Consider the following 72,089-nt stretch of genomic DNA (forward strand, 5'->3'; position numbering starts at 1 on the left):
TTCACAGTTCTTTGCAAAACATTTTTTTTTTAATTAGTAACATTCTGTGTGTTAACTTTATTTATTAAACATCACGTTCTTGGCACTTATGCCACATAACAGTCGATTCAATAGCAAAATCACTAAATATTTAAAAATAGCATATTTTAAGTTTTCCGAGCTGAAGATAGATATGTTTTTTCCCTCCCTCCATATAGTGTTGCCAATGCTCGCTTTGAAATCATTGAGTTTGTGAATCAAAAATTTGTTTAAGTTTTAAAAATATGAAATAGATTATAAAACAAATCAAAATTCAGGCTTCCAGATACCTATGTTCAGGTGGAGGACTATGTTTATCTGCAATTTGATGGTTTTAGGTACCGTTGTTTTCTCGCACCTTGCGCTCATTCAGATTCTACATTATTTAATTTTTTAAATATAATACAGGGCAATAATATTTGGTAGCAACAATCTGAAAAGTGATATGCTGTCTATAGTGATTCAATGCAAAATGCCATTTCGGGAGTAAAATCTCATACGGGACTAACATCCCTTTTGGGCTAAAATGCATCGACAATTCGTCATTAAATGCACTGAGAATGGCAAACTTAAAATGCTTTTTACATTAATTCAAACTGCAACACACTTTTTAAAAATGTAAAAAATCGCTCGACTATGATTTTTTTAAATCATTCTTATTATGAAAGAAAGCAAAAACTTTCTTGTATAATCGTGAAAACTTTAGAACTTTATATCCGACGTATTTCTAGACTATGAAATTTTAAAATCATAAATAGTGAAATCAAGCGGTTTACAAAAATTCAGAAATTAATTATAATTTTCATACAAGTTCCACTGAAAATATTTTTTTTTCCACTCTGTTCGACAGTGCAAAGAGTAAAATTCTGATATACTTAGCTTATTCGCTAAAAGAAGATATGTATGAAAATTTTTCTTAAATATTAAATTAAAAAAATTTTAAATCTAATTTTGAAAAAATAAAAATCGTTTCACTACATTGCATTGTCATCAGCATACAGTTTGTGTACAAACTTTGAAATCGGTAGCTTACCATGAAGTAGGTTAAAAATCGATGACAAAATTTCACCCCAAGTGAAACACAGTGAGTGAACTAAGTAAAATCTTATAAAAAAATATTCTTAAGTACATCTACAGCTTTTAAATAACTGTTATCAATAACAGGCAAATTTGAAAAACTTTTGTTTTACCGAATAGCAACAGACTCCAATGAAAAGTAACAAAACATTTAGAGTGGACAACATATAAAGCAAATCGATGAAAAATCGCAATTTGAGACTAATAGCTCTTTTAGAGTTAAAAAAAAACTTATAAAATGTGATTAATAACAACTGCACAGCTCTGAAACATTGCAAAATAAATAAAACTACATTATTCTGAACGATCACAAAACAAATAAATAAACTATATAAGCTAATAATGGATTATATCAACAGAACTTCAACATCTTTACTGTCATGTCCCTAAATATTTCCGTCAGTTTATAAACATGAAAATAATAACATGTCAAGATGAAATAACTATGCCTGGTAACTTGAAGTGACAAAGAATCACTTTTAATGAGAACTTTTTTGCTGCAGTGTTAACAACACATACCAAGCGATTAGATTATAGCAAAGCTCACAAAGACTACTTGCATAAGCTCCATTTAACTTTGATTCACAATAACCAGGACAATATTATCCAAGATGCTTGTATCTTCTTCTTCACAGCTCAACAACTACTCAGGAAGATATTTGATTCAACAGATTTTAACCACCCCATTTTAACAAAGTTATAGTAATCACAAATGCTCATGATTTATCAAGTTTTTAATTAACATTAATTTAAGTACATTCTCAGTCAATCTACAGTGACCTTAATAAAAACTGAATCAGCAATGAATTCTACCCCTAAAATCTTTTGAAATTACCTTTGGTATATTCTGCTATGACAAACATTGATATGTTCATTAGAAAATTTAAAAACTAATGTAGAATAGTAACTCATTTTCCCTTCCCACCTTTATCCATATTTCAAGGGGTAAAACTATAAATGATGAAATTAAATCTTAACAATCCTTTTCTTTAACTTTCCAAAGTGACAGTAAGCATAGAACTTATAATCAGAAACAATCTACAACAGAAATGGAATTCTTGAATAAGGGGGGGGATAACCAACCAATAACCAATCAATAATAAAATCTACTGATTTCATAATTAGTTTTTCAGATAAGTAAATGACTGAAACTTATTTTAGTTTTAATCAGTATATCAATATAGCTAATCAGCAGCACTGGTCACTGGACAAATTATTTTGTAGGTATAATGCATAAAATATGAAAAAAAAATTAAACATTTTTGATAGAACTTTATTTCTGACTAGATATGATACATCACAGTGGTTTGGCTAAGTACATTGACTAAGCAAAATGAATTTTAAGCTACATATTAAAGAAGATAGAAAATTCAGGCCAACACTTCATGCAGTTAAACATTTGGTAACTAAAGGTTTGCCATACAGATGATAAGACATGAAACTGTAGCATAATTTATCAAAAAAGTAAACCACAGATAAATAAACAAATTAAAAAGCAAAATATAAAATATCTCTAAAAGTGAAAAATGTATTGTACAGGAAGAGGACAATTTGCAAAAATATGCAATAGATGCACATCTAGGCATAAAAATATGATATTTATCCCTTTCACAATTGTGACAATTTTCCTCAGTTACCACACAACAATCTGAATAAAACAGTAGTCAAGTGAAAATTTGTAGCACAGAAAAACAGGACAGAAAGAATTTGATTTATAATGTGAAGTTCATTTTTGTACAAATATACCGTAAAAAGACTGAAGTGATCAGACAAGACAGTCCTTTTATAACTGTACATACATAGACTACACAAAAAAAGTGGGGAGCACATTAGTGTATAAAATATAATTTAAAATTTCAATATTGACAGTCAAATAATACAATCACAACCTACAATCATATAATTTCACACATGAAATATGATGTACAGTAAAACAGTAAAAACTAATTAAATATATGTATAACAGCTTCATGTTCATCCTTCAATGTTAATGATTTTATAAATATACATATTGTGTATAACAGAGTTATTTTTTGCAGTGTTATATACCAAGCCTACATACTAATTGTTGATAAGTATTTGGGCAATGAAAGAGTGTTAAAAAACTTATAATAAACAGATTTTGCAATTTAATATACAATATTCAGTGATTATAAAGTTACTTCAGACTCTTTTTTTAAATTACATAGATCTTTCTGCATAAAGCAATTCACAAAATATGAAGAAACTAATATTTTAAAATTGACAATGATTAATTGCTTCAGCTGAAATTATATTATGTATACAATAAGTGATTCAAGCTTTCCCTCAGACAAATTTCTACCAGTTGTACACCTTCATAAGTAATTTTTCATCCATTTTTATGAAAAGGGTTGATTGTGAAACATATTTTATGAAACTTACCTTGATTGTGAGATTTCATTTAAAAATGCAAGCACAATAACTACATAGTAAAAAAAAAAAAAAAATCAGTTTAAACCATTCAAATGGAAATTAAGTTTAATAATAAATTCTACTTTTTAAAAATTATTCTAATAGTCTAGCAAAATGATATACCCTCAGAGAAAATAGGCTCATATAGATAAAAAAGGAATGCTGCAATATATGTTTTAAAAAAAAAAAAGATAAAGTCAATTGCCATTCTTGTTACTTGATTTACTGTACATCTCTACATAAAATTGTAATTTCAAAGCAAGCAAGAGGCAAGAACATCTACACTGTTTTCCATAAAATGTATTATTTTCATAAAAATATATACTGGGAGGATTTACTGGTCACTTATATTTTACAGTCTTCACCTTTTCACAAAGATGCAATACTACACAAGGAATAAAATTAAATACAAATAACAAGTAGTTTCAAAGAAATATTTCTAATAAAAATATGTATCAACTGAATCCCCTACATATACTGATACTGAATAAATACTTCAAATATACATTTTATTGCAAATTCGAATTTATCAGACAGTATGGAACGGTGACTTACATGCATAATTTTCATCTAATTAACATGAATACTTTGGTAGGTAAAAGCAAACAAGATTTTGCAATGACAAGTATTTCTGAAAATTTTAATACTCAAAATATATTTTAACATTCTAAATAATTGCTAAAGAAATACTGCACGCATTAAGACATGTAAGTAGGCTGCACATATGTAATTATATGAATAAGCACATGCATTAACACATGATCATATATTTTTTAATAATACATTTATAATGTTACTTGTGTTCATTGTTAAATTACATCTAATCTATAACTATCTGCAGCCTAAACATTATGGTACTACCAATTTTTGGGGGTAATCAAGTACAGAACATATGGTTACATATAAAAGGGAGAATCTGTTCAGTTTGGAGATAAGCCGGTGAAATTATTTGCCTTTGTTAACCACTACACATACTTCTTTCATGACAGCACACATACACACACTAAAAATTGATGTAATTAAATATACAATTTTAATCCTGAAATTTAAAAATTAAACCAAAATATCACTGTAATAGAAACATAACGAATTATGAAATAATACTTAGCTAGGATTATTCGGCTGAACTTTAGCACTCATTATCAGCTTTGTTGATAAAACACACACATTTTTGTTCTTTAGAGAGAAGGGTTTAGTGTATAACAGGTTTCCAGAGTGGTTAACAGAAGCATAATTTAAAGAGCTTTATAAACAGTGCCATAAAACATTACTTTTTTTAACAGCACACAAACTTATTTAGTTCATAATATACAAGAAGACACAGAATAATGAAGTTCCTGCACTGGGAAAATAACAATCCTATTGTACTTTTTTATATATATTTCTGCAAGACAGATATATTCAGGGTTGCCTATTATTGCCACTGCAGATTTCAATATCCTAGGTGCTAGATATCTGCAAAATCCTACTTAACTAGGTCTTGCTATGATATAAGAACAGTGTTTCCCATTTTGAACATTTCAGGTAAAAGGGTATAGTAACTAAAATATATGATGCAAATTAACTGAAAAATTGCCTGTTTTAATTTAAGATGCCTTTGTCTTCTATATTTTTAAAACAGAGAAAAGTATACAGTTGCAGAGAGCCTACTATTTACAAAACTATAAAATAAATAAATTCATAAAAAGAAATGATTACATTCATCATTTCATTAGGTATACTTACTTTAGATATTGAGGCAAATTAACTAAATTTTTAACAAACAATATATATAATTTTTACCCACTATTGCCTTGCTAATGTTCCACATAAATATAATATAGGAAGGATAATTCTAAAACCTATCAAAAAAGCATAACTTGAAAAGAATACTGAAATTTTCCTCAAGACTGCAAAAGAAATTTCTTATATCTATGAAATTTTAAATATGAGAGTTTAAATGCAAAATGCATATCAAGTCAAATTTTTAAGCAAATTTCACAATATGTATGTATGCATATATACATATATACAGCGAAACTAGCCTCAAAACCTTCAAGCAGCCCTAAATATACATATTTAAGCATAAAGAATTTATGACACATTTCCTCAAAATGATTAATCCAATTTGAACAGAAATTTATCTGTATGATGAACTTTTTTTCAATTATTCCATTTTGATTTTAATTTGCAAGTAGAAATTAACCATAGAAATATACAACTCATATTAACAATTTTAAAAAAAATTTGAAACAATCACTTAAATAACCTCAAATGATCTGACCTGCTGACTTAACACAGAATTTGCAAATAAAATAATACTACCACTGATTGCCATAAAAACACATTTTTGCTACATTTTGCTTTACAGTATATAATACTTTATGCAATATTTCACAAATTTGTCACAGATAAAAAATAAATGAATGAATATACAGTGAACAATAAAAAGTACAATAATGCATTTCAGATACAATTTATAATCAAAATCTGGCTTTCTTTAGTAAACCAATAAATCACAAAGCATTAATTCATATGGAATTATAAATACTATGGCACTACATTTGGAACTTAAAATTTCGCTCAATTTTAAAATTCATCTCAAAGATAAAAAGAAATCAGAATCAAGAATATATATATATATATATAAGTGAAGGCCCGATTTTAACTTAATCATTTTATGCTAAAGCTTAATAATGAAAGTGTACTCAGTTATCTCAAAAATGGATAATTAATTGACTATATTTCCATTCACAAGCTGTGCATGGTGAATGAAATATTAAGTTCCAAACAACTTATCCCCGATATTTTTACTCATAACAAAACTCAGGATAATGTGTGCTCTATTAACACAGAATTATGGAAAATTCATCACTGCTTTCAATACTTAATGTGACAATGTAAATGCTCATGAAACATTCATTTCAGCAGGGCTGGCAAAAGAGGCTAAAATAATCATTTATTTTTGTACTAAATTAGCCAAATATCTCCTATTTATATCTAATTTCAATGGCTTTTATATAATTAAAAAAATTAATGAAAAAGTATGCAACTAATTCAATTTTTGTCATTAGTAAATATCACAATAGGATGCCATTGTTATAAAGAAGAAAAGGTAGTGCAATTACAATTTAAAAGTTTTTTTAACAATTTTTTATCCATTTAAATAAAATGCAATATGATTTAACAACTTAAAAGTATTTAAAAAATGAATCTAGGCAGAAGACAGAAATGATACAGAAATGAGTGATGTTTTGAAGCTCTATATATCCTTTTAGAAAGGATTTCATCAGTGTAAGTAATGGTTGCCCTGTTAATCATTTGAATAAGTTGTGTAAGGAGTATGATCGCATAAACATACACCTATACAGACACACAGAAGCATAGCTACTTTTTAAACAGTTTTTTAATCAGTATAAAAAGTCACAAAAGCTTTTAATTTAAAAAATAATAATTAAAATCATCATTGTACTCATCAAATTTCTCTCAATATGCCAAAAAAGGAACAATTTTGTACATAAAAAAATAAGACACCAAATGTCAAAAGAAAATGATTACTTGATTTTTTTATTCTTAGGATTCAAAATCATATTGTTGCAGGGTTTAATTCCCTTTAAAATTATCATTCTTTTCCTCTCTTCTTCTAATATTCTTGAAATACCTTTTAGCAGGATATTTTTTACTATAAATATCTCAAAATAAGTAATACTGATTAACAAAGCAATGAGTTCAATGAATACATTTAACATAATCAAAAATATTAATAAACTTAAAAAAGGAAGGAGTTAGCCTGAAATAGATCAACTACAAATAATTTCATTGAAAGCAAATCAAAGTGCACTTAACTGATGAATATGAATCAATATTATTTACTGCTAAACCACTGACTGTTTGAGACTTAGTATAAAATGTTTCAATTTAACAGTTTAAGGTACTTGCATTATTAATTCTGAAATTCTCATCTGTTCAAAACAGAACTTTAAATGTAGCTATGCCACTGCCCTAAGCATACATATGTAAGCATGCTCATCAATAAAAATAAAAAAAAGTTTTGATCAAACCTTATAAAAAATCTCATTTGCCTGCTCTGCACACAAGTGTCAAAACAGATCAAGAATTGAACTATCTTTCCTTTCTAAATCATTGGGCAACCCAGCATGCTAACACCCACATTTTCAAAAAGGACTCAAAAAACTTTTTATCACCGCTCAAGGAGTACAGTAGTAGTAATGGAACAATGCACATCATTGTACATAAACATGTGGAGCTCTCTAATCCCTCTTTCACCTACAAACGACTCAACGAGTAGATTATATGTATTAGCGATGGAATGCACATTAATAAGCTGGCTGTTGGAAACCAGGCCCACCTGGGGCCATATCTTTTTGGTTTGAGGAGAAAGGAGGCTCTTGGTAACCCTCATTCATTTCCGGTCCATCAGGATAACTGGTGTAAGGGGCACCACCAGGCATACTTGCATCTCCTTCAAAACCACTGGTCATGAATGCAGTATCTGCACCCTGGCGATAACGAGTGAAAGCAAAAAATATGCAACCAGCCTGCAAATAAATTTATACATTGAAGGAGCTGTTACATATGTTTATAATGAGGTAAAAATATAAATAACTGTTATTTTACACATACATGCCTATATATAATTTTATTATATAAGAGCATTTCTACATAAAATAACAAAAACTAAGGTGGAAAATACAGTAGTATCATATTTGCATAATATAACAGTAACTACAATACTGATAAAGCAGTATACATGGCTCAATAGAAAATACAATTTTTTAAGTATCATTAACTCATTGATAAAAGTAAGATTTGCACAATTCTAACATTGATTATTTCATAGTAACAAGTTTAACTACAAGAAATGTACTAAGAGGAGACTTTTTACAGTATCTATCAAGTAAAGTAGACAGCATATGCAGAAAATGGTAAAGAAGCAAAAGGTACAAAATGTTATTGATTAAAACAAAATCTTTTTCCATAAATATATAAAGTAATTATTGTCTGTAAGTTTTTTTAAAAAAATATTTTTCTTAATATTGCTGTTTTCTGCTTGAGAACTGCTGGCTGTTAGTCCCATTAAAAATTTATCCAATGTGATTTATTTCAGTTTATGTTTTAAAATGTTCCTAAATCCTGATATGATGTAGGCATCATAAATATTTATACTGCGGCTTATTACTAGTTTACTATTGATAATGTGATCAATCGAAACTTTCCATTTTGCAGATCTATAACTAGAAACATCCTCCCCTTAAAGACACTCTAAAACCATTTTCCCCCTTTTTTTGCTGCCCTAGAAGTTGTTCCAGTTCTTCCCAGCCGAGCTTATTTTTGTGGTTTTCTTGCAACTCTTCTACATGTCTTCACTCTTAACTTCAAAGCCCAAGTTTCCAATTTTTTGCCTAAAGATAGAATATCATCGGTAGCAAAAACTTTATCAGTGTTATAGTATTCATAGTTTCTGCCTCGAACACAATCTGGCCATAATGTTCTCCATGCTGAATTCATGAAACTGTTAGTCACTTGCTGCCAGGCTTTCTCCGCCAGTGTCTTTTAACCCTTTAAGCGGTCAATTTTTTTACCAGAATTGCTCCCAAAAAAAGCATATTTTTTTATTGCATATAATTAAAGTACCATACTTAATAGAATAAGAATAATAAGAGTTTTTAATGTTTTTTTTCACTTTTAATGGTTTTACAACATTTTTTATTTTACAATTTTGGAAAACAAAACCCCCCTAAATGTTTGCTTTTTTCAAGTACATTTTGCATACAGTGAAGAATGGTTTACAATTTCTATAAAAATTTCTTTCATACTTACTGTGAATTTTGAAGTTTATATTTTTCCAAACAGTTCAGAAGTCTTTTTGTGTATGGTATAATTTGAAGCATGGTGTAATGCAGAGTCCTACGTCGCAATCAGGGCAGAAATACCTTGTTTCTTTTCGTATTCTTTTTCCATTCTCATTTCTTTTAGAACAGCACACTGCGCATTGTCTTGCAGGTCTCATTTTCTTATCTGTGGGAGCAATTATTTCCAAAAAATGTCTCTCTGTCAATCTCAGAGGATTAGGCTCCGAACCTGGTTGTCCACGTGGGAAATTTTGTCCCAAATGATATGTTTCAATTATACGGTCAACGAGATCAAGTCTAAATTCCAGTTGTGTACGTTTTCCTCCATTTTTACGGTAGACAACATATGAGTTCCATACAGCAATATCAAAAATGTGGGAAAAAAATCTTTCTGTAACATTTTTTGCCCCTTTTCTTGATAATTTCAAAACTCTTCAAATTTTGGTCCATGCGGTCTACTCCTTCCATAGTATTATTATAGTCCATAACAATTTTCGGTTTTTCTTTCATATCAGAGCGGACTTGAATTTGTTCCATTTCAGTATTGTGAATTGTGGAAAGTAATGAAACTTTTTTTTTTATCCATCCACTTCATCACAGTAACTTTTCCTCTCTGAAAACCTATAATCTCTCCTTTTTTCAATTTTCTTTTCTGCATTTCTTTTGGGACTTCTTTTCTCTTGAGGTTTAATGTGCCATATGTGTCCGTTCGACATGAAACTAGTTTGTCTGCTAATTCTGGCGAAGAATAATAATTGTCTATTGTAAGACAGTATCCTTTATGAAGCAAAGGCTCCATCATTGTCAGGACAATTTGTGATGAAAAGCAAAGTTTAGAATATTCAGGTTTCAGAATTGTGTCTTTACCTGTATATATTATTATTGACCAGACATAAACAGAATTGGATTCGCACAACATAAAACATTTTACTCCAAATCTAGCTCTTTTGAGTGGAATAAATTGTTTCCATCCTAGTCGTCCTTTGAATAGCATAAGGCTCTCATCCATTGTTACATCTCGCTCTGGTGTCACCGTTTCACTAAATTTCTTATTGAGATGTTTTACAACTGGCCAAACTTTAACTAATTTTGGGCATTCGTGATTTTCTTTGTCAAATGCTGCATTATCAGAAAAATGCAAGTAACATTGCAAAAGACAGAATCGACGATTAGACATTATTTTAGAGAAAAAAGATGTATTAGTCGAATATCTTTTGCTCCAATAATGATCAATTCCAGGTTTCTTTACAATTCCTTGAAGTATATTCAGAGCGAAAAATACATGCAACTCGTTCACAGTTGTCTCTTCCCAAAATTTACTCTTTGAGAATTGTTTTGCAACACTCGATTGGATGCACTGTTTAGCATATTTATTTGTCTCTTCCACAATTTTACTCATGAGTGAAGAATCAATGAATGTTTCATAAAATTCTAAAACATCAGAAGTGTCGTCAAATTGTGTGTGCACAGAAGGAATACCAGTAAATTTAAATCGAGGACACGGAACAGGTGGATTTTTCACATCAACCTCGGTAAAAATCCTTGCAGAACACAAATCTTCATCAGAGCTGAGCTCACTGCATGATTCATCTGAGGAATAATCCAAATAATTAGATGAAATATCTGTATCTGTATCAGAATGTAGTTCATCATCTAACAAGAAAGTATTTTCGTCGTTTATTCCATCCATAACTTCCATAAGAAAAGACAAGGTTTTAAATTCACAAGCGTTGAATACAGTAGAACAAAAATTTCAAAGAAAAATCCCCCCTTTCCCGCTACAAAGAAAAACCCGGATGAAAAGCATTTCAGTTACATGGACAAGTCACGCCATCTGTCGAAAAATATTAATACTAAATAGTATCTTTACAATATTGAAAAATACGGGCAAACCAGAAAAGGAAAGGAGAAAATATCTATGCCCGTATGCCGTACGGGCAAACTGGTTGAGGCCAATTTCGGGTAGCACGTACACCGTACGGGCAAACTGCTTAAGGGGTTAAACAGTGGAAAATATTAAAAGGACATTTTCAGAAGTCTCGAAATGTTAATTCCGTTAAAGAGATTACCTAAAAATGCTTTTGAAAAGTGCTTTGGTATATAACTTCTTCAAATTTGAAACAATCTGATGGTCCAAGGGCTGTATTAGAAAAAGTCATATTAAAGACAGGAATTTCACTGTGATAAAATATAACTTTTCAACCAACTCATTTACAGAAGGGCCAGGTGCAATGTCTATCCCCACATAGGTTTATGTGATTACCACAATTCCTAGATGGCTATCTGCCTAAGGGAAGAGATGCCTTTATGGAGGACCTTCTAAGTGAAACTGGCTCATATACATGTTACACATTGGGAAAACCACGAAAACGCCCATGCAGCCAGCCCGTTCACGGGATTTGAACCTCGGACCGAACTACCAGTGTTCAACGACTTTACCCCTCAGCCGCTGGTGGGCTGCCAAACCTGGGGGTTACATCACTAATGCACTGTGCATACAGTAAAATCATGTTCCACAAAGTTAACTTTCTGTAAGAAAAATATGTTAACACATTCACTACCAATCATGTACTGGCACGTGGATTGACGTTATTGCTGAAGAGCCAATCACGCTCAGCAGCGTAGTGTGGAGTGATGTCTCAGGTGCCAGTCATGCCTTGGTACAGGAAATGCAACGTCTCCTTGTTTATTTTCAAGTTCAATCAGCTTTACGTTTTGAATATGCATGCTAGCATTGGCGTAGAGTGAAGGTGAGGATCTAGTTGTAAATGCATGTGGTTTGGAATGGAAACAAAGTTTCATTTCATGCAAAGCTCATACATGAATAAGATTCTGAAATATATAGTTTGCAATAATATCATGGTAACTATCTTATACTAAATTCATTTGTAATGTATATATTTATTTGCGATATAGTTTCATACAAAAATAATGCATATTGCTACTTATTTTGATTCATTTTAAAATGCCATGCACTAGCACATAATGCGGCATTGCAGAAATAATTTTAAGTGTTTTATCTCCAGTGCCGATCAGGTGCTGGTGCATAGTCATAAAATTCTATACTTAAAGGCTTGGTAATCGATGTGGTACACATAATAACCTTTTATTACCTCTTTTAAATCATATTTTTCATAGTAAGTAAATCGGTATATGGGTACAATCTACTTTTACGACACAGTATATTCTATCAACACAACCTCATGATTAGCAGCGAAAATGTTAAGCATAATTTAGATAAGAAAGTAAGTATAACTTTAATCAAAAGGAAAAAATGAAAGAAATGTTAATTAAGATCTTCATTATTATTTAATAAGCATGTGATAAAATTATTTATTTAAAGTTTATGATTTTTCCTTAGGACAATGACTAACACAACTTTTTAAAAGTTTTGCAGTACAGAATGCATTATTTCTCAATGCCTAAATTGATTTTGGCTTTTATTTGGGTCAATCTCCAACGCAAATTCAAACAGTTCCCATGCCTTCTTTTAACAATTTTATTAATTTCATGTAAATGAAGCTATATCTTACTCTTATTAATTTAAGGTGCTTTATCTTTCTTTTCATGTCCACTATCCTCTGGTGTTAAAAAATATCCAGTTCTTCATTCATTATTTCTTGATTGTCAATTCTTGATTAATTATTTGATTTAGGCTTCAGAAAGTTCTTTGCTGCCAATTACTGTTGCAATTTTCTGCTTCTTCTTCCTTTAACTCTTCTTTTTTATGATTTCTTTAAATTCATTTTCATTTGATGAAAAAATGAAACAAATGTTACAGCCCTTTAAAACTGTTGATAACTTCTGGCCATGGCTGATGAATGAACACTGAAGTGCATATAAATAAAATTCTAGCATTGGACGAATTAAAAAAAATTAAAATAATGCATATATGTGAAACCATGTTTGGCAAGGGTTCTCTGTACTTATTTAGGAAGAAATCCCTCCACTTTTAACTATTTAAAGTCACTAAAATCCTGCACTAACTCTTCTGCAGCTTTTTGGTTCATACTCGCTGCTCTCCAATGCCTAATTACTTTATATATGCTACTTCTTAAATTTCTCAAATCAACATCTGCTAGCTTTGAAAATATCAGCATTAGCAGTTCTGTCTGAGGTACTATTTTACCAGGTTATTATACACTTGCCAAGTCACCTGTCATCATACCTCACCAGGTTACTTGTTTACCAGGTCATCATATACTTGTCTCACAAACTATGCCTTCACAACAAGCTAATATTTGCTCATCTATCCATATAAGCAGCAATTTCTCCACGTTCTTCAATTGTCTGCGATATATATTTTGTGCCTTTCAATTGTTTGTCATTTTTCTTGTAACATCAGCTTCTTTGATTGCATCCTTATTTTTCGTAATAGTGCTTATGGTTGATTTTAGCATATGTAACTCAGCAATTGGAGACATGTACACCATATTTGTATTTACCTATAATTTCTTTCTTGATCTCTACCATGATTCTAGTCATTAATTTTTTTTTTTTTTTTTTTTTTTGAAATTTTGCTACTATCATTATAATTCTTTGACTGCATAATATCTTATTTAACTACTAATTATTAAAAAAAAATTAAATGTGAGCTAGAGCAGAGATTTACACTGCGCACAAAAAAGGGGGGGCAGTTCGATATCTCCCCTTCTACTGGGCCGATTGACGAAATTAAAATTGCTTTTTTCATGTCTCGAAAGTTCGACTTTATAGGTATTTTGACACAAAATGGACTTTTTATGAAATAACATACCAATTTTTTTACATATTTCCATTCTACGACACAAATTAAGCCAAACTACCAAGTTTTGTAAAAACTGCACAAGTTTTTAATAAATTAGCTCTCAAAATTTTAGCTCCTCAATGTTAATTGAGTTTGGTATATATTTATTAATCTCTTTCTCTTTTTTTTTATTAAACCTATTTGATTCTTTCTTTCACATTTCAAAATTCAGGTTCATTCCAAATAAAATTCACCCATTTTTTACGATTTATTTTTAAATAACTACTAAAATTTTTTTTAAAAGAATTTTGAATTACAATCTATAAAACTTTTACCATCATCTTAAAGTAGACGTATTTCTAAGCATACCTGCAAAAAATTACAGTTTTTTATTCAAAATTTCCATAGATATATGTGAATTTATATGAAATATGAAAACATGAATTGAAGATATATGAAAATTTGGCATATTTGTTGAAAGTGATAAAATATCAAATGTGGTTTAGACACTTCGCTAAAATTATTTGAAATTAAGAATGATGTTACTTTTTTTCCGCTCATGCACAATGCAAAAAGGTAGGAATGGTGGTGGTGGTGTATTGAGAATACAGCAAAGCACACTAGGACTATCTGCCAAAGAGAAGGGATGCCTTCGTGGAGGACTTTCTAAGGGGGACTGGCTCGTATACACGTTACACATGGGGAAAACCATGAAAACGCCCATGCAGCCAGCCCGTTTGCGGGATTCGAACCTCGGACCGAACTACCAGTGTTCAGCAATTTTACTGCTCGGCTGCTGCTGGGCCAAAAAAGGTAGGAACGAAGTGCCCTTTTTTCTGCTCTGGCATAAAGGAAGGGAAAGGAAAATTGGTTGCCATACATTAAAAAGCGCGCTAAGTGCAAACTGAAAAAATTGCGCCAATATAAATTTCTGAATTTCTCCATAAATTTTGCACTAAATTTTAGAAAATTTAATATCTAGGCATAACTTGAGTCTTAGAATCAAAATATGGAAAAAAATTGGTATGTTATTTCAGAAAATGTCCGATTTTGTGTCAAATTACCCATGTTAGAACAATGCTATATACTAGTCAAAAGTCGTTAATCCGGACTCGTCGGGACTTCGGCGATTCCGGATTATCGATTTTTCCGGATTATAGATCATCAGTTTAAATCTGGTAAAATGGCATGCAGAAATTATAAGAAGTACAATTATGATTTAAAGGGTATCAAAATTTACAAAAAAAAAAAAAAGCTTAATATTTATTTGTTTACTTTATTAAACATTTCTTTCAATGTAAGTTGTTTAAGTTGCTTCGTTTTTTATGTTATAATACATTCTCTTTAATTCTATAAACAGACATAATTTCTTGTTCAGTTAAAAAGTTCCGCTGTTCAAGTGATATAATTGCTGTGTCGAGAATACCGACTAATTTGTCAATCGCAATTTTTTCGTTTTCAATAACCTCTGTCACTTTCTTCGCTATCGGAAGCGAATTATAATGACGAGGCATTTGATTTAAATCATATCAAAGACGAGATGAAATACTACATTGAGTAAGCAATTATAAGCCAAATAAAATAAAAACATCTGCCCTTAAGATAAGGATAGTGCTGACAGATCAACTTCCAATTCCAATTCAATGCACGCCGCCGCCGCGTTAAAGATAAACAAAGTTTAGATAAACAAACGTTAAAGTTTAGATAAACTTTATCCATTTTTTGCAGCAATTCCACTTTTTGTTTAATGGACTCCAAAAGATACTTTCGCTTTGTATATCCTTTACATATTAGTAAATATATATCGGAAATTCTATTTGACATAATCGAAAGTTCAAGCTTACTTTTATAAAATTGCTCTAACAGTCTGCAAAAAATAATAATCCGGATCCAATTCGAAGATTAAGGAACAATGCAATCTGCAACATTAACTGAAATAGATAATTAGATAATTTTAGCTTAGCTTATCCCGTCCGTTATACATTAAACGCGCATTCGTAAACGTATTTTGCGCACGCGCACACGCAAATTAGCAGCAGTGAAGGTCTTACGCGCATGCGGCAACGCGATGCATGCGCAGAAAGTTTGTAGCTTTGAGGTCCGGATTATAGATTATTCCGGATTATGGGTGTCCGAATTAACGACTTTTGACTGTATAAATCTAATATATATCCTAAATCGCGCTTTCGAGACATAAAAAACACAATTTGAATTTTGTGAATCGGCCCAGTAGAATGGGAGATATACAAACTTTTTTTTTTGGTGCAGTGTACATTATTTAACAGAAAGTCACACAGCAACTGGCAATTTCCCACTGACATTTCTGCCCTACAATATTTATATGCAAACATTTTTGCTATGTCATTCTTTTACATGAATCTCTCATATTGCTTGACTTTTTGCATCACTGTTTGAGTATCATCCAGTACCATCTGTTGCTCACTTACTTGCTTGTATCTTGAGACATTGTTCAACATTCAAGATATTTTTCGATCCAAGGATTCAATGTAATTTGAACATCAAACTCAAAACTGAATAAAAAGAATATTGGGACTTATTAGAATGCAGAGCATTATTTCAGGAAAAAATTCCATCTGCTGCTGAAGTATTTTACTGCTATGTTAAAGAAGATTTATTATAATAAGTGCTCAGGTATGTTGTAGAATTACCGTGGTAAAAGAAGTATTGCTACTGAAATGATAATGCATGATTTTTAGCTTAAAATAAAAGTATTAAAATATTTATACATTAAAGTGTCCCCTCACAAAAATTAAATTTAAATTTACTTAATAATAATGAATTAAAATTTACTTAATACAAATAGATAAGAAATACAAAATTTTTGGAAGATATACATATTTCGATAATAGTCCAGTTTTTATCAGCACATTAAACTGCAGTTTTTACAGTTAAACTGCATTTTTTACAGTTAAATTTGACTAACTTTACAAAGATTGCAGCAGCAGTAACCAAGCAGTAAAGACTATTGCTAATTTATTTAAGCTTTATTTACCTGAAAGTACAGGATATCTAAAACTGACTTAAGTGAATATTTGTAGAAACAGATGTAACAAGGGCTATTCAGAAAGTAAGGAACGTTTCCATCTTACGTCGCTAGGTGCACACCGATCACGTATATTTTGGTGTCTGTGTGCTCGGCATCTCAGTCGCCGTCCAGCCATCACAACGGGAACATTTCCACGCTGCCCATTTTTTTGATATTCTAATTTAAAATGTGCGCTGCAATTAAAAATCCCGCCAGTTGTGATGTGCGGTCTGTAATACGGTTTTTGTTGGCAAAAAACTTAAAAACCTATGGAAATTCATCGGCAAGTGTGTGAACTGTATGGAAACAACGTAATAAATGAAAGTTCAATCTGGAAATGGTGCATTCAGTTTAAAAGTGGCCGAAATAACGTTCACGATGAAGAGAAGATTGGACACCCTAGCATTGTGACTGACGAACTGGTTGCCAAAGTAGATGAAAAGATTCATGAAAACTGCCGTTTCACAATAACGGAGCTTGCTTAGTTTTCCACAAGTTTCACAGACTTTGTTGTTTGAAATTGTTACACAAAAGCTAGGCTACCGCAAATTTTGTGGAAGATGGGTGCCGAAATTGCTTACAGACCACCACAAAGGTCAGCGAATGGGGGATAGCTTCGACATTTCTGGAGGCCTACGACAGACATGGTGATTCATTACTGGATCGAACCGTAACTGGTGATGAGACGCTGGTGAGACACATGAATTGAGACAAAATTACAGTCCATGCAGTGGGGGCAAACAAGTTCCTCCAAAAGACCAAGAAAATGTTTGCAAACCAAAGAAGATTATAGCGACTGTGTTTTGGGATAGGCAAGGTGTGCTTCTGATTGATTTTCTCGAACATGATGCCACAATAAACTCTGATCAGTATTGTCAAACTCTGTACAACCTTAGGAGAGCAGTTAAAAAAAAGTGCCGAGTAAAGTTGACTTCCCAAATTTTGTTTTTGCACGACAACGCCCGACCTCACACAGCAAACCGCACTCAAGAACTCCTTAATTCATTCAAATGGGAGGTTTTCCCTCATCCGCCCTATAGTCCCAATCTTCAACCTAGTGATTTTCACTTGTTTCCAAGAATGAAAAACTGGCTAGCAACACAGCGTTTTGATGACAACAAGGAGCTACGGGTGCGCGTCACTGAGTGGCTGAGATCACAGGCAGGAGAATTCTATGACGAAGGAATTTCAAAACTTGTTCACTGCTATGATAAGTGCCTCAATTTGTTTGGTGACTATGTAGAAAAGTAGTATTTTAGCCATGCTTTCTGATGTATATAATAAATTTTTTTCTTGTATTTAGTTTCTTTTTAATTCCAAAATGTTCCTTACTTTCTGAATAGCTTATGTAGAATATATATATACATATGATAAAATATATATGAATCAAAATTATAATTTATAAACTAATGGTAAAACTAATTCTCCCTCTCTGTTCTAAAAATCGTAATAACTTCTCTATATTGCGTCATTTCTAGATTGCTTCCATATTGCATAACTACACACTTCAGCTTCACTCTCTACCCTGCTACGATGTAATTTCACTTTCTATCGTAATAATATCAAAAATGTAAATATTCCATGATTAGGCATGACTAGAGTGTTAAGTGATTGTGGCCACAAAAGTCAGTTGCAAATAAAAATGGAATTAAAACTGCTTCGACTGCCAAGTTTCTTAGATATTCCGAACACAACATGTTAGCACACTACACAATCAGAATGCTTCCTCTTCAGTATACCATCTACATGCTTCATCGTCAGTATTTTTCTGCGTTTCTACGTCTCAGTGTTCCCACATCAGTACTTCTAAATTTTGCTTTATTACATATATATATATATATATATATATATATATATATATATATATAAACTAAGTGTTTTTTTTTTAAATCCAGTTCTGAATGAATTTTATAATTAAACACATATGACAGTTTAAAATACTTTATAATAACAAGTTTGACAATGTAAATATTTTATTTCACATAACATTTATAGTGCTTAATGTATTCTACATTGAAACTCAAGACCTAAATTCTGCACCAAATTTCTGAGATACAAGACAGTTTTCCAACAATGAAGCTCAAGTCCAGATACTTAAATAGAAGCTCTTAAGCTAAAGCTGTATGCTCTTTACTGCTAGATGTGGGCTTCTATCAACTGTCACTTCTATCAGCCACTGGTGGGCCATCTGTTTATCTTCTGTTATATTAACTAACTGGCATTAGCTTTGGGTTATGAACTTGCGCACAAAGTACTGTTATAATGCTTAAGTAAGTAATCATCTGTGACCTAAGAATGAGTTAATTAATTTTTTACATTATTTCCTAAGGGAAAAATTATTTTAGTTAATAAGCATTTTGGTTGAGGAATAGGGCTTTATGAACAAATTAAGTTTGTGAACCGAGATTTTGTCATGTTATGTTGTGCTGCAAATATGTAATAAATTATATGGTAAAATTTTATCAGTTGATCTGATTAACATATATCCCATGAAAGCTATCTGCTAAGGGAAGGATGCGTTTAAAATTCACATTATACATGATGAAAACATGAACTACACTGTGCATAAAACACAGTGTGTAAAAGAAAACTGTGCATACAGTTTAGTCTAGATGGATTAATGATGGAAAAGTAAATAGTCATGAAAGACCAGGTCCATCTAGATGTACTACAGAATGCACAGATCGATGCATACGAAGAGAAGCAGTGGTGGACTCCCATTTGACTACTAAGAACATTTTACGGAATGTGTAGGGAGCCTTGAATACTCCAATATCTGGGAGAACAGTTTTCCAACAGCTGATTGAAAGCATCTTGCACACAAGCTGCACTTTGCAAAGACAGGCAGCCATTAACATCAAACCACTGATGCAAAAGAAGTGTCTTCAGCGAGCCATTTGCATATCTGAATGGCACAATGTGATATTCAGCTATAAGTCTCGGTTTTGTTTGTCTGATGATAATCACCGGTTAACTGTATAGCACCAACGGGGACATAGAGCCAATCTGATTACTATTGTTGAACGCCACACTGCATGTCAACGTAGCATAATGGTTTGTGATGCAATCAGTCATGACAACAGGTCATTTCTATTACACATCCCAGGCACAATGACCGCATGACAACACATTGATGAGGTGCAGCAGCCAGTTGTGCTATCTTACCTTCAGTGGCTGCAAAACGGTGTTTTCCAACAGGACTATGCGACACCACATTTATTAGCCAACAAGCCTTGCAGAATGTCCTATAGCTTCCTTGGCCTGCGATGTTACCTAATATTTTGTCAATTGAGCATATCTGGGTCATTTTTTTTTTGTCTGCTTGCCCCAGCTGTTATTGGAGGACTAACTTTGCAGAAGGGTTCAGAGCATATGACTTCCATCCCTCAGGATACTATCCCTACACTACATCTGTACTTCATGGTGGTTGCAGTTTGCATCTCCACAAGGGGTGATCATACATCTTACTGATTCGAGATGAACCATATAAATTTAATCTTCTATAAACTGCATCACTTATTTACATATGTATGCTTTATCTGTGTATCAATTGATATTACATTCTACCCAAACTCTCATGGTTCACTCTTTTGTTGGGCAGTGTATAAGATTCTGCAACGCACACAGCTGCATAAGAATACATACAGAGTTACACTTGCACATTACAACAATCTCAGGAAATTATACATCTCAGTTATCTGTTTCAGTTGAGTTAGTAACAAATTTCACAAAGCCCTGCCTTAGGCAGAAACTAAACTGGTGGCATTAAATATCAGAAATGGAATTATTATTCAAGGCAAAGCATATGAATATTATATGTGAAACATGATACTTTCTCTCACAGTGGACACTTTCTAATAGATAAGCTGAATTATATTTACATTTCCCAAAGGAGTAAAACCTAAAACAGTTAAAATTAATCCAATCTGAATTAGCAGTTTTAGCTAATTAGTTTCAGCTAATTAAATTAATTTTAGCTAATTAGCTGCTAATTCAATCTAAATTAGCAGTTTTAGCCACTAAATTAGCAGTTCGTTATTTACTAGCCTCATTAATGCCACAATGTAAAGCTAATAAATATTTAGTACCAACATTCTGATGAAATTAGAATGCCATGTTTTTCCCAACATACATAGGAAAATATATATTAGAATACTCATATTTAATAGAAATGACTAAGAAAACAATTTAATAAAAACTGAATGATAAATTCAATAAAAATTGCAGTTGTAATGAAATGAAAATTCCCCATTAATAATACACTATATTTAGAAATTACTTGACATATAAATTAACATATAATTTAAATATTTTAAATACCAAAACAGTCTATTCCATTAATTTAAATATTTCAAAGACCCCAGCAGTCTATAACGTTACTTGAAAGTCTAATTTAAATATTCATCTTTCCAATTAACATACTTAATGCTACATCGAGATCAAAAGAGATCGGCCTTTAACCAAGCACAGTAGGCTTGCCATGTTAAATACATTTAGGGAACTGAAGTGGGAACTTATTTAAGGAAAAAAATAAGTTAGGTTTAAGGGAAGGAAAATAAACCTTTTACCTATTAGCTAATTCAACACATTATAATGTAGAATCTTATTTTATAACAAAGGAGCAAAATCAATCAAATGATAACTAAATAAAAGAACATGCAAAAACTATACCAACTAATCATTTTAGTCCACAGTGGTTAAATTCAATAACCAAATTATTCCCTCTGTCCCCTTGAATGGAAAATATTACTTTCTTCCTTTTGAAATGAGTCTAAATTATTAACAATTTCATTTTCATGACATTCTCAATTCTCACGTAGAAAGGGAAATAACTGAGTAAGTGAGAAAAATTACTGAACATATTTTAAAGTACTTACCCAGACAAAAATTGAAAAGAAACTGAAGGCAATAGCACCCCTCAAGTTGTTTACACCATATCCATGCTTGGGATAAGGGGCTTTTCTCCAAGAATCACTTAAGTAACAAAATGTTACAAACCAAAAGAAAGCCATAGCAGCTGAAACAAAATGGAAGTTAGTTTCACACAAAATAACTTAAACACATGGAAAGACATGAAAGAAAATGCATCATAGTTTTTAGATTAAAAGGAAATATACTGTTTTTAAAAACAAATTTGCTTCTTTTCTGTTGATTTCACTTGGTTAACAGATTTCTCCCTTTTACAATGTGGTACAAACTTAAATTTTATTCATCAATGAGAATTTTGTTAGCAAAATCCTACAAAGAAAAGTGTGCAATACAGAAATATTCTTAAATTTGAAACCAATGCAAGATATGTATTGATTATGAAGACGTGAACAGATTAACAGCTACTGTTAAATGCCATTTAACCCCTAATCCTTTAAAATTCTGCCCATAACAAACAATGATTTTTTAACATGATTAAAATAGAATTTACATAAATTAAATGCAAGAAGAAAAGTTAAATTCTACTTATAGTTATCATATTTCATATCCTTCATTTTAATCAATTACTTAAATAAAGGAGTAGAACTGGTACATATTATTACTGGTAACCACCTTGGTGGAGATTGGCGATTTTTTACAGAAGTAAAAAATGATTCGGTTAAGTTTTGGATTGAAACTCTCAATGGATATGGTTAACTAAAGAACTGTTATGTGCATGGTTGCCAGAGTTGGGCGATTACTACTAAGGTGATTGCGAAAATACGCAAGTATCCATAGAATTAATAGGAATGCATCAAATCTTATATTTAAATTTGTAATATTTACCAATAATAAGAAAACACAACATTTCATTTTGCATCAGAATAAGATATAGATATACATCATATTAAAAATTATTTATGATGAATTTTATTTTTGATTTTATACCTGGCATTTTTACATGTAAAAAGGGAATACAACATCTTGCAAAAATTTTGACATACAAAGTAAATACAAATAATATTTGGTACTTTCTGATTAGCCAAATCCCCCTCTCCTCCAAAAAAGTATTCATGTTGCCAAAATAGTTATGTGGCAACCCATGATGTCCTCAGAAAATTTGTAGCGCACTGCACATATGGGAATTGCACATGCCTATTTTGGCCAGTGCACAATGCCAATAGGGAATTTGTGCCATTCTCTTAATGCTTAGAAAATGGGTAACTGAATTATAGGCCAAAGTTTCAGACTCTCAAAAAATGGCTGTGGCCAAAATTTCGGCCAGAGAAATTATCCCCCCCTTACCATTTAGAGTGCAGAGATCGTCATTGTCCGAAAACCTTTCCCTTCCACTTGTCCGATGACCTATGTACCTCACAACTAAGGGGTTTAGTAAATTGCCTTTCATTTTCCCTCAACAGTGCAATGTTACCTCGAGGGAAAAACAGCTGTGTTTTAACTCGCAAAAGAAATTTCCACATGGCACCATTTGGAAATTTCTTTTTGCACACATACAATAAGCATAAAACAAAGCTGCTCCTCCAAGAAACATATTTTAAATATAAGAGATAACACCCAAAGCATATAATGATCATTCTTTCAGTTGCAAAAAATATTATCAATTATAGATTTGCCAAGCTGCAAGAAAAATGCAGTAATATTTATTCTTTCAAGAAAAAAATCCTTTTACCTCGTAACAATATATGCAAAAACATTAGAAAGTACACATACATATATTAATGATGAAAGCTTTCAGAGATACAGTGTGAAAAGTTCCTGTCAGAAGAAAGGCATTACTGAAATTACATGAAAGAAATAGTGAGAAGATGCATGCATGAAATAAGCATCTGTGTAATTTTATTATAATTTACTTAATCACATTTTTGTTAATCTGTCCGGGCAGTAACTCAGAGCAATTTGAAAATCTACCCGGGCAATAACTCCGATGGATATAACTACTGAAATGAATTTAGGTTTGAAAAAACATAGAAGAAATCAGATTCAAATGTTTATTTTAAATACATTTATTTCTGAATTTTCTTTAATCAAAAAAAAATTATATGTTATTCAACTACCCTATAAAATAATTCAACTACCCAAAAAAATACAGTTTTCAATTAAAAATATAAGGGCAAACATTCATTTTATTTTATTGATGTAAATTTTGAAAAACCAGTTTCTACTCATTCAATAAAATATAATTTAAAGTTTAGAAATTTTGTTTTATAGACTTCCCTTTTTATTTGAACTGCAAATTAGATTTTATTTACAAACAATCAGTCAGAAGTATTAAAATAAAAATCGACGACATAAGGCGAATGAGACTATTATTAATATGTTAAAATTTGAGGGTGTTGGAGAGTTCAAGCAAAGGATTAATAATTTTTGCTCAACCTCATACACAGAAAATGACCTCAAACACTTCTGGAATAAATATGCTGATTGTGCATTTTGGCACTCAAAATAAATATTGCAGAGAACTGCAGGAGCCACCCGTCTCCAGAAACCGAAGCACTATCTTATCAGTTTTAATTCTGCTGGTAGAGCATCTTGAAAGAATTTTTTTTTTTTTTTTTTGAATAAGTGGAGTGACCATTTCCAATAAAGTTTCAAATTATCCTTCACCCATTCTGATTAAGTTTGAGTAACTTTGGATATTCTCGCATCAAAGTTGATTTAATGCTCCCAATTCATCATGAGGAGCTAGCTACACAGTCACGCTTTGATTTGCTTTTCTTCTTTTCCCCAGAACAGAAATTAATTTGTTGGAATTGCTTCGCAAACTTCAAGCACAGCAACTTGAACATCGGTATCCATTTTGCAAGCAAATGGAGGCGAGTTGTCAGTCTGCTCTGATTGTGTGTGAACAATCTATCAGAGTACAGGTCTGTTCACTTGGTTCGAGATGCTTGGACGAGGGGCTCCCCGAAAGTCACTCGAAGTTCACTGGGAGAAGTGTAAACCGGCCTTAAGACTTAAAAAGAGCTTCAATTATTATAACAATTTTTTTAAAAAAATGTTTTAAAATAAAATTAAATGATAACATTATTTTAAAGCATACTTAAAAATATTTTAATATTTAGCTTAAAAATATACAAGAGATGCACATCAGCTTTAAAATTTAATCTTTACACTAAATTCTCTCTTATCAGGTCTTTCTCAATCAGCCATATTTTTTAAAACCATTTTTTATTCCGCTACAAATTATGTTTTGCTGCCAGTTCTAGGAAAAAGTGCAGTGCACTGCAATCAGAAATAATGCACTACTTTTTTCCAGAAATTAAACAAAAACATTCATCCCAGTGAAAGTTCTCAAGCTTACGATTCATAACCGCTTATTAAAAAAACCTGATGTAGCCATCACACAACCGCCTGCCTATTCTATTTTTTAAATACCAATTCATAGACAGGTCTTTATCACAAAACTTTGGATTCTATTTTATTAAAATAATTGTCCATGTGTAGAAACTGGTTTTTCTACATATCTATCAACATAATTAAATGTTTACCCCTTTACATCTTTTCATTAAAAATTGCATTTAACTTGGCAGGTGAATAACATGTAATTTAATTTGTTTTGAATTAAAGAAAATTAAGTGTTTATAATATATCTAAAATAAATCCTTTGAAATGAATTTCATATCTCATATTAATCTTCATATTTTCGTATTTTTTATATAGCATCAGCAAATCTAAATACATATTGATCTTCATATCCCGCGATATTTAGGCATCAATAAACAATGCTTGTTTTCTGAATTACATCTGAATAGTGACTACAGTACATTCTGGGATAGCAGTGTTTCCAAATTTGGTATTTGCTCTTGTGCCTCATCATCATCGAGAATGGAAAAGAATAACAAAGGCATTTTTGGTAGCATGATTACTTTACTAGAGTTCTGAAATTCTGCAAATGAATCACTGTTATAAAAAATCATTTCCCTCTTCAATATGATATAAATAAATGTCAAGTCTAGATATAAAAAAATACCCCTAATATGTGCTTCATTATTTTAGACTAGTGATTCCACATCTTTCACCAAAAATCTGATAAGAGTTTCAAGTAAAGCACCATTTCAGATTATTATATGTAGTCAAAATCTAATATGTCCCCAGACACAACTGCATGTGCATCTTACATGCATATACACTGCCCAAATGGGATAGTGGCTAGTGATACTGACTGTCGTACCAAAAGGCCTGGATTCAAATCTCAAGAAGGCATGCATTCTTGTAAATATGCAGTGTTTGTGTGGCATGGTTGTGCTCAATATGTGGTGAGCTGAACGTTCTCTTGAGAGGTTGGTAGTAGGGAAAGAGGGATGGGAGACCCTCAACCGCATCCCCTCGGGGTGCTTACTTCAAAATTTGGAGCGTAACTCGTCAAAGTCGTACTGTCACCTGCATGGTGCCCAAGGCTATTGCCAACAACATGTGGAATCTTGACTTCCTGCCATAATGAATTTCATGGGCTTGCTCTGATTACGGACAAGCGAAATAAGTCCTAACAGCAGCAATATATGAGTTTTAAGTACCAAATTTGAGAAGTTTTGGATTGCATCATATTTTCTCATTAAAATTTGTTCAGATCTTCAAATAAATGTTTGAAAGTCTGAACTGCCACTTATCAATTTAGCCAAAACCTAATATGTTGTTCCCATTGATATAAAAAGCCTTAAATTGAAAAGTTTGGGATGATAGTTTAACATAATCCAAAATTCTGATAACAGTAACTGGTAATAATTTTTCATTAAAAATTATTATGGGATTCAATTAAAATACCACTTCTAGATGTCTATTAAGAACTGTTAAAGGCTTTAAATAAAGTACTATTTCTAGTTGTCCAATTTTACACAAAATTTAATCAACTCCATATTTTAAAATAAAGCTCAAATATGGAAAACAAAAATTTTTGGAAAATTAATATAAGGGGTATCGCGGACCAAAACATCATCATACATATACAGACAGACAGACATCATAGTAAAAACTTATTGTGGAAATCCTATTTTATGTTTAATTATCGGAAACTCAATACTGAATTTTTGGACTGAAAACAAATGAAAATCACTTATATATGACAATTTTAATTATACAAATATTTTCATATATGTACACACAGACAGATAGGTATATAAAGATCTAAATATATATTTAAAATCTGATTTACTGCATATGAATACTGTTCTGTATACCTTTAAGTTAATTAACTGCCGTTAAAAGATCCACTCATACAAACTTCTTAAACTACTTAATCAGGAGTCTATTGTATTCAGTCTTATCTTTTATTAGAACAACAGAATTGGCTTGATACAAATAATAATCACATTTTTAAATAAAAAAAAGTACACAGCAGTGAAACTGCATAAAAATATATTAAATAAACACTGTTTAAAAGTATATTTCAGTTACCTGAAAATGCAATGTCTGCAATTACAGCTCGCCTACGAACCTTGATACTGGAGATACTGTTAAACATAATATCTGTCACTAAAAGTGCCAAACTTCCTAAAAAGGCAATCACGCCAATTCCTGTTCCAAAATTGCAAGCATTTATGTCGTTGTTGTATAGACACTTGTCTTTCATCCATCCTTCAGAGCCTATGCACCCGAAAACAACTATAGAAAAAACCTGGAACAGATGTTTTTAAAGTTAAAAGAAAAAAAATCCAACATAAAAATTTTCAGTAACAAGAAAAATTTTATTAAGGTATTTTTCATTTTGCCTTTGGAGGAGTTAAAATTGAATAAAAACATCAAAATTACATAAACTTTTGCTACATTTAAATATACAATAAAATTAATTTTAACACACTTCAAATGAAGAAAATTACAAAAAACATAAAAAAAAAAAAAAAAAAAAAAAGCACTAGGTTTTAAACATAAATAAGCAAACTTCAGGTTACTTTACTCTGCTCAATGTTATTTTTCATATTAGCTGATACACTCAGATGAGATTCACGATACATATATGTATATGTACACATACACATTAAAGATAGGTATATTAAAAAAATAAAAACAGAATGATGAATGTTTTAGAGGAGCAAAGTTGTGTTATAATCACATCACAAAGGAAAAAAAACCTTAAACCTTCTGATTATAATCTAGGATGCTAAGATTATAATTGAAGGTTTACATAAAAACTGAACATCATTAGCCAGAGTATAAGAACGTCCTGCAATTTTAAACATCCCATATTTATTCACAAAAATTTTATTATTCACTTTTATTATCATTTTTATTTTTTTATTTGAAAACCGAGATGGAAAAAATTTTGTACAATAACTGTTCTGAAATGAAGAGTAATGGTACAATTCATATAATTAAAGCATACCTAAAATAATTAGGAGCACTAGCTTTGTAATTAGTTATAGTTTCAATAGTCCCCCCGTATTTTTTAAAATTTCTATATTATATGTTGCTATATATTCCTTAGACTGCAGGTAAAAGCAAAATTTCTTGTTAAGCTGTATAACTTATATTACAAGATTCTTTAAAGAATATAGAGCTAAATTTTAAAAATATTTAAGCAAACAGAAAACTGCCGAGTATATGTTTCGTACCCAAATTATGGGGAGAAAAACAATAGCATGACACTGAATGTTTGAAACTATTTTGCTTTTTCTGAAGGAGAAGAAATGTTCATTTCCACAAAGAATAATAAAAATATATTTCCTGATCTCTATAAACATTTTCTGAAGATTAAAACTGTACACATATTTTTATAAAGTGTATTCATCTCCTTTTCTATCAGGGAAAGATGAATGGCTTTGATTAAGATTTTGAAAACTTGAATTAACAGTCTTTAAAAAAAAAAAAAAAAAAAAAAAAAAAAACAAGTACAAAGAATATCTATCTGACAAATTTCTAGAATTAAAAGTTCTTCAAGAAGAGTCTACTTCTTGAATTTAAAGAAGCTGAAAATTATACTAAATCTAAGCTACTAAAAATGCTGGAGAGAGAAAATATATGAGAGGGACTGATGGACATGTAAATATGCTATTTTACAAGGAAGAAAAAGGCTTGCATATAAAACTTCCATGTATAGTTTGTGTTAATGATATTTCTTCAAAACATGTAATAAATGAATTAAGTAAATACACTTCTTAGAGATAAATACTAAATTATCATAATATATTTCTAAATGTTTGGTTATAGATTAAAATGAATATATTCCAAATGAATGACTGAATGACAGTTTTATAAAAGGAAAACTTGAATGAGTTTTTGCCTCAATAAGTAGCTTCTATTTCAACATACATCAACTGAAAGATTTTTTTAAAAAAAGCTTTTATGTTTAAATAAAATTGTAAATGTAGAGAAGCTTCACTTTAAGGGGAAGTTATTATTTTCCCTTTTCCACACACATTTTTTTTTTTAAATGGTTTATCCCATTTTTAAACCTAGCAATTCATTATAGATTTATTTCCTTAGTTTTCTATATTTTAATATGCTTCTTATAGCATCTACCTTCTACCTCTAAAAGTTACTTGCATTTCTAAGAATGCAAATAAACTGCCTGAAAACTATTTGGCAAACCAAGGGAGAAAATCATTAAAAATATACAGTTCCTGTAGAAAGGCAATGGCTAACTGAATTTTCACAGTGTTTGTGAAGTAATTATATTGTAAGAATTTTACTTTATTTGAAATTCTTGTGAGTGAATGGTTAATAAAATTGTTATCTCCAACCATACTGTAAGTTACCAGGCTTCTTGTATTTTAACTGCAGTACCAGGAACTTGAATTAGCATGATGATTCAATGGAAATATAGTTTTATTATTAAGGTTTGAAAGTTTGAAATTAACGCACTGTTCTGTCTCCTTGCAAGCTTTATCCATATGTGCTCCAGACTTGCTGTGATTTTGTGTCAATCTAGATAGCCATTGAGCCCAGTGCTGCAAAGCTGGTTGCTGTAAATGGCATTGCTTATGAACAGCACAATGGAATATATATTGGTTGGGGTTGCAGACATTCACACAGTCACAGATTGGTCTGACTTACTCTGAAACTATACAGGTAGTACATGAAAGGATCATGTCCTGTTATGAACAACGTGGTTTATAGCATAAAGTTTAAAAGGAATGAATTTAAAAGGTCAACAGCCAGGAAGTTCCAGGAAAGTGTTTTTAGAAATGAGGAAGGCAAGGGAATGAGTTGACCTGACATTCTTGAGCTGAAGCAATTAGTACTAAATATCACCTCTAATCATGCAGTTCAAGTTTACTTTTATAAAATTGCTCTAACTGTCTGCAAAAAATAATAAGCCGGATCCAATTCAAAGATTAAAAAACAACGCAATCTGCAACATTAACTGAAATAGATAATTAGATAATTTTAGCTTAGCTTATACCGTCTGTTATATATTAAACGTGCATGGGTAAACATATTATATGCATGCGTAAAGGTATTATGCGCATACATAAACGCATTATGCGTTTACGCATGCTCAGAAAGTTTGCAGCTTTGAGTTCCGGATTATGGACGTCTGGATTAAAGACTTTTGGCTGTATAAACCAAAAAATAGTCAAATGCCAGCATAGGCTAGAATCTGAAGATGCTATGGAAGAGAGGATTTTATGAAAATTGACCAAATTGGTACATCATATGCACTATGAATGTTAAAGAGTTTAAGGGTACTAAGCACCAATTTTAAGTGCAAGATGTCATAATTGTTTTATGAAAAGAAAATACATAATAATGCAATAGCTGTGGCAAAAATTTAAAATAAATATTTTAATTTCAGATGATGGCAAGTGATTTAAATAAAGGTTTTGTGTGTAATTTAAAGATTAAGTGAAATGAAAAATTTAAAAAGACAGTAGTATCTAATTATTCATTGGATTATGGTAAAGCATATGAGGACTACACATTTAAGGCAAGAAATGACTTTGTGGATAATTTTTTGAGGAAACTGGCATGTAATTAAATTAAACACGCAGAAAACCACAAAAATTCCCTGCAGCCATGATATGAACCCACATCAAATTACCAGTGTTTTAGCAATTTTATTGCTTGGCTACTAGTAGGCAGTTAGTTATATAATACATTTCAGTACTCACTGTTGAGATAGCCTGCAACAAGACCAAATATTTGTTTTACATGCTTTCTATACACAGTCTGTGGAGTCCCAAAAGATCATGTATGGCATTTTTGTATCAACGGTAGTTTTTAAACACTGACAACCACTTCCAGTTTTTCTTTATAATTTAAGTCAGAGTTAATATGACTTAAATTCTAAAGAAAAACTATAAGTGATGATCCGTAAGTTAGAATCCATTAAGAATAAAAAAGTATTACTATATAAAATTTTTTAATATAAACAGCAATGGCATTTGCTAACTGAAGCAAGAAATGTCTCAACACAATAAAATATTCATCAATTACCAACAGAAAACAGACTCAGTTTATTATTTTAATTTGAATCTCTACATTTCAATTTGCTGAAGAGAAAACTGTTTCATATGAAGAAATTAATCTGTCAATAGATTAAGTTTTACTACTTTAAATTTTCATATCGTCGTTGTTCAACTATACAAAAAAAAAAAAAAAAAACCCAAAAAAAAATCAAAATTCCAAATGCTCATTATTCCAAGGAAAAAGAAAAAAAAAAAAAAAAAACCCGCTTTACCAAGAATTTCTTTCACAATTACAAAAACATCTCAAATGAGCTTTTCAAATTGAAAATAAAGCTGCACTATGATCTTGGTTTCATCTACATAATTTCTTTTATTCAAATTCTCTTTGCCCCTGGGTAAATGCATACTTAAATGTCAAACTTCTGTAATAATCTCACATCACATTCATGATAATCACAATCACCATATTCATTATAAATTATCACACACAAATGGCTATTTCATAGCAAACATATTCCATGCTTTTTTCCAGCTTAGTAGAAGTCATCATATTTTAAGAAATTGCCAAATTCAGACAACCATGCACGTACTGTTCTTCTGCCAACCATGCTCATAACAATTCTTCATTCAAAAATGTCAACATTTCTTATTGTATTATTTTTGTTGCATTCCAAGTTCCAAGCGTTTTCAAATCATGATATTTTTTGCCTTTAACTCACTCTTAAAATACCATTTGTGGAGCCTACCACCAATGAAAAAAAAAAAAAAAACCACAGCAAAAATTCTGCAGAAATATAATATTTTGCCACAAAATGACTTGAGTGAACAACGATGAGATGCGTTTGGTAGATAGCTGGTATGCAATATTAAGTTTGCGGAATCCACATCCGCCTTTTTTAAAGCAAAATCAGATTGCTTAGTACATGTGAGTGTTAAAAAATAAGATGATTTTATGAAAAATGTGTTTTATTTCTTTAATGCATCATATAATCATGATTTAATAATTAAAATTTATATTTTAATTTTTTTCTTTCGATACGTTAATAATTTTTGGCAACGTAACTATTGATAGTCTGGGAATATGTTTTTAAAAAATAATAAGTAATTTTTATCTTTTCATCTGTGAAAAACCACAAATTATGGTAATGTAACCAAGAAATTCTAAAACAGTCATACAGAAAACGTACAAGATAATAGAAACAGTACCGTTAATTAAAAAGAACACAAAAGATAAGTTGTTAGAATCACTGACTAGTTAATTGACTTGTAACGAATACCTTTGTGGAGAACATTCGAAAACAAACTGGCTCATATTAACCCTAAGAAATCACCAAAGTGTCAGTAGGAAATGAATGTGAATATTTAATGATTATGCCCAGACATCCAATTTCTGATTTCATTTATAAGGTGTAATAGAAGCATTCAAAACAGATAAATATAAAAATTACTCTTTTTAAGAAAGTTTGTGAATATCCTTGGTTATAAATTTTTAACGCATTTTATAATAAATAAGTACAACAAATGTTACATATTAATTACCTAGCTCTTCATGAAATATAAAATGTTAAGTTGCTTCTGTAAAAGTTTTTTAAAAATCTTGTTATTTAATTTTTTAAATTTATTTAAAGTCAATTTATTTCATTTAATAAAGTACACACATAATTTCTTGAATAATAATTTTCCTCAATGCTTCCAACTTAAGATTAAAAGTTTCGCTGAGATAGTATACGTGTTAGCTTTAGACTGTTCCTTTAAAATATACACTTCAAGGCCATTTTCAGCCTTCCTCATTTGTATTCGTAAAGTGTGTCAACCTCACCCCACAGCAGGACTTTTCCCCACCTTATCTGAGACTAGTTCCAGTTAGCCTTCATTTGAATGCCTTTCATGAAACAAAACATGCTAAACAGAAATGCAACAGGGGAAAAAAATTAAGTGACACAAACCATTGACTCCAGCTGTCGTTTTTCAGGTTACAGTGCAATCTGGGCAGGGGAAAATGATATTCAAGTTTCAATTTTACAATAACAGACTACAGTTGATTATTTTTTGAGCAAAGCTGATGAAATTATCCTGCACTAGATTTATGGAATTAAAAGGCTGAAACTGTTACTGTTCATCAATTTAACAATAAATTTATCAGCTAAGCATGCAACAATTTGTATTAAGTTTGGTGAATGGATTGGAAAATAAATTTTGTTTCACATTAACACTACTGTGAAAAGATTAAACAACAAGGTTCCTGTAGATTGCAATTTCCAGTTTGACTGGCCCTACACTTAACCATAAAGGGATGACATGGATATCATATCATAATATAATTGCTGTAGAAGCAGAAAAATTGATTTATCTTTATGATGTAACAAACACAGCTGTTTTCATTCCCTCCATGTTTTACAATTACAATCTAGCACTTCTTCCAATTACAGTCTAGCAGCTGAAGTGTTTTAGCAGATATGTAATGTGAAAAAACATCATTTCTGTATGATATTTTTTCACATTACACATCTTTAGGAATAGGGAAAAGAATAAATGATAGTTCTTGGATCAACTTATAAACTGCCAGTAATTTAAAGACCTAATTTTCACATTTCCTGAATATTTTTATGCATTCTTGCAGCACTAGGTGAGCATAACTGTGTTTTATGTTGTGCAACATGATTACATAGACTCATTTGCATTGCAACATGATTACATAGACTGACTTGTATCGCAACATGATTATCTAGATTACTGAAATATTTGACATTTACTTCAATTTAAAATCCTGCATTCACTTTCTTAATTATGCCTATCAATCAGGGCTGTGGAGTCGGTATGGAAAATGACCGACTCCCGACATTTTAAAGACTCCGACTCCCTCATATATATATATGTAAACATATTCACATGGGTTACAGCTTATTTTTTTAATATAAAAGGAGTAATAGATGCTACAGGAAAAAAAGTTATGGCATACCAAATTATTTATATTAATTAGCATTTATTATGAAATGGAAAAACTGGTATTAGCTATTTTTAAGAAACAGTATAGCTTCAGCAAGACCTTCTTTGTTGAAGGGCCATAGATCCAATTTGATAAACTTCAGAGCTGAGAAGAGTCTTTTCACACTAATTTGAGTAGAAGGAATAGCTGTTACTGTTAGGGCTACTTCTTTTAACTTTTCAGGATAGATTTTTATAAGTTTTAAAAGAGGTATCTTGCAAGCACAATCATAGTTCTCTATTTCTTCAAAGGCCGTGTAGAAATCTTGTTTGCGTTTTTTTCATTTTTATATCTAAAGGCTCTTGGTTCTTTAGTTTCATTTGCTTTGCCTTAGCCTTTTCAATATTATCCAAAAATATTTCTCAAAATCTAATTCATCACTGGAAGAGGATGATAGAGACTCAGTTGCAATGTCTGCAGTTTGACTGTCCTGATTCGAATTCTCCAATTGTTCTCAGAATAATTTCATTCTTAATGAAAGTTCATAGGTGGCTTTCTTTGCCTTTTTAATTTGTTTGTCATCCAAGAAAATTCGGTGTTTCAGATCTACATATATTGAACCCAGCAAGATCTCATTGTCTAGCAAAGGGCAAACATCCCATTCTTCCATTCACGCCTCCTGTTAATTCTTCAGATCGCAGCTTTTTTGTGGCTATATGTGGTGTAGAAAGAAGAGTTTACAATTCTGCAAGATCATTCCACAGTCTTTCTGTTAGTGAAACATTAAGGTTATCTACATCTTCTAAAAAAATTCTTAATTCTAAAAACCTCTTTAGCATCAAATATGTACTTAATTATCGTGTTGCTTGATCAATAATTGCTCCTTTTCCTACTCACTTCCTAAGAATGCCATCAATTTTGGGATTTCTTGCTGCAATTGCTGCTTACCTAAACTTACCAGTGAGATTTGTAACTAAATGAATCAGTTTAATCGCTAATGACAAATATCACATCCATCCTTATATTTATTTATTAATATGTCAATAAAATAGAAAATAACTATTTATTAATGTATATAATCCATAAATAAAAATAATAACTCAACTTGGTCATTCATTTTTTTTTCAATTCCTTTTTAATTTTATTTCAAATTCAAACTGTTCAACAAAAACTGGAGTTGACCTGTTTTTAGCGACTCCAGCTCCAACTCTTTTTACCCCCCGAATCTGCCCGACTCCATCTCCACAGCCCTGCTTCCTATCATACTTTTTTTAAATAACTAAAAAAGAAACTTCTTCCAAGATGTTTATAGCCTTCAAAAAATGGATTAAGTATCCTAGAAAAACTGTCCCTTAACAGAATTATTTGCTGCAAGTCCCATATACGAGCAACCCACTGAAATAAATGCAGAGTTACATCTTGAATAATTAAATCTTTTGTTTACTAAACAAGTGAATAAATCTCCTGACAATAACTTATGATTAAAAAATATGACAGCAAGTCACTACTATTTCTGATAACTTGTTTTAAGCATATGATTTTAAATTCCTTACCTTAAACTTCTTGGCAAATTAATTCTTAAACTAGGTGGCCTATCATAGGACCTTAGCTTAACACTATTTTAGGTGTTAAACAAAAATCTGCATATCAAGATGCAACTTCTTTTAATCAAATGATTTTTACATTTTTTAAATTTTAATTATAGACTCATTAATTCTTGACTATAATTTAAAATTTTCAAACAGCAACTGAATTTTTACATTTTCTTTTTGGGGAGGGGAAGAAGGTTACAAAGATGACACCATTAAGTTTATTAATTCTTTTCAAGATGTATATGAGCAAAATCAGACTGTAGCTCCTGTAGTCTCACATCTATTTGATTACAGCGGTGTAGCTAAAGGGGGAACACTTGTCCCCAGGCGCGGCCTCCAGGGAGAGCCAAATTGCTGTCACGAAATTTTAGAATGAAATGTTTTCCATTTTTAGCAAACAGAAGGGGGCACAAAATCTTTAGTTGTCTCCAAGTGCTGAAAACCCTAGCTACGTCTCTTTGATTACAAACATACAAATTTATTTCTAACCATAACTCTATCTGAATATATGTACGAGTGTAATCCAAAACTGATAACACAAAAGTACCACCTATTTATGCAAAACTAAGAATTTATTAGTTAATATTTCTCTTCTCCAGCAAGAAAGAACTGTATCTTAAAGCAGCCAAAGACAATAAGCAAGTATTCAGAGAGAGCATGTTAAATTTCTATAACTGTTGACACAATCAAGAATTTTACTAATAAGAAAGCTTTCCAAAATGCATTTTAAATGCTAACAAAAGATGCTAACTTGTACAACAAAGCAATTTCTGGCTGGCACAAAACTCTTATTGATAACAAAGGTGATCAGATATAGGTCCTCCTTCTTCAGAAATCCCTGATCTCCCCTAAAACTGAAGAAATTCTATTCAAAATCTATGCTAATGTAAGGTTGCTTTCCCCCCTGCCTAATTAAAAATTTTTCTTTAGCATTATCTCTTTCCAATTAAACATTTTAAAATAAATTAAAAACTCAATAAACAAAAATAAGATCTCTCATGGCAAATTATGCTAAATGAATCTACATTTAAAATTATACAAAAATTGAAATTTACACAGTATAATATATTTGATTTTGGTACATGAAGCAATGTCACTCATTTTTAATTTTACCAAGAAAAATACTACTAGTGCACTTGCTTAGTTACACAAAAAATTAAATGTCTAAAACAACCACAATTATCAACTTCATTGCATAATTTTCATTTATTTGAAAACTTGAATATCATAGAGAAATTTAAAGGAAGAAAAAATCTTCTTTCCCAACCAGCACTATCTATAATCACTTATATTATAAGCTCTAGAATTTATTAATCTCTTTTATGTATCTTATTTTATTACTTCCTTTCATAAAAAAAATCTAAGATCAGACAGAAAACTCTAAAATAAAGTAATTTTATGTTCATAAATGGTGAAACTAATAGAATTACAGAAATTTTACACCTAATTACATATGATGATTGAAAATAAATCTAGAAACGCTCTGTATGAAACAATGGAGAAATCTTGTTTTAGATGCTTGGAAATTATGCACTAAAACAACCTAGCACTTATTTAAAGAATGTTACATGGTTTATGTGAACACGATTATGAGACTATATATGTAAGCCGTGTCGCGGATTTTTTGAATTGTTTACATTTCCTAAATTTTTTTAGAAGTTATTCATTAAGATACAAAGCAAGCGAAAGTGTACTTTGCGTATTATGACGTTAAGTATAATTTTGGCCCAATTGTGTTTGGATAGATAAATATCTGGTGATACAATGCATTACAGTCATTTCAAAGTGTACATAATAACACCTGATTAATTCCATGAAACCGAAAACCTGCTAGTAATATATTTTAAGTTAATACATTAACCTACGAAAGATTGTGTCAATCACGTAATACAAAATCTGCGACACATAAAGTAATTAAATATTACATCTGTCGCGCAAAAAACTTTGTATAACAGAAAAGAAAAGTTACTAAAGCCAATTTTCAAAGTTATCCAATGAATTAAACTCTGCAGTAATATCCGAAGTATATTTCAAATGTATCCCGTCATGCTATCACTAAGGCTGAAGGCACGGATCAATAACAAACATGGCCAGTGTTTGGATCCACTGATCTTGAAATTGGCTTTATATGAAACAGATTAATAACACGAATATTTTTCCAGTTTCTTACCCAACACAAAAGTCTTAAAATCACATGAGGTTTCGTTAAAATTGATATAGGATCTGAACCAGACCCCGCTTTTCCCGCACCATAGGCACCACCAACTCCACCGTTCATATTTGTTTCCAACTGAACTCTGGGAAAAATAGAGGTTACCGTTACTGACGTCAAATGTGTTTGGTCGCCAAACGCTTAAGAACACAACATAAAAACTCGCCAATTTATTTTCAATTAATAAGATCTCTCGCATTGGGTAATAAGAATTTAGATGTTACGTAATGTGCACATTCTTAATATTATATTTAAAATATCCGAAGTCAAATTCATTTTACCTTAAATTAAAGTACCTAAGGCAGCCTTAACTTTTCTCAAACTCCGCTCCCCCTGATAAATTCCAAGGAATTTAAAAAACTTATTTATAAATGCATAAATGGGACAAAATATATCATAATATGACTTTATGTTCTATTAAAAGCTATTTCAACACGCTTTATCCAAATTTCACTAAAGTTACAGCAAAATTTTCAATAAACATGTTTGTTGTACAGTACTTCAGAAATGCTAAAAGACAAAACCGACTGCAATTTAAAAATTTTAAATTACAGACTAACATTTGAAAAAAAAAATCATTATTCAATTCTTTTTATTAATGTTATAAATAATGTCAGTTTGAAACATCATATTTGCAGCGATCATAATTCTAGGTGATGGCATATTTAAAGAATTTCTCGCAAATGCTTCTATTTTAAGTAGTAATAACAACGCTGTAATTTACCTTTAAATCCCAACAAAATAATGCATTACTAATTAAGTTTTTATTAATTAATAATTAACGATATAGAATCATAACTGATTCTTCTTTTGCAAAGAAATGCAGCCACATACGTAAAGAATTTTAATAAAATTAACTTATGGGGAAAGAACCAAAAGAATTACTCACCAGAAAGTGTATCGAATCTGTATACTTTTGTTTAAATTAATTCTGTAGAATAACGTCTCTGACGTCACGGGAAACAAAAATTCTAAATTGTATTTAAATATTTCTCCTCGCAGTATTAAGCTTTACTGATTTTGACCGTTGACATCGATCAAATTGTAAATAAACCCAAAGCTGTGTATTTCAAAATAATCAATGGAACATTCAAAGTAGAAGAAGAACTTGGTATGATATTAATTCAATCATTTAAACGACATGAAGATATCTTGCAGTTATTTAAAAAAACAAAGGAGAGACATAATTATTCAACAAAGCTTAGGTGCATATATTTTTTCACTAGATCGCTTGCTTATGAGGTTTGGAACAAGTATTTCGCGCAAATGAAAAGGCAACAATTTTTATATTGCTATGTTACAAACGTCAAGATAACAAATATAACCCCTTTTCTGAAGTGTTTAAAAGAAAAGATAAGCAGCGATAGATAAGAATAAGCGACTATAAATATTGTGAATTTGAACCTTAACCACAATTTGAATCTAGCACCCGATTAACGACAAACGAAAGCGAAAGTAATTTAAAAATTCTGATGTGTAACCAAATGACTTCCTTGTACGGCCTATTAAACATATAAATTTTTTGTTGCTTTCCATTTAAACTTATTTCTTCGAATTAATCTAACAAGAATACCCGATCTCTCAAGAAAGTGGAAAATGACGTCAAAAACTGCAAATTTTAAAATTAAATATCCAGGTTAATTTTTATCGTACGGGTTCAAGTTCCTTATAATTTTATTTTTTCATAACACGTATAAAACTTTATATAAGTGTGGGAACCAGGAGATCTCATTAAAAAATAGATTGCGTTATTTGTCGAAAATTAACTCTTTTTAAATTTGGCACTGGTAAAACAAGAATATTTTTGACATTTAAAATATTTCTGTAACTGGAACGACCAACGATTGCAAAAATAAAGACCGGGTAAGGACTTTTAAGCCCGGTAAAGGGGAGAGTGTGTATGTATAAGTTTTGTGCAGCCGATTGAAACGAAAAAAAAAGGAAATGCACAACTAAATGTTACAGTGGTCCCATATATAAAATTTTAAAGTTCTACGGCTAATCTTTTTTGAGTTACACGATATGCATACGTACGTACAGACATCATGAAAAACTGCATTTTGAGTCCACTTTAAATACATTTTACAATTCGTTTTGGAAAAAAGAGTCATTTATTCTGTCCGTACGTACGGACATGAAGAAAAAAAAAAAAAAAAAGTTTAAATAGATTCGGGAACGGTTAAAATGAATACTTCTATTGGAATATGATATTGGAAATTTTCCGAGATTGCATTATTCCCTTTACTTCGCACGAGGAAATAAAAATGTACCTCTTATTCCTTCTTTAGTGTTTGTAAGTTTGGAATTAAAAGTTTTCGTCGTAATAGAATAAAATGATGAATTGATTATGAAACGAAATTTTTTATTCTCTAAACTATTAGTATTTCTGCTGAACAAAAAAGAAGTGAGTACAGAAATGTAATTAATGTAAATCTCTTTCTCAGAAGTATTTATTTACTTATTTATTTTTGATTTTAAATCCTAGAAGGATTCAGAATTCTTTGATTGGTAGAAGAAATTAAAAACAAATTTTATTAATAGTTTCATGACAAAGCTTGATATCCGCTATAAGATTTAACAGTTATTAATAACAGACGATTTCCATCTAACAGTAAATTAAATGAAAAAAGACCATTTTCATTGACAACAATAAATAAATGTTGTAAAAATTTTATATGTAATTCTTTGCACATTTAATTAACTTTGAGGTGTGTAGCAAGTTGATGGAAAACTACAATACTTGTTTCCTACAGAAAAGTCTCCAAAGCTCATCTTTAGGTAACGACATTATTTTGGAAAAGAAAAACTAATTTTGAAACTTTTGCGGTTCAGCGGTTTTAGTTTCGATTGGTTCCACAGGGTTGAGTTAAAATGTAAAAAAATATAGCAATTACTATCTTAAATAATCTCTTGCTTTTCATGAAATTTGAATTCTTTAATTCATTTTTCTAACTTAGTTAATATTTGACTATTTGAAGTCTTTGTGAAATATCTGCTTGATTAGAATGATTTCTGTAATAAAGTATTGAGGAAACTTGCTTACGAATGGAAAACTGGAAAACTCGGGAAAAATTGAAAACTCTAAAAAAAAAAAAACGTTTAACTCTGTTGGGTATTATACGATGTTAAACTCTATATAGACGTTAATCGCTAAGTATATCAGAAATTGAAAAGGTGCAAAAGATCCTTTATTTAAAACTAAATAATATGAACAAAAGGCACCCTTTATGCTTGCAACTCCGACAGCATTAATGGCGAGAAACTTGAAGGCAGTAAGTAAAATGTAAAGGTAAATTAAATAGACTAATAGCCAAATGCTATACAGAGAGATTTACTTGAAGTTGGCTAAGCTTCACCCGCGTAAATTTAAGCTATCATCAAGTATAATGCAACGCCTTAAGACAGGAACTCTTACCTTAGAATAACAAACCTAGCAACGTGGCCTTCAACAGGCGAAACATGCTCTGCCTTAACAATCTCAAACCCTGATTGCAAAGAAAGGTAATAAAATTCAGGTTAATTCGATCAAGGAGGAAACATTCTTTTAATGTGATAGTTTGATTTAACTATTTTGGAGAAAAAATATGAAAATTCCATCCGTATTATTTTATTAACATTTTTAAAATTAATTTGTCTATAGTAATGAACAAATATTTAAAAATATGTACGTAATTTTGCTTAGTTCTTAATTAGCATTGATTATTTAAACAACTAGAACATGTTGTAGTAAATCATGGCATTCCTTTCATGCTTGCATTTCGAATATAATAATTAGAATATTCATGCTCTGACTAAGATTCACGATTTGATATCTGGAAAACGCGCAGCTGATTTTCTTATCTACGCTGGTAAGTCAACTCTCACATTTTAAAACGAATGAATCTTCATTGGGAATATCTAATTAGAAATGCATTTTACTAATCAATACCTGTGTAAATCAAACAGGGGAAAAAAAATCTGAAAGGTTTCAGATTTTAAATTACGTCCAAAGCGGTGTTTTTTTAACGTTTTGTGTGTTACCTTTATTCATTAAATATCATGTTCTTTGCACTTAAACCATAAAATTCAGTTCTAACAGCAATGTCGCAAAATAATTTTAAAATGAGCATATCTTTAGAATTTCCGATAAACAGTTCCGCTTTCTGGAGATAAAAAGGTTTTTTTTTTCCGTAGAGTGTTGCCATTGCGTCATTTACGTCATTTAAAATTCGATGGCTCTATGTACCGTTGTTTTATTACAATGCGAGAAATATACATACATTTATGCAGATTTTTCATTATTTAATTTTTTTCAAATATAATGCAGGACTCTAACATTTGGTGGCAACAGTTTGAAAAGGGAAACGGACATTTATAGTGATTCAACGCAAAATCACCATACGAAAACAATAGTCCTTCAGGGACAAAGCTCCTTTGGACTAAAAATATTTTAATTACTTCGTTTTAGTGGTGTTTAGAATGTGACATGACCTCTTTTGAGAAGAAGTTCTAAAAAACTGAAATCACTGTAGCTGATCTATAATTTAAGAAATAAGTTAGTTATTCAGGCTTCAGTACCTTCTGTCCCGTGATGCTATGCGTAAATCCTCATATGATCAAAATTACCCGAAGTAGCATCAATTAAAATTTTTTGGTGACTTCAAAAGAATATTTCCCGATACATATTAAATTTCCAGTTGAGAATGTTTAAAATGGAGCTTTTAAGATACATACATATTTATTTATAAGCAAGGTTTTGTAGGATTTCACTTGATCTAGTAATGCTAAATAGTCCAATAACCCTAACAGACGTATAGCAAATTATCACTAGACGACAAAGTCGTGAGAAGGTTAAAAATAACTTTTTTATTTAAACAGAATTGAGAAGGGACTGTCTTGTATTGATGCAACTAAATAGAATAGTCAAATTTCAATCAAATGTTGTACACTAGTCAAAGACAACACAAGTAATTCCTATACTAGAAGCTATGTCCTACTCTATCGTAAAGTCAAAATTTATGTGTCGGCAGGGATAGGACGTAAGACCTAATAATTACAGCTATCAGAACTGGCAGGAAACTAACAACCGCACGCGATGCCAGAAACAGGTTCTATCTTAAAATCCTAAAACCCTCTTTAAATACTAGCTATTCATTTTAATTCTGGTAAGGAATCTGGAAAGCTGAAACTATAAATAACTGGTTACTTAACATAAAGTACTCTACAGGTTTTAAATTACATCCATAAAAGTGTAAAAATTAGAAATAATTGTGTTTAGCAAACTTCAATTATATCCATCTCTATAAACCGAGGTATTGATCATTTTTTTCATTAAGGTATCATAGCTTTGAAAAATTGAAAACTCTAAAAAAAAAACGTTAGAAAACTCGGGCAATGTTATAAAGGCATTCTACATTTTATTCACCATGATGTTCATTATAAAATGGTTAAGTTGTTTAACTTCATTCTTCTTCTTAAGGTAATTTTGAATATTCAGTACTTTTTTTAAAGGATCTTTTGTAAGTAATAATTTATTTACTTGATCTTAAAGAATCCAGATAAAAATTTGTAATTTCGTCTAATTTGACATGTGATGAAACATTTGATTAAAATCGTCATATTGTGCATTATTTGATTTCTTTCTTCGAAAGGATACATCTACGGCCGGTTATTCAAATATATACAATCTCGAATTATCTTTTTAAGTATCTTAGGTTGATCTTTATCCCGAGATTTCTTGTTTCCCTTGTTTTGTTGTTAAAATCTGAGTAGCAATATTAATAGACTGTAAATTCACTAAATATTAATATTAATTAATGACCGAAACTTCTATCTTGAGGCTTCAAAATGTCACTACATTAATCAAAAGCTATCCCTATTTTCTTTCTTCTTTGCGAAGTTCTCGTTACATCAAAGAAAACACTTTTACAGGAAACATAAAAGTTGGTTAGCTACACTTTTATCAGAACATCACTCATTGCCTGTAAATCTTCTTATTGTGACGTAAATTGTAACTGCAAATGTTTTGCAAATTTATATGTATCTAGGCAACTGTTCTAAAGATACTTTTTCTCTTGTAGATTGTATGAGTCATGACTTGTAATAAAATTGTGTAACTAAATAAATATTGTTGTTTAGTGAAAGAAGGAGGTTTATAATGAAATAGTAGATTAGTCATCTAACCATTTTCAACATTGTGTGGTGACCCGAACGTGAGGAAACTAAAAGAATGGGGAGTAGTAACTTTATCTAAAAATAGAGTGTCTGTTAAACTCACTCCACAGATCTCGAAAAGAATAGCGTCTCGAACCTTATTTTGAGGTAGAGCTATTGGAATACTTTCCATTCGAACCCTATTTTCAGGTAGAGCTATTGGAATACTTTCCACTCGAACCCTGTTTTCAGGTAGAGCTATTGGAATACTTTCCATTTCCATTCGTGTTTTATTTTTAATTTTTTTATTATTTTTTTATTTATTTTTTTTTTTTAATTTTTTTTTTTAAATGCATAGGAATATAACTCTTCGCGTTGGCTTTTTATTTTTAAGTATCCAGAATGTTTCTCTTAGCTTAAACATCAAAACATTTAAGCCAGTGTGGTGCATCTATAAACCCATATCTTTAATGGCAAGTTCAACAAGCTTGAAAGCAGCATGATGTAGATAAAATCTTCGTGATTTTTCCTTTCAGTCAGTTTGGTTTTAACTATCGTGATATTTACTCCGTCTGTAAAGACAGATACTGATTTCTGTTTCTTAACGGTTTCTACGTCAGATACTTCTTGTTGCAGATACTTCACAAGAGTCTTCTCTGCAGCGAACGTTTCATACATCTTCAAGTCTTCAGTTTCTTTCACTTTCTTACCGTTTTGTACGTTACTAATGAATCTAAGCATCCATGCTACCATTCTTAAAATTTTCTCTTATGTTGAAAAATAATCCGTTATCCATGAATTCATATCGCTATCACAATTTAATATTGTAGTTATACCTCTTTTCGTTTCGACTTTTATTTCCTTTTCATTTTCAGTTGGACTTGAGGTAGGACACTTATCTTCAGACATTGTGAATTACTTAGAACCACCTCCAACCATTTGGAATTCTATTAATTTCCTAACAGAACATCCTGTAAACTATAAATCTGCCAGATTTTCAGCTCCTAGAACATAGTGCCAAATTTGCAAGAAAACGATTTTCTTGTATCTAAAGTAATGCGTATCCTTTTCTCGCTAAATTTAAGCAATACCTGTACTACTTTTATGTGAGTTAATTATCATTTAAATATAGTACAACCATCTTTCAACTTCAGCATTTAATAAACTATAATTTCTTTATTGGAAAAACTGTTTTTATTTTCGTTTGTAAATGAACAAACTTCATAAGTTAGTGCAATTTTCAGCTATTAAAACACTAGCAAATCGGCCAGCAGGCAGAAAGACAAAATTTTGAGCGCATAGCACTGAAAGCTAACTTTCGGCCCCACTGTAGCAAAAACACTGAACTTGGAGCACCAACTGGCAAAAATATGAGACTTCTCGTGGAAATCTATTCTGAATCCATTTTATATCCATTCTATAATCAGTTTTGAAAAAAAAAATCCTCTATTTTGTTCATAGGTACAAATGTCAAGAAAAAAAAAATCAGGTGCATTTGAGAGCGGTCAAAATGGCTATTCTTTTTAAATATAATAACTATAATTTTTCGCGATTACAGTACTTCCTTTATTATGCAAGGGAGTAAAATGAAAAGAATATAAGAATAACGTTCAATTATATTCTTTTTCCTATGGTCCGTTTTAGAATGGTTAAGATGTGTCACAGTTCCCAGAGAATAGAAAAGAGGAAAAATCATAGTAATTAATTTTCTAAAAAGCTTTGTAGCTCAGTAAAGAAGAAAGAAATAATTAATATGCAACTAAGTATTTAGTTGAATGACTATCACAACGAGACTATGACGCTGTAAGAAATTTTCTCCTTCTTTTTCGTGGGCCTTCGTGGCTTAATTAAAAGTACATCTCCCTGGCAATCGGGAGCTCCGGAGTTTTAAATGACGGTAAGGGCACTGAAGACTTTCATCTTTCCTGCTCTGAATTAAATTTAATGACTCTATAATTCAAAAGTTAAAATAACCTAAACTATTCATAATTCATATAAATGTGCATGGGAGTGTACGTCGCAAAAAAAGAAATATATATCAAGAAGCAACCACAGGAAAAAATAAAAGCAAGGAGAGAAACAGAATGGCCCAAGTCAATGTCAAAATTAAATTTAAACTCTGAAATTTAGAAATTAGCACTTAATTAGTTATTCATTTCAAAATTTCCTCCTGCATGGCATCAAAATACATAAGAAGCAAAACCTATGGGAAAGAAATACAGATGCAGTGAAACCATTAAATAATCTTACAACACATTTTTAATAAACTAGTAAAGTACTGGAATTTTTTTACGGAGAACTTGTATTAAAGATTATTTGTTTAATAGTACATAAAATATCAGCTGAATTGTTCAGTTAACCAATGGAAAATATAAAACACTGAATCCAATAAACAGGAGTACGTTAACCGATAATAAAAGCATAGTCAAGGATGTGTAAGTAATAAACCACTCAAAGGATCATTTGCCAATAAACGGCTTACAAACACACAGGCACACACATATATATAAATGTATATGTGCGTGTGTGTGTAAGACATAAAAATATGGTAGAAATTTATTAAGATTAAAACTGAGTTGGAACAAATTGATAATAGACCTTTAAATGACTAATTTTCAATTTAAGCACAACCCAGGGGTCGGCAGCCTTTTGAGTCGGAAGAGTCAGAAATTAAAATTTACAAAATTTCAAAGTTTTTAAAGAGCCACAAAATTTTTTATTACCAACAATAAATAATATTCGCATAAATAAATTTTTTTGATAAAAAAATCTAATCCATTTATTCATAAGAAAAAATATATATTTATTCATAAAAAATATCTATTTATTCATATATAAATAGTGTTTTTCACAACAAATTAGATAATATATATACGCCATTATTAGATAATTATTATTTAAGTAAAAAATTAAAACAATTAAACATTTATTTACAACACTAACTTGTACTTCAATAACAAACAATTGAGCAAACAAATTCAATGGGAGCAATGGCTTTGCATGGTTATTCAAGTAGAAAATTTAAACTTTACTAAACATTGTAACTTGTACTGAAAATAAAAAAATGACATACATTTGAGCAAACAAATTTAATGGGAGCGTTCGCTTTGCATGGTTTTAGAAAGTTTGGATACATTTGGCTCATAACTTGTTGTTTTAAGTTGCAAACACGACTCTAAATTTTTATTTGTTAGTTGGCTTCTTACTGTACTTTTAATTACATTCATGCAAGAGAATGCTTGCTCACAGGAATATGTCGATCCGAAGATAGTCAGCACTCCAAATTCCAATTTCTTCACCTCACTGTAGCAATCTGGAAGACTATTCCATGCGTTCGAATACAAGTGCCTCAACTCACGGCATTTCTTTTAAAGCTGTTCACTTTTGTTGCGTTAAGTATATACATTTCTGGACTTCTAACTCTTCCAACTTGCTTTTCATCTATGTAAATTTTCCACTCTACAAAGCTTTACTTTTTAAATCGATCAATTGCATTTCTAGAGATCCAGTATCAATTCCAAATGGCTCAATGTGGATTTCGTTACTATTTGTGTTGAGAGGATTTACTATGAATGCTAGAGTGATATTGTTGGTTTTGAATTGCTCAAATCTGTCAGCAAATTCATCTTTAATTTTTTTTATAACCGTGCTGAAGTAATTTGTGTCAACAGTGGCACTGGTTTTATCGCGATATTGCTTTAGAAATTGAAAATGAAGTAATTTACCGCTCTGAATATCTTCTGCAAAAAGAATTAATTTTTCTTCAAAACAAACCAATTCTTCTGCCAAAACATAGGCTGGGTTTCTCTTTCCTTGCAATTTTAGATTCAGCTCATTTAATTTCGCTGCGACATCCACCATAAAGTAAAATGTTTTCAAGCATTTGTTATTCTCTAATTCAGGGTAATTAATACTTTTTTCATTAAGAAATGTATTTATTTCATTCAAGTACAAAGCAGAACGTTTCAATATCTTTCCTTTGGAAAGGCATCGCACTTTATTGTGAAGAAGAAGGTCGGAATACTGAGTCTTCATTTCTTAAACTGGGGATGGTAAAGTGCTTTTGCAAGATGCTGTTAACAATCTTGATTACCATATTCATTACCTCAACTATTTCGGGCAGAAATGTTTGGGCATAAAGCGCTTCTTGATGTATTATGCTGTGAAACGTAAGAATTTCGTGGTTTATTTTGCTCTGAAGAATCGCTGTTGTCCCTTTATTTTTTCCTGTCATACTTCTGGCTCCACCAGTTGCTATTGAAACGATTTTATTTAAATCCATCTTATTGTCTTCAAGGCATTTTTCCACGGCATTCGCTATATCTTCCCCTCTATTTTGTCCCGAGAGCGGTAGCTGTCCTATAAGTTCTTCTTTTGGGTCTTGGGAAGACATATACCTGACAAAAAGGGCAACTTGTGCCGTGTCGCTAGACTCATCTATAGCAAGTTATAAGGCAGAAGAAAGTTGAATATCTTCCACCTGCAAATATGTTACATTGGAAGACATTTTAGCTATTCTATCTTGTACTGGTTTAGCGGATAGTGATAAATCTTTGATTTTTTTCAAGATTTCTGGTTTACTTTTGAAATTACAAAATAGTTCTTCAGATGCACGTATGAAGCAATCTTTGACATACTCACCATCTGTGAATGGTTTGCCTTTTTTTGCAATTTCTTATGATACCGTGAAGCTTGCCAGATTAACATTACTTGTGGATTGCGTCTAGTTACTTAAGATGGAACTTGATTGCTGTTTTTGTTTTTGGAGCTCGTCGACAGTTTTTTTTTCATTCTTCGCCGGCTAGATATTTACTAGCAAACTGAGTATGTTTTTTAGTGAAGTGTCTCTCTAAATTTGATTTCTTATTGTGTGCGAGTTTTTCGTGGCAAGTGAGACAAGTAGGAAGGCCATCTGAGTTGCATATGAAAGCGAACGACTGCGTCCTCGTCTTCAGTTCTTCTTTTTTTTGGGGGGGGGGATAAAATAAATAATAGTTGCGTATGGAACTAAAGAGCCGCAGCTTCACCTCCAAAGAGCCGCAGGTTGCCGACCCCTGGCACAACCCCTTCATCTGCAGTTTCCCTGAATTATACGCATTGATATAAACATTTGCCCAATCGCTGCTGAGGATTAAAACAAAGCCTTTCCAAGCTTAAATAGTACCGCAACTGACTACGCATCCCCTTTGGCCACTTCGTCTTCATGCTGATAACGTGTCGCTCAGCCTCTGCTAGCTGTTCGCCGTTATTTGAGATGTTATTACATATCTAAAATTATGGGGCCCGTTTCGTATCTCTAAGAAATTCGTCATCCAGAAATAAATGATGTTTACCAAGCTGGTCGTTCCAAAATGCTGGTCCTCCTTCTTCCGAAATTTCATCCAGTCATCCATTACACTGCAGCATTTCCATTCGCCTACGCGGCAGTTTTCTCAGCTATGATTAAAAGGTGAATTGGTGCATTCCCTAATCAAGCTATCATCTAACAACAAGTTATCTACAACGAAATAAATCATCACACACAAGCACACACATACATACATACACACACATGTATATTTTAACTGATATCGTAAATGTTTCCTCTTTTACCGACTCTCACTTTAACTTCATTTTCAAAGATAGGATTTTGTTTCTTTTCTCAGACTTTGTTCTTCAACAAAGCAATCTGTACATATGTTACGTAGTTTCATTTAGTAAATATCTATCTACTTGCAACTCAACGTTTTGCTTTTCGCTCCATGTTTACGGGCGATGCGTCTTGCGCTTCATTTTGCCATTATCAAATGGCCTCCACTTCCAAATGTACAGGTAAAGACGTTTAGTACGTTATAGACTTGTTGAAACATTAAAAGCTATTGCTTATCGCTTTCGTCAAAAAATGCCCTCAAGGAAGTCGTACAGGAATTACTCTGAGTTAGGACCTTCCCCATATACCCAAAACTGAACTGATTCAGTCGACAATTAAGATGTATAAGATCCAAGGCCTTCTGTATATTTCTGAAGAATTCTGTTTTGGAGTCGACAACGACGAGAGTTTAACTGACGGTAACAGACAGTTGTATCTGTATTTTTTATGGGTTATACAGAGTAAAAGATTTGTTAATAGCGTTCTCGTATTGTATGAAAGTATTAGTGTAAGTGGACATCGAAATCTTTAGATGTACGTGACGGAAGATTTTGGATTTGACTTTAAGAAAACCATAATATTAGAGAATAGGTGTTATTAGAAAAGAGTGTAGGCATCAACTCGCACGAACAAAATGGGTGACTGAAAATTGTGACACTTTTCTTTGCTAGTAACGTCTTGACGAGTAATGGGACTAACTGACGGCGCACTATCATGCAGCAATAGCCAGTTGTTGTACTGAGGGTTTTTGAGCTTAAAAGCATTCCTTATTTGTCAAAGCCTGCCCATTACGTTTTTTGTAAAATATGAACTTAATCTTATGCCCCTTAAGAATAGTTTCTGCATCATCTCTTTCCAGTCGAAAACGATCACCAACATGATCTTCAATCAGAATTTCTGAAACCAAAATTTCTATGGCTAGAGTGAATCTTCTTCAACGCAAGCAGACAACTGCCAGTTTGTTTCAGGATTGATAACTCTTTTTTTTTCTGGAGTTTCTACTGGGCAGGCTACACACTAATATTTCTTATATTTTGATTTATTAACATAGTAATTTTGCATTATATACTATTGTGATTAATTTAATTTATCTAACAATTATTTTTTTATTTTAGAAGCAACTTTCATTTGATCCTCATTTTCTACCTACGCTTACTTGCCAGAATGTTAATAAGCTAGCAAGTGCATCATTCAAATGAGGTAGATAGAAGTAGTATTTAAGGGAAGAGTTTGGAAAGCGGTTTTAGAGCGTGATATGCCTGCTTGAAGGCCATGCTGCTATCTTCATTTACTAGCGATTAGATTTCTGTGGCGTTGAGCACTTCTAGCCATTAATCTTGTTTACGCCAACCTTTACACGTCAGAGCCTTCTTGCAGGTTAAATTATCCTGTGATCCATTAAGTTAAACTTATTACATTTGATTTTAATTTTATAATTACCCATTTTGAGTTAAGCCGTAAGTGTTGACTTTGTTCACGACCAAGTGGGGCCGTTTGTGAAATTATATTGGATTAATAAAGAGTTCTTTAAACTCTTCTCTAGAGTTTGTCATATTTAAGACCCGAGGAAAACTCCTCACGTAATCTTCTATACCTCGTTAGTTTATGTTACCGAAGAAAACGAGACTCTATAATACAATTAAAAAATCACATCGTCATTACACGCGCTTCGCATTATAGCACTTCTACTTAGTCTGCACCTATATTTGTGTCTCTTTTGCATAGTAATAATGATGTCAATTTTCATTACGATCATTAGATAACAAAATGCTAGTTGTTCGCATTTGAAAAATATGAGCAGTACTGAATACTAAATTTATCAGTGTACTTTATTTTATCTTAACCAAAGTGTCAAAGTAAAATGAAAGATCTGTATCAGTTACAGTTAGTATCTCAGTAAATGTTAAATACATATTTGTAATGAATTTGTAAAAACGTAACAGATTAGCAAAAAAAAAAAAAAAAAAAAACGTTCGTTAGTTAATCTTGATTGTTCATATTTTGTATTAAAAATGTCTCTAGCTCTCTCAGCGTATGGACTGAAAATTCCGTATAGAAGTGTCACTTTCTTATTCATTAAACATGAAAATTTGTGTAAAAGCTTTTAATGCATTCGGTTTCGGGTTGGATGCACATTGTAAGAAAAGGAATCAAGGTACAAAATGAAAGAGTGATTTCTTAATTATAATCAAGAAAATACGATTTATTCAAGATATTTTTAGGAACTTAAAACTTTCCGGGCTATACCCGTATGATCTTTCTAATTTCCGTGTCCCGTTACATTGTTAACAGTTAGAGCACTTATCATTGACGATGTCAGACGAGTGTTGTTACTCCACAAACGATGTAATTCCTAATTTATCATCCATGCGAAATGACAAATTCCATTTCTCAGCAATGTTACCTGTCGACTTGCTTAAGATCTTTAATTTAAATTGCAAACTAAAATTATACTTTTCTTAACAAAATGAGTGATTAAAAACAGAATACGTAATTATTGTTATCATTAGTATATTATTTTTAATAATACCTTTAAATGATACAATTGATAAAATATATAAATAAAATTACACAGTTGATGGTTTTTTTTATGAGTATTTGTATCATTCAAACAGAAGAGAAACAAGCCAATGCAAAATTTAAAATTAGAGGAGAAAAAGACTTAGTTTTGTGTAGATTTTGAAAAAAAGGTACCTGTTATCGGAACTGATACAGTATATTCAAAATCTGCGCCCGACTAAGGCTGCCTTTTAGATTACTTTTAAATATATACCATTATTGCAATTAATGAAAGTTACCATATATTAAGCACTTTATGCCAGAGAAATCATTTATGCGTCGCCTATAAAAAGAATAGTTGAATCGATAGCTGCATAATTTAGAAAAGCAATTTCCATAACACATTTTTGTCCCAAAGACATCATTAACTATAATTGTCTCAGCACTGAGGTCTCTGTGCAGATGTAACAGTATATCAATTCGTTCATTTACTGATTTGGATGTTTAACACGGAAATAGCAATCAATGTTGAGAAGTCAACTCCTGCATTATTAAGAAAATCAAGCTGGATATGATATACGTATAAGATAAAAATACAGTTTGAGCTAAAAAATGCTAATATCTGGATATCGTTCTAAATTTATCTTTGTTTTCCTATTTTACATATATTTCCCAAAAGCTTTCAATTTTTTAAGAATGACTACTCCCTTTAATTAATAGAAAATATAAAATCCAACAGGAATCTTTGAGATAATTTTATATCTCTTTAGTAATATATATATCTGTTAAATCTGAGGTTACGAATGCGATTCATGTCCTATAAAATATTTACACAATTACAAAATTCAATGACATTTATCAGCTCGAAAATGTTATGAAAATCTCAAGAAAACGCTTGCAAAAATCATCAAAATGTTAAAATTTTAAGTGCGGTTATGAGAAAACTTATGATACGTACTGTAGACAACCGATGACCGATGTCTTATAGGCATATCATATAGCTTTATAAAGGCTTTTATACACACAGCTCCAATATTTATGGCAGTGAAAATGTGCTTAGTTTGTTATATTATCTACACTGAAGGCTATTGAAAATATTCTTTTTTAATGTAATTTAATAAATCCAGATTCATTATTCTGGAATTCTATTCAAAAATTTCAAATTTTTAAATTGTTGCTGCATTGAAGACAGCACAAAGAAGTTTAGATAATCACTTGATGGTTGGGGCTAAGTTAAGTGTGGCTTAATCTAAATATTAGTTTGAACTCAGAGTGCTGAATGAATTATTGTCCCGTCTTAACTTTTTATGTAATTACAACAATGTGAAAGAAAGTAAGGATTTATTTGAACTTTAGGTCTTGAAGTCAAAGGAGCTGAAACATTAAATAAAGTAATTTTACCTTCTTTCGTCCAAACAAACAAGGCTAAATTTGGCTTAATCAGAATATTAGTTTGTACTTTGAATTCGGATTGCTGGATAAATTATCGTCTCGTCTTTTCCTTTTAAGTCATTACAACTATGTAAAACAATGTGAGGATTTATTTGAACTTCACCTCTTGAAGTCAAAGGAGCTGAAATATTAAATAAATTAATTTTACCTTCTTGCAGCTGAACATACTACAAATTATTTACAAATCAAAAATTAATTTAAATTCAAATTATTTACAAATCAAACTTAAAATGTGTGCATAGTGGCTGCGCTGTTCCACGATTGTTAACTTTAGTCAAAGACACTCAACAGAATGCCCATGCCAGAGGCGTTTCAACACGGCAGGTTGAAACTGCCAATCGTTCCTTCTTAGAATAGATCCTCGCTCCTTATTAAATACACACTTCATTTACATATTCTGGTAGAATGAACAAAACAGTCTAAGTATAGAAAAGATTCAACGTAAAAAAAAAGTATTAATTGAAATAAAATAAGCCTTACTGTGGAATATTATTGGAAGTCTTTTCCATAATATAGATACTCGATTTTACCAGTATAGCAACGTCAAGCTTTGTATTTTAAAATGAAATACAACATTTGCTGCTTTTCTAAGGTTATGTAAGAAGAAAACATTAAAATTTATGTTAAGTGTGGCTTAATCTAAATATTAGTTTGAACTCAGACTGCTGGATGAATTATTGTCCCGTCTTAACTTTTTATGTAATTACAACAATGTGAAAGAACGTAAGGATTTATTTGAACTTCAGCTCTTGAAGTCAAAGGAGCTGAAACATTAAATAAACTAATTTTATCTTCTGTCATGTAAACAAACAAGAAAAAAAAAAACTTTTAAAAAGTAAAGTTTTTAGTAAAGCCAGAAAAAGTTACTTTTTATAAACGTAACTTTTTCTGGCTTTACTAAATGGTCTGTGTTTTATATATTTATATATCATGTATCATCTTCTAAAAACTTTCTTAGCACAAAAATCTTTCTTAATTCCTCTCCTTTACAAAATATCAACATTTTCTGAATTTACTGATCAAAACTTTTCTTAAAAGTTGTTTTGTTTCATTTTGTGACAGTATAAAGTATTTTGTAAGTATTTTCTCCCTCCTTCCAGCATGCCTTCGCGGGGTAACGGTAGCACACTCAGATTATATTCGAGAGGTCCAGATTCGAGTCTCGGAGACGGCATATTCCTCATTTTTCATGTTGTAAGATTTTCAATAAGTGTAATTCTCAGTTATTGTAGAAAGTGACGTATCTTAAGAACTAGTTAGCGAATAATCGCTTAAGTTCGTTGACAAGAAACAACAAGATGGAAGGATAATAACCCTTTATTATTCCAATAAGATTTAACAAAACTCCGTCTTCGAGAGTGCAATCAAAGTTGACACTTGGGCTTGAACTTAACAGACTAAATTAAACTTAAACTAAGATTAACTAAAGGAATATAGCCGAAACTATCAAGATTCTGGACTAGTTGGCCTCTTAACTCTACCTGAGTACGGCCGAGCGCAATAACAGCTTTGAGAGAGAGAGTGGCCAAAAAGCAGACGCGCGTAAATCAGAAACTCTGATTCTCTCTCACTAAGACCAAAGAACTTCGCGGTTAAATACTGCTCTTCTTCATTATGAATTCAGACGCGATTCTAAAACTACGTTCTGGCCGGAAGTAGTAAGTTGAAGTTAAGAATTTGACAGAAAAGGAACTTTAACTTAAAATTTAACTGTTAATAAAATTAACATAATCCTTACTTAATAAAATTAACTTATCCTGCTTCAAAAAACCTAATGACACTATGATGGCGCCCGAACGGGGGAAAATAATTCATAAAAACCAGGATTTGGAAATTGGGTCTCCTAATCTTCAATCCCCTTTAAGAGGGGGAGTATATAAGGTACCAGAAGTAGGCGCAGCCCGACCCACTTAACCAAAAAAGTTGGTCTCATGGTTAAGGAGTATATAAGGTATTTTTTCTCTACTTCCAGCATGTAACGGTAGCACACTCGACGAACATTCGAAAGGTCCAGGTTCTGGTTCCGGCGAGGACACTGCACATTTTTTATGTTTCCTGTTTCAAAATAACGTAATGATTCTACAACCGTAATTCTTCAAAACAGAGTTCTGTCCTTGAGATATTAACTCTAGTACACTGTGAAAGTTCTATGCATTGAAATATCAATTATTTTATTTAACTTAGGAAATCTAGTTTTCTTTAAATTCTAATGGGCATTTTAAACTAGGATGAAGTTAGAAGTTTTCATAGTTTACTGTATTCCGTTACGTAACAAAACACTGGATCATACATAAATTCAGATCGAAAAAAATTAACACTAGGAATTTAAGACAGAGGGGAAAGGTAAACAGAAAATATCAAGGTACTGATGATTATTAATACCTTATTGAGCAATCAGATTCTAGTTTTAGAAATTAAATCTTATTCATTATAAAATTTAAATCTTACCTTAAAAAACTTCCTCTTTAAATCAAATATAGGTTTTGAAGGTAAACAAATCAGTACTTTATTCTGTTCACATTTTAGAAACGAATGATAAGCGCTTTAGATCTGTTATGGTAGAATTCGAATGTATTAGACGATGTGACAGAAGCGAAAGTTAGTTACAATACTTTATAATTATGAAAAATAATTTAAAGCCTTACAGAAAATCAACTAGTTAAAGGATCATAGAATTAATTAGGCCAAACCTAGATCTCTCAATGGGCTTACAAAATCTCAAAATAGATGTGAGAATGCTGATATCAGTACGTATCATTTTCAAGATATTCTAAATTACAAAATATCAAATAAATCACGATACATCAAAGGCAGGTTTATGAAAAATTTGCGGTAATGTTCTCTCAATGCAGGTCAAAATTACCAAGAGGGCCTGGTGCAGTTCCAAATGACGTTTCAATAGACTTGGTCTAATACTTGAAGAAAACGTATTTTCTAGTATTAATATTAAATTTAAGTCTTTATTAAAAGAGGCTATAATTTCATATAAAAGGCACGCATCTTTAGCACAAAGTGTAGGCTTCTCAAAAATAATTCTACACCAATGTACACTGCTTATAATTTCCTTATTCAAAGATCACTGTTTCTTTTCATGCAAAAGCACAATATTATTTTTGTTTGGAAAAAACTGTGACTAAATTCTTAGGCAAAATGAATAGAGTTCACATGTGCGAACCACCAAGAATTGTTGTTTGACTTCTGAATTAGTAAACGAATTGCTGTCTTTAACTTATGCACGATAATAGGGGACGTTCAAATTGTTGATTGATGAGATAATGATGGTTACTTTGAATGAATTTAAAGCAATGGCTTTTATAGTAGCCACAGAGTTTACACGTATTGAAATGATATATATGTATTCTGTATTAACATAAGCAATCAACTTTCATGGTCGTATTATGTGGTCGAATTTCTAATAACCCTGCTTTCTTATAAAAAAGTGCACGTAGTTTACAACTTACTTTGTCCTAAAAATCCTCAAGCACCTTCTTACTACATATTAGTATATTACGACTATACATATTGGCCCACACCATGTATATTGACCATATTTACAACTATATATATTGGCGATGTTTACGTTATGATTGGCTTGATTACATTCTTCTATAGAAAGAAGTTCAGGAGGAAATGCATCTAACAATTGCGTAGCTACTCATGAATACTCTTTACGCTTCATATCTCGTATATACATATTTGTGAAAAAGTCTTCATTCACAATCATATGTAGAGCTGGGAATAATGCTGATATTAATGATTATGTTATTGTAAATTGGATCATACACCCTGATTAAAAATCGTGAATGAGCTTTTCCACGTTGACTTCAGTTTCCAAGATGGCTTCTCAGATGCTTATTTTGAAACTGCCATTCATATAGCTGAGGCATTATTCAAACCATTACACGTTATTAAGACATTTATTAAATTTAAGAAGGTTTAACACACATTAGAAGTATCTACTCAAGCATCACTCGAACATTCAGAGAGCGTGTCGTTCGTTCTATGGGAGTGTTAAACATTTAGAACGTTCTACACGACGTGCTAATGTTGTGCATCTTACAACAGTTTCTTAGAACATACATTTGAACGCACAGTACTGGTACTTTACGAAACGTCCCCAGCATGTGTTATAAAGTACGTTCTGCGTTACGCGTTAAGGTGCGGTGAGCTACAACCGTGTTCTTTGGACTTATATTTCAACGTACAACACTAGTACTTTTCAAGATGTTTATAACAAATGTTACAAAATACATTAATTGATGTGTTGTTACAACCGTGTTCTTAGGACATGCATTTAAACGTACAACACCGATACCTTTTGAAACTTCCCAGCTTGTAGTATGAAGTACGTACTACAAAGCGAGCTAAATTGGGGCATGTTACAAAGCATTGGTGCGCTTTTAGAATGTACATTTCAATGTACAATGCTGCCATTTTTCTGAAACATTTCCAGCATGTGTTATAAATGTTACTCATATTTATAACAATTACCTAGCTTTCAGACAATCATTAAATTATTCATTTTATGCAAATATCGCAGTCAATAACTTTTATTTTGCCGTGGTGTTGGTTATAAAAGCATATTTTTTCAACATTTATTGCAGAAACAGTTTTATTCGTATAAAATATCATAAATAAAAAATATTTATTATAAAAATAGTAAGATTTAAAAGCAATATATATGTATTTAATTCTTTATATCTTTATTTAATTTTTTACCTCCAACTAATATTATTCATGATACATGTAAGTCATATGATAGATAATAAATTTAATTAATAAATTTTATAAACATTTACACTATTACTGCGATTAATAAAAGATATCTCTAATGCGATATATTGCGCACCTCGATCAAAATTACTATTTATAAGTTGCCAAATAAGGTGTTTTCTCATAGGCTAAAGCAATAAAAAAAATGTCGGCATTTATTAATTATTACAAAATTTCCTTGTGTAAATCACACAACCCGGACTGAATGCTATGTTATTACAGTTGTGAATAGAAGAAATTCGTAGAAGATTTACTAGATTAAAATTAATCTAATTAATTTAATGTCATCTTATTAACTTCTAATTAACATTTCAAGTAACATGATATATTGATTACTGTTAATTAGATACTATTCTGTAAGATCTCAAACTTGAGTATCCAGAAATTACATGCATAATTCATACAGAACAAACATAAATAAGAATGAAGTACAAAATTATCTTACAAATTAGGAATTCATAATTAACAGTGAATGTTCTGTGTCCGTTAAAGAGTACAATGATCCTTTAGAAACTCGAAGCTCCGGATAATTTATGTAACACGTGAGACAAAGGTGAACTTGGAGTTTAAAAAATATCTGAATATTGAGTTAAGCCCGGAGCCATGTTTTTATCATACAGTTTGATGCATGGCGTATCCAACATAATTTTTTTTCGTGAACAAGAAATGGATTTCTTAACACAGCTGGATATTTTGCTAGGAAACAGCCTAATCAATAGTCAATGAACGCTGTATTGTAATACACTTATATCTGGACTGAGATCTTTTTATGGTGGTAGCTGTAGTAAATCTTCTCTTTGTGTAGAAAATTGAGATCTTTGTGTAGAAAATACAATATGGAAACCTCTTTTAATTATTTAACATAAATTTAATTACGCTTTGTATGCAACACTCAAATAATTACTACTTTGCAACCAAGTACTTTATGTATGGAGTTAGAAATATCTTTCATTAATTGTATACAACGGTACAGATACTTATAAAATCAAAATTTTATGATTTACGTGTATTACCAGTTATATGTTTTAGAAGCACAATTAAAAGTAATGCGCAATGTAATAAAAAGTAGCATCTTGCTTTTAAATTACTAATTTTATAAAGCAAAATATAATTATAATTTTTGAAAGATAAATTTCACATCTTTTGCCAAATAGAATGATAAAATTGCTGAGGACTAGAAATTTGTAATGGTTAAATTAAAATTCGTATGATGAGTGGGTTGATAACAGTAATTTAACTACTTCGTTTCTAAATTTGAAAATCATTTTGAATTAGGAGACAGTTCCTTCTTTAGATATTGCTTTTTTTTCCTTAATACCATAAGAAAGAAAATGTTTAATGCATAATCATTCAGAAAATAAAAGTTGAAGGAAAGGTAAAATTTTTGCATAAATAATCTAAACATGAAGTTATTTTAAAGTAAATTAATTATAAAGGAAATTTTGAGAGATAGGAAAACTTTTGGAGTAATTTTATTCAACAATTTTTAATTTAAACAGGTATTTCAGAAATAAAATCACGGTAAGTTATTTTTATTTATTTTTAATATTTATCTACACTTATTGCTCTGCATTTTGATTTCATTTCAAATATTAAAGAAAACAAAAGTAATTAAATCTGTTGTTATTTATAAAATGAGAACTATCTGACTGAAAGGAGTACTGTAGAAGTATAATAAACTAGGTTTTAATTACTAACGAAAAATTTCTTGTCAAAAATTATACGTTTCTGAATCGAAAACTCGCCAAAAGAGCAATTTGTTGCCAAAGTTTCCGTCGCGGAATTCTTGTATGTTAAACACAGAACCGTTTCGACAACCTTACTTTAATTCTTATTTTTACGTTTTTAGGTCTTAAATTCAAGGTCAGCTACTAGCTTCCTTCCAGTAAAAGTTGTAGCTCTGATAATTAGGTTTACTCCAAGAAAATTTATTTTCTTTTAAATTCCTTTTCTTGCATAACACAAGTAAAAATATTTCGTTCTGTACAATGGAAAACATATATGATTTTGTAACTCTGAATACTACCTGGCCATTCAAAATTAATTTATTTCTATGCAGGTGTGAAACTGTGAACACAGGAAAAACATGAAATTGGTACTGTTATAAAATATATAACAGTGAAACAATTAAAAAACATGAAATTAGGTACTGGGATAATCTCTAAGTCAATTTCAACTGGATATAAAAATTTACATCTGCGATGATACTAATGAAGTTTTTGGAATTCCTGAACGAAATTCTTCTTCGCGTTTACGCAGGCTTATAAAATGATACATTCCTCCAGATAGCAGGCGAACTCGGGAGAAAATTTTTAGCCCTGCATTATTTTAATCAGTTAGCTGTTTCTGGTTTGCTGGTTGATCCCTTCAGAATAAAAAGTATTATTTTTTTTTATAAGCAAATTGCTTTATTGGTCTTCAAAGCCTCAACTAAAATCTATTGTAACATACTCTTACTTCGTTTACTGATATTATAACATAATCAATCGAGAAATCCAAAATTGAGTATCTGAATCAGGATATTTATTTGATGGATGATTAGATTTATTGATTAGATGGTTTCATTCTAATTATCTGAAATAAATATTCTTCAGCAGTTCTTGGATTTTAAGCAAAATTTGAAAAAAAAAAAAAAAAAAAGAGTAGAAGATTTTACTCAAGCACATGGAAATACACTAAAGCATTTTCTGAATCGAAATTTTTACAGATTAATATAATTTTAATATCAGCTTTCCTAGCTTTGAATTAAAATTTGATTAATCTTTTTCTGAAGTAAATCATGCCAAACAATAAGCTGCATATTCGTCATAGGAATTTATTCAGAGTACCCAGGTACTATCAATGAATATCCGTACCAAAGCAGACATTTTAATAATTAAAAGCAAAAAATATTATTAATTTTTATAATTAAAATTAATAAGATAAATTTTATTATTAATATTAATTTTTAGGTACTTACGTATTAACGCCACCGCAGCAGAAGTTGCGCTGATGCGCCAATAAAGAGCAATGCTGTTGTTCGCACGCAGTTAACTTTTGGATGCCTTTTTGCCTTGTTGTTTGCTGATTTTTGACGCCATTTTTTAGTGCTACGAAAATATACGTCTTTAAGATTTGCCAAACACAGAAGAAGATGCAATTTTATTTTTTCAGGAGCGAAATATTAAAAAAAAAAAAAAAAAAAAAAAAAAAAACGAAAATGTACCAATTTGCATTATATGAAACTTTATTTTGGTAAACATACGTTGTGGGAATGTAATTTAAGACAGTGTGATCAGCAAGTGGGATTTAGGAAAGATAACTGGTTTGAAGGAAGAAAAATTCCATTTTGTTCAGCTTTGAATTTCATATACTGCTGATGTGAGGAGTTGACGTCGATTAAATTTTGTGAAAAGCAACTTGATTTAACGGATAAAACTGTTATAGATTGGAACAATTACATGCGTGAATTATATGTCTTGCATTATGGAGAATAAGCCAAAGAAGAAGGTAGGTGGACCGAATTGCATTGGGGAAATTGATGAAAGTTTGTTTACTAAGCGTAAAAATAATTATGGTCGAGTATTACCCGAACAGTGGGTGTTTGGTGGTATATGTAGAGAAACAAAAGATTCGTTTGTTGTCACTGCTCCTAATAGAACTGGCTCTACCTTTCTTAATAAATTTATTGAAAACATTGCAGCTGGTAGCACAAATTTATTCTGGCAGTTGAAAAGGTTACCAAACAAATAGAATAGAAAAAGAAGGATTCCTACATGCTAAAGTTAATTATTAATACAATTTTATTGATCCTGATACCGGAGTTCATACACAAAAAGTTGAGATAACGCGGGACAGTGCTAAATGGAATAACAAGAGACATAGGGGGACAGCCAGGCATCATTTAGAATCTTATTTAGCAGAGCTCATATGGCGAAAGCATCAGGACAAAGAAAACAGAGACTGTTTTGAATCTGAAAAAGTTAATCATTAATCTGTTCTGAATTAATGATTAATTTTTTGCAATAACGTTTCTAAAACTCTGTATCGGCCCATTTTCCACCGAAATCCGATTGACTACTTTGATTTTAAATAAAGTGTTTTAATTTATGATTTGTCGCAAAAATTTTAGGCGTAGATTGGCGGCACTTAAAAACCGCCAAATTTGCAGCTGCGGTGGCGTGAATACGTAAGTACCAATTTTTATAATAAAAATTGATGATATTATATTTTAAATAATTTTTTTAATTAAAAGCAGAAATTTTTATCTTGAGGACAAACTTAAAAGTGGCCGTTTAAGGGAGCTGAAGGATGATGAATTGAAAACTTTTCTGTGTGAAACCCACATATCAAATCGAGAAAAGGGGAGAAACTTCATTTATGTATCGTCATAAGCAAGGGATAACTTTATAAGGTATTTTCTCCACCCTTTTTGCATGTCTTCGTGGTGTAACGGTAGCACACTCGGCGCCTATTTTGAGGCGTATTTACCCGGCGAGGGCACTGCACATTCTTCTTGTTTCCTGCTTCAAAAATCCTAATGGCCGAACAACTTGAAACAGAAGAGAAAGTTTTGCCAGGTTGGTTTTTGAATTCCATATGAAACCATCAGAAACGAGCTTCAAGCTGCTTTTTTATTGTCCCAAGAATTGACGTGGAGTCTTTCGTAATGTGGATTGTGACTGAAAATGAAAATTAGATTTTTTGCAATAACGTTTCTGAAAAGACGACGATTAAACCTAGCACAGATGCCAAGACTTACAGCTAAGCCAGATCTGCATACAAAGAAAGTTTTACTCTGCATATGATAGCATATGTAAGGTAATACATTTTGAACTGTCAGAAAATAATAAAGTCATTATGCGAGTATCTCTTACGTCATTTAGATGATTTGAAATGCATTTCGAACAACGGATTGGCGGTGGTTCACCGCATTATAATTTGAACAGACTTTATTGCGTAGTTAGAAAGATGAAGCTCGAAGAACAAACATTACGATAAATTCCACACGTAATTTTATTCCTGAATAATGCACATCATCACTGTGCATGCGCTATGCACCCCTCACCCAATTCAGTACAGCTGTACATTTCTAAAAGAATAGACGAAATTTAGAAAATTAAACTCTGCGTGGCTAGCGGCAATGCAAAGCAGCGAAACGAAGTAAGAGAGAAGAGACAAGGAAGCTGTGACGCAATTAACCTTTTATACCATTTTCAGATCACATGACAGTTTAGTGACCAGACGCTGGTTCCAGACCTCATCGATAGATGCGCAATAGAATTGCAGGGAGTTTTAGTTGGGAAATTATTGCTCTGTTATTTTTTGAACGAAGAAGGAAGTTAAAGAGCTATTATTAATTTATTATTTAGAAAATGGATATTTTATATTTTACATATGTATATAAATATATATGCAATAAAAACAAATTTGAAGTACTAATATATTAACACTGAGAAGTCGAAACGCAGAAATTCTGAAGGCGAAGCACGTAGATTGCATAGAATGTAGATCTGTATTGAAGAGGAAGAATTGTAATTGCATAGAATACTAAAATGTAGAATCCGTAGTGACTAGGAAACTTGACAGTCCACTAATATTAAATATTCATTTTTATTCCAATTGACACTTGTGGCCATAATTTACTCGGCATTCTAATCGTGCCTATTCAAGAACATTTACAGTTTTGATGTTGCGGCGATAGGAAGAAAACTCAGCGAAACTGCGTCATTGCAGAAAGAAAGGCATAAGTGCGCAATTATTCAGGATTATGGAGATTTTCCACGAGGAAGGTTTTGTTTTAGGTTAGAAAGGTTTCAGTTTTCAAAATTTTGAGTTCAAGTTCCAGTTCCGAATTCAGCTTTACGGAAGCTCTATGGTATAGATTGATCTAGAAATGACGCAGTCCAAAAATGTTATTAATTTCTTTAGAATAAAAAGGAAATAAACAAATAAAAAGTAGGAATTAAGAGAATATTACTAAATTAAATTACAAAGCTGCATTAATCCTTAAAAGAATCAATTAACATTTTAGGAGTTAATTTTAAATGACGTTTTATTAACACCTAACAACAACGTATGGAAAAACGATAAAACTTAAAATGGAATTACATTAAATAGTTTTTAAGTTCAGAGTGTGAGTTAAAACAATCACATCTCACTTCTGCAGGTCGCCTGCGTTGAATTGAGTATTTTCTCCATATCGTCGGTAGAGCGCGTTGCCGACAATATTCATTTGTTACAAAGATGATTTACATATTTTTTACTTCCTCGTACGAAGGAAGTATTGTAATCGAGAAAAATTTCGGGTATCATATTTCAGCGAAAATATCGATTTTGACCGCTATCCAATGCAATTTAATGATTTTTTGCTTGACATCCGCAAGTAAGAAAAGCATAAAGGACTCTTTTCCCCCCAAAAAATTATAAAACTGATTTAAAATGCATTCTGAAGAGAATTTTTCGTGGCTTCTGTGCATATGTACCTATGTACGTACGTATCTCGCATAACTCAAAAACGAGTAGCCTCAGAACGTTGAAATTTTGTATATAGGACTGCTATAACATGTAGATGTGCACCTCGTATTTTGGTTGCAATCGGCCGCACCAAAAATATATAAATATATGTATATATATATCTACTCTGTTACTCGGCTCAGTAATCTCAGTTTCTTATTCTTATATGTTTGTAAGTTGTACATTTTTTGCTTTAAAAATGATTGAATTATGCTGTTTTTATCTTCAAGTTAAGGTTTCTATGCCTTTAGTAAATCTGTATGCAATATGTTTAGAATTATCAACAATTTTAAAGTTGTTTAAGTGCCGCCAGAGTGTCGCTATGATAAACAAATAGTGAATTTAGAAGTCAAACAACAAAAATCAGCGTTATATTTACAAAATTTTCACAGGACTAGTTTCGATGGTTTTACCGAACCACCATCCTCAGCTGCAAAACGGCAAATGAACAAGATAGGAAATAATGATTAGATAAGATAAGAAAACCTGGACAAGAATAAGAAAGTGGCGCCATCTGTTGGTGAAACCAGAACTAAAACATAATTTCTTTAAAGGCCGAAGGCAAATTTCGATTGGAATTAGGATCGTTAACTAGAACGCAAAGATTTTTATGAATGTGAAATGCCTCTAGAAAATCCAGTTCTCCAATGGAAGATGTTTTTTGAATAATTTTGGCAGCAGAAAAATTGAAAGTGTGATTTTCGGACCAACAATGTTGAGCAACAGAAGACTTCTGTGTTTCCTTTTTTCTAACATATGCCTCATGTTCCTTGACGCAAAATTTTAAGGCTCTCTTAGTTTGGCCAATGTAAATTAAACCACACTGGCAAAGAATCCTATAAATACCCCAGGAATTCATATCCTGAATGGGGTCCTTGAGTATGGAACTCGGAATTTTATTGATGGGAGAATAAATAACCCGAAAGTTAAATTTCTGCAAAATATGTGCAACTTTATAGCTAATTTATGGAAAGAAGGGAATGACAACAGAATTTTTATAATCTCCTAAAACCAGAGTGTGCCTTTTAGTGTGTTGAGATGAGAATTTTTTAACTGCTTGATTAATAATGTTGGGTGAAAAGCCCCTGTCAATAGCTATTGCTTTCAAATAATTTAGTTCTTCATCAAGGGCTAGTTTGGAGGAGCAAACTTGAAGAGCACGGAAAACATAGGAATAAAATGAAGCTAACTTTTGTTTAGTCGGATGACATGATTTAAAGTGTGGTGGAAGGCAAACCGATGAAGGTTTACGGTAAACTGTAGTACTGAAGTTGGATGTGTTACATGTGACCAGAATGTCGAGAAACGGAAGAGAATTGCAACTCTCAAGTTCAAAAGTGAACTGAATAGCAGGATCAATAGAATTCATTGTTGAAAGAACTTTATTTAAATCATCTTTATTACCTTCAAACAGGGTAAAAGTATCGTCTACGTAGCGGAACCATGCCGAGAAGTTTAAAGTTTCGAACAATTTTGATTCATAATAATGCATGTAGATATCAGCCAGGATTGGACTAAGGGGGCTTCCCATGGCTAATCCCTCAGTTTGCTTGTAATATTTATTTTGGAAAACAAAATGTGTTTGTTTCAAACAGAGTTGAGTGAGAGAAATTAGCTCATCAATTTCGATACAAGAGAAATGAAATTCGCGAAGTCTGGTTTCTAGACATCTTAATACACCCTCCACTGAAACATTGGTGAATAATGATTTTACATCAAAAGAAACCATGAGTAAATATCTAGGAGAAATGTTTTTAACCTTTTTTACAAACTCTATTGAATTTTTTATGGTGTCTAATAGAATTGAAAATCTAGAAACTAAATATTTAGCTAAGTGATACGAGGCAGTACCTAAATTTGATACAATAAGGCGGAAAGGAATACCACTTTTATGAGTTTTTGGAAGAGCATATTGTTAGATGCATATTTAATATTTGCATTTTTTTTTCTTTGTATATTTTATTTCCTCATTGCTTAATTTTATGTTATGATTTTTGCAATAATCTTGTTACTGGCAACGTGCTTTATTTTACTATAAAGTTTGTGTGAATGGCAACAGTTGTTCATGTTTATGTTTCAGTAGAATAGCGTTCTTAGCCGCACTGCGCTGCAGGCAATATTTCTCTTAAAGAATTTTATGTTTTAGAGTAACAATAAAGTTTATTATACAAAGCTGATGCTTTTTAGTTCAAGGCAACTATTTGGTTCCCCGGGTGAGGCATTTAATGCTATTTAATGTGTTATTATTATATGCTTTAGAACTGTGTTTAACGAACTTTTAAGTACTGGTACTGCGAATCGTCTGCGTGACGTCAGAAAGATAAGCGGAAATATTTTTGCTGCTTAAGTATCTTGTTGAAGTTATTTGTGATTATTAATCATTATTCATGGTAATAATGACAGAATTAAGTGAATCTGATCTTAAAAGATTAAGAGGACGAACGAAATCTACCCTAACGCGGCTTCACAATAGTTTCAATAATCAGTTAAGTTTAACGGAATTAAAAGCACGATTAGAAAGAATTGAACAAATATTTAAAGAATTTGATCAATATGATGCTGCTTTACCCGAAGAAGCTTCTGAAATTGCTGAATTCGAAGCTAAATATTTTGAAACGAAAGTAATGTATCAATCCGCCATTGAATCCGTAACGGCCAGAAATGTTTTGATTTCAAATCCCACTGCAGTTGAGGCTAGCTTTAATCTTCCGCGTTTAAACATTCCGAGTTTCAATGGTAAATATACTGATTGGCTTAATTTTAAAGGTCTGTACATGGCGACAGTTCATACCAATCAGTCATTAGCGAAAATTCAGAAATTCCAATATTTGATAGGACTTTTAACAGACGAACCAGCTGCTATTATTAAGCACATTCCGATTTCCGAAGCTACATATGATGAGGCTTGGGACAAACTGATGAATCGTTATGATAGAAAAAAATCAAATTGTCATGTCGCTTGTCAGAACATTTCTTGAGCAACCCAAAATTACTAGCGCTGATTCTGTTAATCTAAGAAAACTATCTGATACATCTGATGAAGTTATCCGTGGATTAAAATCTCTTGGCGAAAAGGCTTCGTCTAGAGATGTTTGGCTAATTTATTTTTTGTTAGAAAAAGTCGATCCAGAAACGCGCCATTTATGGTCACAAAAAAATGGTGAAGAAGAATTTCCTACCTTAGAATGTTTTTTGGAATTCTTAAACTCAAGATGTGTTTCACTTGAAATGTTAAACACTCATAATAATGAAAAGCGAGTATCGCATAAAAATCAGTGCTCTGTTTCGAAGAATGTTTCACATAATAATAAAAATTCTGTTCTAAAATGTCAGCATTGCAATGGTTCTCATTTTTTATCAAAGTGTTATAAATTTAAAGGTGCAGATATTACGACTAGAAAAATTTCATTCGCAAGAATTTATTATGCTTCAATTGTTTCGGAAATCATCAATTAAAATTTTGTTCATCGCAGAATGTGTGTTCTATTTGCAAAGCAAAACACCATACTTTACTGCATGAATATATTAAAAGTAATAACGTAGTTGTGTCAAATTCATCTCCATCTGATGAACAAATTTCTAGTTCAGACGAACAAAATAATATTTCGAGTTTTTCTATTCAGGGTCAGAGTGCTTCATTTTTACCAACGGCGGCAGTAATAATTTACGATTCTGCTGGTCAAGGTCACGAATGTATCATTCTTTTTGACAGTGGAAGTGAAGCTTCTTTCATCAGTGAATCATTTATTCGACAATTAAATATACGCAGACAAAATGCCCGTATTTGCGTACAGGGACTTGGTGATTCTGAAGCAGCTTTGACTCGTGGTTATGTAAATGTAAAATTGTTTCCGAAATCTGAGTTGAAAAAAAATGGTGTTTTAATACAAGCATATATTCTTAAAAAATTAACTTTGCATTTGCCTTCAGTAAAGATTGACAGCAAGGAACTTGATTATTTGAATTCAATTAATCTTGCAGATCCGAATTTCAGTACGCCCAAACAAATAGACATGATAATTGGAGCTGACTATTTCTTTTCTCTGCTTCAGCCAGGGCAGATTGTTGGCTATAAAAATGTAATTGCGCAAAATACTATTTTTGGTTGGGTTGTATCAGGCAGAATTAAAACAGAAGGCAATACTCCGCATCCCATTAGTGTTAATCGCATTAGTTTACATATTGAGGATAACGTCGATGCAACACTTAAGCGTTTTTGGGAGTTGGAAGAATTAACGTTCCAAAATCAGAAATCAACGATTGAAGAAGAGTTTTGTGAGAAGCATTTTAAAGAAAATTATCGAGTAAACGGAAATGGCAGATTTGTTGTCCGACTGCCCATTTTCAGTAATGCTAAACAGTTAGGCGACTCCAAACCTTTGGCTATTTCTCGTCTTCTATCCATGGAAAGAAAATTTGATTTAGATAAAGAACTTGGTAGGCAATACAAGGAGTTCATGCAAGAATACGAAACTTTAAATCATATGGTTCCAGTTGTTGAGAATGAAGAAAATAAGCAAGTATATTATCTACCGCATCATGCTGTTGTTAAACCAAGTAGCTCTACCACTAAACTTCGTGTAGTATTTGACGGTTCATGTAAACCTAAAAATTCAGTTTCTTTGAACTCTGTTTTAGGGGTACGTGCAACACTACAACGAGATATATTTTCAATATTGCTCAACTTTTGTATACATAAAATAGCTTTTTCTGCTGACATAGAAAAAATGTACCGCCAGATTTTTGTAGATAATGAGGATCAACATTTACAAAGAATTGTTTGGAGAGAATCTGTTAATTCAAAAATGCAGACATATAAATTATGTACAGTTACATATGGCACTGCATCTGCACCATTTTTAGCAACACGCTGTTTGTGGCAAATTGCTTTGGATGCAGAACAGGATCATCCTCATTTATCTTCCGTTCTTAAAAATGATTTCTATGTAGATGATTGTTTATCTGGAGCAAACAATTTAGAGGAAGCAGTTGACCTATGTTCTAAGCTTTCACAGCTATTAGAGAAACGTGGATTTAATTTAAGGAAATGGAGATCAAACTGCTCAAAGCTTCTCGAAAATTTATCCATTGATAATCATGAAGAAGATGACCTGGAAGTTCACTCAGATGAATGTGCCAAGACTTTAGGGCTGTTTTGGAACTCTACAGAAGACGTATTTTTATTTAACATTTCTATGAATTTTGGGACTGAAATTACTAAAAGAAGGTTCATTTCTCAATCTTCTAAAATCTTTGATCCTCTTGGCTTGCTATCACCATGTACAGTCAAGTTGAAAATGTTTTATCAGCAATTGTGGTTTTTAAAATTTGACTGGGATGCCCCACTGCCTAAAGAATGGGAAGAGAAGTTGCAGCGACTTCAAGAAGATCTTAAAGCTCTCAAAAATGTTAAAATTTCAAGGTGGCTTCAAACTACGTGTAACCACATCTATCTGCATGGTTTTTGTGACGCGTCAGAATCTGCTTACGCTGCTGTTATCTACTGTGTTCAACCAACATCTCACGACAGAAATGAAGTCAATTTGGTGGTTGCTAAAACCAAAATTGCTCCCATTAAACAAGTGTCCATACCTAGACTGGAACTCCTAGGTGCATTGCTCCTTGCCAGATTAATCAAAGCTGTCCGTAAAGCCTTCTCCAGTACTGAAATTTCCTTTCACGCTTGGACTGACTCTAAGGTTGTTCTCTGTTGGTTAGCAGCTCATCCTCGAAAATGGAAGCCTTTTGTGGCAAACAGGACTTCAAAAATATTAGATGCTATTCCCTATCAACAGTGGAGCTATATTTCGTCGAAACAGAATCCTGCCGATTTTCCTTCTAGAGGAATCGATCCTAAAGTTCTACCGAACATATCCCTATGGTGGCATGGGCCATCATTCTTAGCGTTCGACAGTTCAAAGTGGCCTCTACAATGTTCTGTCAGTAATGAGACTAACAGTGATGCAACTGTCTTAACTGAACAAAGGACAAAATCAATTTTTTGTACAACAGCTTATTTGACTAATGACACTCTGGACAATTTATTTCAGAACTGTTCTTCTTTATCTAAAATAGTTAATGTAATTTCTTTTTGTTTAAGATTTATTTCTAGGTGCAAAGAACGGGTCTTTGGTTCGGAAGATAATAGGTTAAAAAGTCCTGCAGTAGTACCTTCATCTAATGAAAGGCAAGCAGCTATGAAGTTGATCATTAAATGGATCCAGTTTGTGCACTTCCATAAAGATATAAAGGATCTAAAAAATAATTCATCTTTAAGTCCTAAAAGTGTTTTAAGCTCACTTTTTCCTTTTCTAGATGATGATGGTGTTTTACGGGTGGGAGGTAGGCTGCAAAATTCTGACTTGTCATTCAATGCTAAGCATCCCATAATTATACCAGGTCAACACAGGATTGCTTTGTTGCTTGTTAAACAATATCATGTAACTTATATGCATGCAGGGCCCAGTTTACTAGCTAACATTTTAAAGCAAAGCTATTGGATTGTAAATGGTAAGAAACTTATTCAGTCTTTTATTCATAAATGTATTGTTTGTCACAGATATAAATTGTCATCTAATAATCAGTTAATGGGAAACTTGCCAAAACAAAGAGTAATACTTGAGAGACCATTTTTTTAGCACAGGTATTGATTATGCCGGTCCTGTAATTTTGAAATGTTACAAAGGTAGTTGCTTTAAGACCACTAAAGGTTATATAGCTTTGTATGTCTAGCTACCAAAGCTTACCATATTGAGGTAGTTAGCGACTTAACTGCAGATTCTTTCATTGCTGCTCTTAGGCGATTTGTATCGAGGCGTGGTACACCTCGATACTTATTTTCGGATAATGGTACGAACTTTGTCGGCGCAAAAAGAAAATTGTCCGAATTACAAACTCTGCTACTTTCACTTAACAGCAATGAATTGATTTTAAATTATTTGGCTGAAAATACTATGG

At 31.5% G+C, this 72,089-nt stretch overlaps 1 protein-coding gene across 1 annotated transcript; it reads right to left on the reverse strand.

The window, feature by feature from the left end:
- Positions 1-2,347: 2,347 nt before the first annotated feature.
- Positions 2,348-38,235, reverse strand: Syngr (synaptogyrin). Its single transcript, XM_035364505.2, has 4 exons — positions 38,111-38,235; positions 27,473-27,692; positions 22,030-22,169; positions 2,348-8,066 (listed from the first exon to the last, which is right to left on the reverse strand). Exons 1-4 carry the CDS (start codon positions 38,216-38,218, stop codon positions 7,845-7,847), a joined length of 690 nt encoding a protein of 229 aa, XP_035220396.1. The 5' UTR covers positions 38,219-38,235; the 3' UTR covers positions 2,348-7,844.
- Positions 38,236-72,089: the final 33,854 nt, after the last annotated feature.

Source organism: Stegodyphus dumicola, chromosome 9 (assembly GCF_044657685.1).
Source record: "Stegodyphus dumicola isolate Sdum_Otavi_A_Nest chromosome 9, ASM4465768v1".
Lineage (NCBI taxonomy): Eukaryota > Metazoa > Arthropoda > Arachnida > Araneae > Eresidae > Stegodyphus > Stegodyphus dumicola.

Excerpts from the sequence above, each read along its gene's own strand:
- Syngr (XM_035364505.2), bottom strand. The coding sequence starts at position 38,218 with ATGAACGGTGGAGTTGGTGGTGCCTATGGTGCGGGAAAAGCGGGGTCT. Across the intron at positions 27,693-38,110 it reads TTTTAAGACTTTTGTGTTGG|GTTTTTTCTATAGTTGTTTT; the intron begins GTAAGAAACTGG and ends CATCTGTTCCAG. Across the intron at positions 8,067-22,029 it reads TCTTTTCAATTTTTGTCTGG|GCTGGTTGCATATTTTTTGC; the intron begins GTAAGTACTTTA and ends ATTTATTTGCAG.